The sequence below is a fragment of the Gopherus flavomarginatus genome, chromosome 2 (assembly GCF_025201925.1).
Source record: "Gopherus flavomarginatus isolate rGopFla2 chromosome 2, rGopFla2.mat.asm, whole genome shotgun sequence".
Lineage (NCBI taxonomy): Eukaryota > Metazoa > Chordata > Testudines > Testudinidae > Gopherus > Gopherus flavomarginatus.
Genome location: NC_066618.1, coordinates 243,794,589 through 243,866,677, shown reverse-complemented (window position 1 = coordinate 243,866,677; position 72,089 = coordinate 243,794,589).

Sequence of the window (72,089 nt, the reverse complement as noted above, 5' to 3'; positions counted from 1 at the left end):
TGAAGCAAATATACTTACTATCATTTGAAACTCAACACCCAAATTAAACTTATGAGGCAGAAAAATTCAGTGCTTTTCTGGTGAACTGGAAGTGGTATGTATCAACATGATACTCTGTTAAACCTTTTAACTAAATATATTTGTAATATGAATTCCTCAGTGTTCTGGGTTTGTATTGGCTTACATGGCTCACATTAGGCCTGGGGTTGTCAGTAGGTGAACCACAGACCAATCCAGATCACCAGATGGTGTGAATAGACCGCGAAAGTCTGAGGGGCCTTGGCAGTTAGTGTGGGGGTCACAGCATGCTCAAATGGCCAGAAGGCACAACTGGAGCTCAGTCTCACCTGCAGTTTAGCCCAACTGTGCTGACAGTGCATGTGTCCCTCATTAAAGGGTGTCACAGAGTCTGCAAATAAAATGTCCATAACTTGACCTAAGCTGCTGAAGGGTGTATATTTCCTCTCTATCTTGGGAAAACCTCCTCTGATTGGCTGTTTCCCCTTGCTGCCAATCAGGGCTGCTGCAGGATGCAGGCAGTGCTCCTGGGACAGAGGGAGGACTCTTGTGCCTCTCTCTCTTCTCGTTTCTCACCCCGTCTCTGGCCTGTGAGTGGGTGGGTGAAGAACTCAAGGAACTGCAGGAGGAGCAAAGATAAGCCAAGGTAGTCCCACCTCTGGTGCTTTTCGACATTTAACAGCACTGTGTTTAAAGATCGCAGCAAAAAAAAGGAAAGTTGCCACCAAAAAACCAGTCATTTAAAAAAGAATGGACCGTCGCTTACTGTTTTATTTTGCCACAATGTCCAGGTCAACCGCTCTGTTTAATTTGTACAGAGACGGTGGCTGTTGTGAAACGTGGGAACATCAAATGACACTATGAAACAAAGCCCATGGATTTTGACGACAAATATCCGCTGGGCTCCCATTTGAGATCAGACAAGATCACTTCATTAAAGGATGCATATTTTCAGAGCACAAAAGCTACTAGTGCTCAGGAAACAGCAACTGAAGCTTCACCGAGATGTGTGGGTAATGGCAAAACACAGAAAATCTTTTACAGATGTGAACATTATTAAGCAGTGTACAGTTATTACAGCTTAAACACTTTTTGTGGAGAAGACATTGTTGACATCTTCAGACAACTGCCACTCTCAGACACAACAGCTATTAGGCACTCTGGGATGATGGCACAAGACCGTTTCAAGCAGTTGTGTGAGAAACTGAAAATAGGAAAATAGGAAAAATTTTCCATGGCAGTGGATGAATATCAGGCACACTGCTCAGCTAGTGTTGTATGTCAGTTTTATTGATGGAAAGAAAATTCTGGAGAATGTGTTGTCTCTTATGCCACATAACAATCACACAACAGGTGAGGATTTGTTTAATTCTGTTCAAACTGTTTTGTCTAATGAAGACTTTGATGTGACTCAGATTGTGTCAATTACAATAGATGGCGCTCCTGCCGTGATCGATAATCAGGGCTTGTGAAACGTCTGCAAGATCTGAACCCCAATTTGATTTCGTATTACTGTGTAATCCACCAAACTGCACTTTGTGCAAAGCTTAGAGATGAGTATGTTAATGTAATGTCAATGGTGATTAAACTTGTCAAGTTCCTTCGGTCCAAGTCATCACTTCAACAGAGTTCTAAAGCTTTCTTTCAGAGATATCTGCCAATAACGATGAGCTGTTGGTTCATAATGACATCCGCTGGCTGTGCAGAAGAAAAGTACTAAGAAGGCTGTGGGAAATTTGAGTTCATGTCGAAGAATTTCTACATAGCATTCCAGGGGAAAAGGCAAAAGAGTTGCACTCATTTTTGAGAGATGCCACATCTGGCCTTCCTTGTTGATTTGACAGGTCACTTAAATTATATCAACTTAAAGCTAAAACAGGGGTGAAATCGCATGTAGTAGATCTCCACAGCAGTGTCATTTCATTTCAAAATAAACTGAGTCTCTTCAAAAGTGGTTTGGAAACTGGGGAGATGCTGCATTTCCCAATGTTGCTAGGCTGCTGGAACACTGCAGATGTGAATCAGAAGGCATCATCTCTGGACAGGCTTCTTCAAAACTTCCAGCAGAGGTTCCAAGGAAGTGTTAAAGACATCTCCCTGTTTGTTAGGAACCCATTTGTGGTACAAGAAAATGGCACCTGGTGTGATCAAGCAAAAGCATCCTTTCCAGATGTTGAAAAAGCAAAATTATAGCTGGAGCTTACTGATTTATAAGCAGATGAAGTGCTTAAGATGCGGTGCACTGAAACTACATCTGAAACTTTCTGTACAACCTTTGTGCTGGACTCTATGTATCCATACATGAGGAAGGTAGCAATTAACATTTAGACCTTGTTTGGCTCAACATACATGTGAGTCAACATTCTCAACAATGAACAGCATTAAATCATGTAATGACTCCGCTGACTGATAATCATCTATGCAATTGCCTCCATCTTGCCTAGACTGAAGTCACTCCAAACTTCAAGGCTTTGTCCAGCAGAGGACCTGTCATTTTTCCCTTCTTGGAATTATAATTATATGTTATTTGTACATATTTTATTTTAGATTTGTTTTGCCATGTGCAATTACATTATCAGTAATGATACCTACAGTTTTAACAAGTATTTCACAGTAATTATTCATGATTATTTTGCTCAATACATGTATGGATGTGTATTTGTTATTGAAAAGGCTTGAATCATAAAGCTAAGACAGTTCACGTGTACTGTTATTTTCTTTCAAACTCTGATACTAAGTCACAAAAGGCTTGAAAGTTTCAAATATGCTTATCTATATACCATATGCCTACAATAATTTTATTTGAAAAAAACAAAGTTAATACTCTTCGTAAACTCAAATTCAAAACTTAAAACAGTTGTCTGAAAGTGTTTTAATATTAATATTTGCATCTATTTGACATTTTATCTATGTACTTTCTCAAAGTATCAAATGTAATTTATTACATCTTTCTTGGAGGTTATTGGTAGGTTATACAGTAGTTTGATTTTATTTTTCATTTAATGCACTAAAAATATAAGCAATAGGGTATATTACTCATGCACAGCATTGTATGTGTTAGTTGAACATGGGGCACTTGCAGTGTGAAAAATGTTTCTCTGGACCTTGACTATACTTTGACCAAGAAATTTGGATCTTGACAAAACATAATTGACTACCCCTGCATTAGGCTATTCATGTTGAGAAAAAATGTGTCCTATTCTTTTTATAGTAGCTATCCTCACTTTATTTTGTCGGTACATCAAATGGAATTTTCATCCCTTGGGGAAAGTTCATAACTTTTTTAGCGCAATCCTATTTTCTCATTTTTTCTTTTTTTCTGTCATGACACTGCAGCCTGCTGAAGCAGCCTTTTATTCATTATATCACAGAGAATCAAAGAAACAATAAGAAGCAGATTTCACTTCTGTCCTGCAAAACAAACATATAAAATGACATATTTAGTGGACATATACACACTCCATAAAAAGGTAATGCTAGGAATGAACGCCCCAGCATCTCAACTCTGAAGTGAATTATTCTTACGGGACACACGCAGAATGGAGATTTAAAAAAAAAAAAAAGCATGATTTTGAATATGGATGAGAAGCTTACTGGACTATTAATGCTGATTTTCATTAAGCCTGAAAGCACTGGGGAAGTTCCAGAAAACAGAAAGAAAGCTAATGTTGAGAGAATTTATTTTAAAAGAGTAAACAGGATGACCCATATTATAGACCTGTCAGCCTGACATTGACCCTGGGCAAGATAATTGAGCAGCTGATACATGACTTGATTAATAAAGAATTAAAGGAGTGTGATGTAATTAACGCAGCTCAACAAAGGCGTATGGAAAATGAATCCTGTCAATACAAACTTGACTTCTTTTTAAAATGAGATTACAAGTTTGGTTGATAAAGGTCATAGTGTTGACATAATATACTTAAGACTTCTATAGGGTGCTTGACAGGGTACCACACTTTGATTAAATAAGTAGAATGATATACAATTACCATGGCACTCATTAAATGCATTAAAACCTGGCTAATTTATAGGTCTCAAAATGTAATTATAAATGGGGAATCGTCATCAAGTGGATCTGTTTCCAGTGGGGTTCTGTAGAGATTAGTTTTTGGTCCTATGTTATTTAACATTTTTATTAATGACATAAAAGAAAACATAAAATCAGCATTGATAAAGTTTGCAAATGACACAAATTGGGGAATGATAAATAATGAGGAGGCTAGGTCACTTATTCTGAGCGATCTGGATTTCTTGGCAAACTGGGCATAAACAAGCAATATGCTTTTTATTATGGCAAAATGTAAATGTATATATCTAGGAACACAGAATGGGGGACTCTATCCTGGAAAGCAGAGACTCTGAGGAAGACTTAGGGCTTGTGAATAGTTAGCTTAACATGATCTCTCAGTGTGACTCTCTGGCCAAAAGCATTAATGTGCTCCTTGGATGTATAAACAGGGGACTCTCCAGTAATAGTAAAGAGGTTATTTTACCTGTGTATTTGGCATTAGCACATACTCCTTGGGTGCTGTGGGGCTGCAAGACCCATGGGGGAAAAGTTAGCGGGTGCTCCGAACCCACCGGCAGCCAAGCTTCCCCCACCCTCATCTCCTCCTCCCCCGCGTGCACAGAGTCTCCACTCATCCGCCTCCCAGCACTTCCCGTCTACCACCTAACAGCCGTTTGGCGGCGCATAGGACTTTCCAGGATGGAGGGGGAGGAGTGGGGACACGGCAGGCTCGGGGGAGGAGGCAGTAAAGAGGTGGGTCAGGGGCAGGGACTTGGGAAAAGGGAGTGGAATTGGGGCTGGGCGAAGGTGGTGCAGGTGTGGGCAGGGGAAAGGGCAGGGGCGGCGGGGGGTCAAGCACCCACGAGGCAGAGGTGAAATCAGCATCTATGGACATTAGTATAACCGTTGCTAGAATATTGTGCTCAGTTCCGGTGCTCACAATTCAAGAAAGTGATCATAAATTGGAGAGGGTTCAGATAACAGCCACAAGAATGATTAAAGGATTAGACAACCTACCTTATAGAAATAGTATCAGAGGGTAGCCGTGTTAGTCTGGATCTGTAAAAGCAGCAAAGAATCCTGTGGCACCTTATAGACTAACAGAGGTTTTGGAGCATGAGCTTTCAGCCACACCATCACTGGTTCATTCACCTGCACATCCACCAATGTAATATACGCCATCATATGCCAGCAATGCCCCTCTGCTATGTACATCGGCCAAACTGGACAGTCTCTACGGAAAAGGATAAATGGACACAAATCAGACATTAGGAATGGCAATATACAAAAACCTGTAGGAGAGCACTTCAACCTCCCTGGCCACACTATAGCAGACCTTAAGGTGGCCATCCTGCAGCAAAAAAACTTCAGGACCAGACTTCAAAGAGAAACTGCTGAGCTTCAGTTCATCTGCAAATTTGACACCATCAGCTCAGGATTGAACAAAGACTGTGAATGGCTTGCCAATTACAGAACCAGTTTCTCCTCTCTTGGTTTTCACACCTCAACTGCTAGAACAGGGCCTCATCCTCCCTGATTGAACTGACCTCGTTATCTCTAGCTTGCTTGCTAGCACACATATATATACCTGCCCCTGGATATTTCCATTACATGCATCTGAGGAAGTGGGTATTCACCCACGAAAGCTCATGCTCCAAAACCTCTGTTAGTCTATAAGGTGCCACAGGATTCTTTGCTGCTTATAGAAATAGACACAGAACTCCGTCTATTTAGCTTAACAAAGAGAATATTAAGGGGTGATTGATTATAGTGTATAAGTATCTACATTAGGAACAAATATTTTATAATGGGCTCCTCATTCTAGCAGAGAAAGGTAGAAGACGATCCAGTGTCTGGAAGTTGAAACTAGACAAATTCAGACTGGAAATAAGGAATATATTTTTAACAGTAAGAATAATTAACCATAGGAACAATTAACCAAGGCTCATGGTGAATTCTCCATCGCTGACAATGTTTAAATCATGATTGGATGTTTTTCTAAAAGACATGCTCTAGCAATTATTTTGGGGAAGTTGTTTGTGCCCAGATTACCAAGCAATCCAGATCACTCTGCATTACTGACCTGTCCTCTTCATTATTTGCCATGCCTCAATTTTGTGCCATTTGCAAACTTTATCAGTGATGATTTTATGTTTTCTTTCATGTCATTGATAAACTGTTATACAGGAGGTCAGACGACATGATAAGAATGGTTCCTGCTGGCCCTGGAATTTATGAATCTATGCACATCCTGCTTTGAAGGCTTCATGCAGCATTGAAGATACCATATATTTGATCTCACTGTTCCGGAGTCTGGTCAAATTGTGGAAGTGAATCATTTAGTTTAAGGAGTGCAGGGGTTGCCATGCTGGCCTTCAGTGATTCTGCTTGAGAGGACCCTCCAAAGGAAACTTGATTTCCTGTCCTCCTTGATTAAGTAAAGATGCTGACTGCAAAGGGAAGTATAGTAACAACTGGAGCAGAGAAGGCAAAATTAAGGGAACCTAGTGACTAAAATCAGTATATTTAGTTATTTTACATCTATTCCTGGGCTTTTGTTTCCTTTGAAATAATTGGTCAAATATGAAGAAGCAATAGCCTACCCAAAACCTGAAAACAAAAGAGAGATAAAAATCAGATCAAACACCGCAATGGTAATCTACCTCATTCACACAATATCAGTTTTGGTCCCTCCCTCCCCAAATGCCTGGCTACAGAAATTGGACTCTTGCCTCCTTTGGAGCCAATTGCAATTGCAATTAAAACACACACACACACACACACACACAGCCTCATTCTTCAGTGCCTTGGACATCTTGTAGTCATTTACGCCTGTGCAAAGCAAGGGACATATCCTACCACTCTATTATGATAGCATATTACACCCACTTTGCACATACTGTCAACCTCAAGGCACATTTACCCCGAAAACATTTGGGTGGGGGAAACCTTAAATTTCTCTCTTTAAAATAAATGAGGTTTTAAAAGAGTTTAAAAACCTTGAAAATAAATGATCTTATGTAATCCAAGAGGTGAAAAGCTCTGCTACCAACCCCTAAAGCCACTCAATCCATTCTGAGCATACATGCCAATATAAGCATAAGGTTAACTGTAAAAGAGCAAATACTGATTGTAATTGAATACAAATTGGGTCCACATTAAGGGTTTTGTATTTAATTCACATTTTATGAGCACCTGTAATATGGAACGGTCATAACCCGAAACAGATATAATTAGTTAAAAGTGGCAAAATTGAATTTGTAAAAGTTTATTTGAATATAAAAATCATCCAGAAGAGAAGTAGAGATTAAAGGTATCAGATATAGTATTTCAACTACCTGTGGGGTGCTGGAAATATTTTAAGCTGCTTGTATCCATTATTTTCAAATTTGTGAAGTGTTACACCCTATACAACATTCCAGCTATAGGGAAGGAGACTTCAGATGAATGAACCTGTTCAGCTATAAGAAATAGCCCGTTTCCCCAAACTTGAATCAAACTTGAACCTAATTTAGGGTTTGAAAAAGTTCAATTAACTTTTTTGTTGTATATTTTCAAGTCAGGTTTTTTCAAAGTTACCCCATACTAGTATTGGAAATATCAATTATTTCCCACTCTGTGTATAACAGAAAGTTGTTTTATCTCAGATACCAATTAAAACGTCACTAATCATAATATTAAAGAAGTGATTATTTGCAATATTTCCAACACATTTTTTAGACCAAAGAGATTCGACAGTGGATGAATGGGAAAGAGAGATGTAAGGTGACTTTAATCTTTATTTCAGATAAACTCTTTTAAAAAATGGCGGGGGGCATAAACTAAATATCAGACTGAAAATGACACTGCTGTACTTTTCTGATACCACAATGGTGCTAAATAACTGTACTTCCAGTACAGCTCACATGAGTAGCTGGACTGCTAATTATGCTCAATGCTATTATCAGAAAGTGGCATATAAAAGAGTAGAGAGTGCTTGTATAGAAATCCATGCTGTTGGTCACTTCTATTTTGTTAATTGAAAATGATTGCTTTACCTGCTTTAATATTTACTATGAAAACGGCATAATTCCCAGGCAGCATAATCTATTTAAACTGCATTGTGACTAACATATACTGTAAATACCAATAACAGCATAGCCTTTTTTGTGTGTGCATCTATTGCATAGTGTATGAAGAAAAACAAAATGACACCAGAATGTCTTTGCACACAAAAAGATACCTGGCATAGCACCAGTCAGAGTAACTGCCAAAATATGTCTATGTTTACATTGGCATACTGTTTCTCAGGCTTAGATATCTGGACTAATGTTCATGCCAGGAAGATTAAAAAGTGGTCTGTGACTTGTTTAAGGACACTGTGTCTTGATTTGCTGCAGTAGTTTTACCTTTCCAAATGTTGTAAAACTTCCTAATATTAGAATAAAACACAATACTACAATGAGGAGAATTCATAATTGTTCTTAAATCAGCCAGCAATTGTTCTTAGGTCAACTAGCATGAAGATTTGGAAAGGCTTGAGGTACATTCTAATTAGAAAGATATAAGCTATTCTCAGTATGGATTTTCCTGTCTGTAATAAGCATTTGGTCAAAAGTTAATTCCATACTTTCCCTTTGCAAACGCTGGAATATTTCTCAGACTCAAACTTCATTAACAGTTTTGTAAAACTTGCATACTCTCAAGAACAAAAAAACTAAGATAAATATAAAATTCTACATTTTAAAAAATCATTTTTGAATTCATGTTCCTCTGGAACTTGGAGACAAGCCTTTAATAACTTCTATAGGTCAATGAGGAGTGGATTTTTGTCTACAAATATTTATTCTAATTCATGAGCAAAATTCAATCTGCCTGTGCTCATGATTCTGTCTTGTGAATATTTCAATGTGTTTGCATATTGCTAGCCTATGTACTTGCAAAAAGGGAATTTTAAGTTTAAATATTTGCCAGAAATTATTTTCAAATTGTATTTTCAATTCTAATATAATTGGTTAGTTACATAAATCATCCAGTCAAGGAACAGAACATGACTTATGTAACTAACCACCACAGGACAAGCTGAAAATTTAAAATTGAAATACAATTTGAAATTTGCCTCTGAAGAATATTTGAGGTAAAGAGTTGCTGTTACACAAGCATATGTGCTTAAAACCTCTTGCACTCAAAATTTACAGAAAATGAACAAATTATGGTTGATTCAATATTTGCTGACAGAATACTTTTACATGTGTAGTAGACTATTTTTTAAAAATTGGGATTTGTTCTGTGTTTAGTCAATTATCCATTCAAGCAAAAAACATGCATCTTATGTAACTGGCAATATAACATGTATTTTGAAGTTTCAGTATTAAATATGTATAATGAACAGTTTGTGACTCATTCCGATCAGGAAAATACTCAAAGAAATTTGAACATTTTGAGATTTCAAGCGAAGATTCCATTTCCAGTTATAGATATTCCAGCAACTGCTACCACCAAACCCAACTATTTAATGATCAATATCATTTGCAGTTACGCATATTTTATGATAAAGATAAATCAGATCTCATGTTCACGGGATAAACTGATCAGCACAGAAGTCAGGGGAAAATTTTTGCTCTTTGCACCTTTCACAGTTGACTAGGTACATTATGGGGAGAATATTCACCTTCCCTGAAAAGCCAGGTTTTGGTCATTGTTAAAGGCAAAGTATCAGACTTGTTAGACCAATAGTTTGATATGGTGTTGAAAACCTTGTTTCTAAAACATACAAACCACCCACCTTGATCAGTATAAACAACAAGGAGTCCGGTGGCACTTTAAGACTAACATATTTATTTGGGCATAAGCTTTCATGGGTACCATTTCGTTTTTTACCCACGAAAGCTTATGCCCAAATAAATCCGTTAGTCTTAAAGTGCCACCGGACTCCTTGTTGTTTTTGTGGATACAGACTAACACTGTTGATACTTGGTCAATATATAGATATATTCAACATGCATTTGGAGAAAAAATAATTATAGCAGAAGACTCTCAGTAGGAGGCCCTAGATTCTGAAGCTGTTTCTCCTCCATGGTCCAATAGCACTAATTTGTTGATCTTCAGACTATGCCAGAAGGCTTATCCATGGGGTACATTGAAAAATAAGTGTAATCTTCAAATGAAGTTTTCATGAAAATTTAGTCCCTCTGTGCCAATATTTGGATGAAAGTGTCAAATTCCCAAAAGTTTTGACCAGCTCTGTAGCTGATTTGAAAAAAGCGGGACTGAATATTTGACTATTTCATCAAAATTGCATATTTTGAAATTTTCAATCATCTCTCTTTATCTGTTTGTTCATGGTGCTTTTGAAGTTACTATTTGAATGCAGTCTGTTTCATTTTGTTTTATCTCCGCTCTCCCACCCAAACACCAGTATAATAGTCATTTTGTTTGTGGTGATTAACATTGATTTGGCTAACGTTTACAATAAAATTATTAATCATACTCAAACTGATCAAGAGGCATCTCTTATAAGTGGAGGGAAAGTCACTTAAAACCCAAGGCTGAAGAATTGTAACTATAATCTACCATACTTAGTTAAAGTAACTCATGCTGGATAATAAAATGTGCTAATGAGACTTTAAAGACATTAGACCTGAATGATGGAATGAACACAATGCTATACAATGCAATGTGAATGACTCCCACATTAAGATATCGGACACCCCTGCTTTATGTAGTCTTGAGAATCATGGAAGCCATCTCTGGGGAAAGATACTAGTATAGCACATATCAAAGAACTATAGAGTGGCCTTCACAGTAAGCCTAACAGGTAGAAAAATATTGCAATGGTAGGCAGAGTTAGGGTGTAGAAAATAAACTAATAATGGAAGGAGGATGCTATCAATAAAGATGGACTATTTTATTTTTAAATATAAGACCAAAGGGAGTGATTTTCAAAGGCACAACTGCCAGCTGGATGGTTAACTCACACTGACGGTCAATGGGAGCTAGGCACCCGACTGCCATTTGTGCCTTTGAAAATATGCTCCCAAAATCCTTTTGAACTTTGAAGCTACAATTTTTAAATATGCTTAAGATTTTACATTGACCATTTAAACTTTTAAAATGTCTATCCTGTCCAACATATGGGACTGACTTCTTCAGTTTATTTGTCACATAAGAGAAAACAGAGAACCCCACAAGCAAAAGGGCATGGTTCTCACGGTACCAGTGTGTAGCTCAAGAGGGTGAGATTTTCAAAGCCAGCTAGGGGATGTGGATATCCATTAATTATTAATGGTCACTATTTAGGCATAGAGGAGGTGTTGTTTATTTTTTAATTCCTACAGTCTGGAGAAGGGTTAGATAGAAATCTGGGACCTGTTCTTCTCTCAGTTACAGCAGTGTAAGGCCCAGAGTTGGAGAAGAAGTTAAGCATTTGCTTTTCTTACAGCACGTGAGTAGCCCCATTGACTCATATGGAACTACTCACATGCTGAAAGCTAAGCACGTTTAAGTTTTCTGTGGGAATAGGGCCTAAATCAAGAGTAACTCAAGTGAAAATACTGAGTTGCTCTGGGGTAAATAATGGCAAAAAGTCTGAATTTATATGGGGTTTGATCCCTTCAGAACCACATGATTCTTTCATGGTGTCTTTATATCAGATTCAGTGATGATTAGTGTCTTAGGGCTTGTAGCCATGGGGACACTGGGGTGTGGTCTACACCAGGAAATTAAGTCAGTATAACTATGTTGCTCTGAGCTGTGAAAAATACCTACCCACCCCGAACCTAATCCCTAGTGTAAACAGCACTAGGTCGACAGGAGAATTTTCCCATCAATCTTGTTTCCACCTCTTAGGGAGGAGGATTACCTACGCTGACAAAAGAAGCTCTCCTGTCAATGTAGGTATTGTCTTCACTGAAATGCTACAGCAGTGCAGCTGTGCCAATGTAGCATTTTAAGTGTAGACACACCCTAAGGAAAATTAAGCTGAATTAATTAAAAGTGTGAATTTAACACAAATTAGTTAAACTGCATTAAATCCCCATGTGGACATGCTGTCAAGGTTCCTTTCCCACCCTGAACTTTAGGGTACAGATGTGGGGACACTTCTAAGCTTAATTACTAGCTTAGATCTGGTATCGCTGCCACCATCCAGAATTTTCAGTGTCTGGATCACTCTTTCCCCACAAAACCTTCCCCTCCCTAGGTAGCCTTGAGAGACTCCTTCTCCAATTCCCTGGTGAGTCCAGATCCAATCCCCTTGGATCTAAAAACAAGGAAAAATCAATCAGGGTATTAAGAAAAAGGCTTTTAATTAAAGAAAAGAAAAGTAAAAGAAAACCCTCTGGGAGAGATTAGCATACCAGCTACTCTCACAGACAACAGATTCAAAACACAGAGGATGTTCCGCTGAGCACAAATTAGGTTACACAAAAAAAACCCCAATTTGATTCTACCTCTAATTGCATAAGACAGGTTACAAAGAAATAAACAGAAACCTATTTATTCCTTTCTAAAACTTAATACTCTGATAAGAGACTGGTTCCTTGATCTTTTTCACTCTGGCTGAAACTGAAACTCTAAACAAAGGAAAAACTTCCCTCCTTCCTTTTGAAACATCTTGTTCCCCCATTGGTTCCTCTGGTCAGGTGTTAGCAAGGCTAGGTGAACTTTTTAACCCTTTACAGGTAAAAGAGGCATTAACCCTTAACCATCTGTTTATGACACATGTTCATTCAGAATTACAGTGGTCTTAATTCAATTTAGTTTAATTCACTTCCAAAGCTAAACTGAATACAAGTGGCCACTTGAATTCTGAATGAGAGAGTGTCCCCACAGGAGCTTAATTAAAACACTTTAAATTCACACCTTTAGTTAATTTGGATTAATTTTCCTGAATGTCCCCATATAGACAAGCCCTTAGAAACTGCTGAAGGAAATAGAATAAAATTCCAAATTAGGAATAAAATTCAAACACATAGCTCTTTTGTCTTTCTGAAATACTGTAAACATATATATTATTCTTCCTGACAGTATGTTCATCAGATTAAAAATGTCAGTGATAGAAAAAACTTCCTGCTCCCAAGAATGATAAGGTTATTCTTTTCATATATAAATTGTACATCAATGAATATTAAAATGTAACTATTACACAGACATTTTGCAGACTTGAAGGGCCAAACTTTGAGACAGACTGACAGGAGATTAATTTGCAGTTGCATACATAATTATAAGTGGAGTAGATGGAGAATAAAAGATAATTTGGTGGAGTTTCATGATATAGCTGGTGGCAGATCTATGGTTTTTCATTTGTATTCTACATGTTTTGGGAGGTATCTACAGTGGTGGATTAGTGCCAGAAAAACAAAGTGAAGACATGAATAAATGACGATAGGTACACATGCAAATTGAGTGTTGACAGATGCAAATGACTTCAGAGGCCTAACTAGCCATCTGTCTGTACAGAAACCCATTTTGCCCATGCAGTTATGGTGTGTGTGTAAATATACACATTTTCATGCACAGACCTCCCACCTGCCTTTTTCAAAATATGGCCTCGTATGAAAATGTTTTCTTTACTTGTCTGTCAATCCTTCGAGGGTTGCGTTTTCTCCATCTGAAGATGCTGCAGCCAGCTAAATCAATCTAAGGAGTCTTGTTTTAGGTGTTTGTCAGTGGATTCCATATTTCCTTGATAATATTAAAGCAGCCTGTTTTACTCAAAAGCAAATCCTTTTAACGCTGGGTGGGGGAGGGGAAGCAACAATGAAAACTCACTTGATTGGGCAGGATCAATCCAAGATGGTGACTGGGCTTCAGCAGTACCTAGAAGACCCTAAAAAACCTTGCAGTTTCTCTCATGGATTTGCCATACTTTTCATCTCCAACAACACTGTACAACTGGGAAAGTTGCCCATATAAGCAAATCATTGTTCCTGGCACTGTAACATCATTCCCAGAAATGCTGTCTTCGTGAAAGAGCACTGTATTCTAAGAACAGTGATAAGTAATAATGACATTGCCAGTCATCAACATCAGCTGAACATTTCAATTAAATTGCATCTCCCTATAGCGCCTCCTTGCCTCTTAGGAGGTGTAGTTCAAGTGCTTGATGCCCTATTGTCTCTTTTGGGATGGTCTCCCTTACTGAACTACATTTCCCATGATGCCCCTGCAGTCATGAGATTCCCATGATACACCACACAAGTTGGTCAAACAGGAGACCATGTCATCCCAGGGAATGTGGTCTGGCAATGGAGACCTGGTACATGCCAGAGAATAGGGGCAGGAGGTGCCTGAATTATAGCTCCTATGAGCAGCACCATAGGAAGATGCTGTTTAATGATAATGTTGAACCTACTCTAAGTGAAATGTTGTGGGGGTCAGTTCAACCAAAAGAATTACAATTTAGGTCAAACCAACCCAAAACTAAATACTTTGTTTCGGTTTTCCCCAACAGAAACTCAAAATGTTTCAGCAAAATCAAACTTTTCCTGTGGAAAATTTCAGTTTTGTGGAAACTATTTTCTTTTAAAAAATCATTGATAGAAAAATTCCTGACCAGCTCCAATTTAAACTATACATCAGAGAATGATGGAATCCAGACTAACTTCTTTTAGTTTTTCCTTTTAGCATGAAGTTCTGTCACTATGCAAGTAGAACATTTTAATTGTCTTAAGTAAAAGGACACACCCTCTTTTATTAACAGGGTGTGCGCTTTGCATATCTTTGCATCTGGTCTATCTCAGTGGTTTTTAAACTTTCTTTCTGGTGATGCAGTTGAAGAAAATTGTTGATGCTCGCAACCCAATGGAGTTGGGGCAGAGGGTTTGGGGTGTGGGAGGGGCTCAGGGCTGGGGCAGAGGTTGGGATGTGGGGGTGAGGGTTGCCGAGTGGGGCCGGAGATGAGGGGTTTGGGGTGCAGGAGGGGCATCTGGGGTGGGGGGGACTCAGAGTGGGGGTAAGGTGTTGGGTGCGGGAAGGGATCAAGGCTCTGGGCTGGGGGTGCAGGCTCTGGGGTGGGGCTGGGGATGAGGGGTTTGGGGTGCATGAAAGGACTTTGGGGGGCTCAGGACTGAGACAGGGGGTTGGGGTGCAGACTTACCATGGGCAGCTCCCGGTCAGCGGCACAGCAGGGGTGCTAAGGCAGACTTTCTGCCTGTCCTGGAGCCACAGACCACGCTGTGCCCTGGAAGTGGACAGTAACAGGTCCAGCTCCTAGGCAGAGGTGCGCAAGCGGTTCTGTGCGGCTCTTGCTTGCAGACACCACCACCCCAGATCCCATTGGCCAGGAACCAGCCAATGGGAGTGTGGAGCTGCTGCTCAGGGTGGGGGCAGCATGTTGATCTCTATGGTCCCTCCCCTCCCCAGGAGCGGGACCTGCTGCTGACCGCTTCCGGGGTGCAGCACAGTGCCAGAACGGGTAGGGACTAGCATGCCTTAGCCGGGCAGTACCACAGATGGGACTTTTAACGGCCCAGTCGGCAGTGCTGACCAGAGCTGCCACAATGCAGCGCCTTACATTCCATGACCACTGGTCTATCGTGTACAGTAGCAGCACTAGCAAAGAGTACTTTTTTCAGTTTTTCTTAGTAAAGGGGTTGTGAGTAGCTTGCCTTTGCCATCTCTAGACTTTAGTGTGCTCTACAAAAAGTCTCTCTTTTGAAGACCACTTGGAAAATTCATCTAATGCACAATATGGCTTCCTGCTTACTTAGCAATGTGAACTGCATGAAGCATGTCACACCTATATGCACTAGAATTCATTTCCTTCTAAATTGGCCTTGATCAATAATGCTCTAAATATTTTTGGTCAAACTTATCTCTCACAGATAAAAACTTCATCAAGATTATGCAGTCACTACTGCAATTCTATTCCTATATTTAACTTTCTTTGGAAAATCCTCAACAATGTTACAAGTGGCTCCATAATTAAATCTGCACCTTCCTTTCCAGTATTAGCTAGATTTCCACCCCATCACTTCCAACTATCACCAAAACAAAATCCTTTCCACCAGAAATTTCACATGGATTTTGTTGTCTATTCACCGTTTGTGAAAGTTTATTGTCAATCAGCAAGGATATTTCTTATGTAAAACGTCAGAAAAATAAGCTTTCAATTCAAGAAGTCTTCTAAATTTTTGATTGTCAAAATTTTAGATGGTTTGCTCTAGAAAAACTACTCATTTGATTTCTCTTCAATAATCCTGGATGGGATCTTATGGTCAGGGCTATTTTTGAGAAGGGTGGGTACTAATTTTAGAAGCTATTCACTATGGCTTTTTGAACTCTTCTGGGGCTCAGCTTAAATTCTCAAAAATTTGCAGTAGAATTTCTCAGCTTGTAAACGCCATTTGCTGAACTTTTATTTATTATTTATATTATGGTAGATTCTAGAAAAACTAATGCAGGAACAAGTTCCCATTATGGTAGGCAGTGTACAAACAAATAACAGAGAAAATAGTCCCTCCTATAGGTGTCAGATGGTCTCTCACATCTGTTGTATCCTGACAAATTTGGGAGGGGCTCAGGCAGGATGAGGTAATAAAAAAATGAACAGAGTTTATCATAAAAGCAAAAGCCTAGACTCGTTGCTTTAAAACCCACTCTTCACTATTCAGCACTTGGACCTTTTGCACACCACAGAAGCACAACAATTGTACTGTCAGTGAGCCTTCCCAGTTGCAGAAGGGGCAGAATTTGTCCCTGAAATTATACTGTAAAGCAAAGCAAACACCAACAAATAAAAATCTATCCAGCATCAACTTTTTATGAAGTACTGTAGACGTCTGTGCCTTAAAAGCCAGGCAACACCAGCATCACCTCTTAAAAAAGCCAAACAAACTAGTGTTGCCTTTACCCTTTAAGGCGGCGGCTACAGGAACAAGCCTTAAAATAATACACAAATCACCTTTATCTCTCCAGAAAGTATAAGCACTAAATAACCTCTTAAAAATGTCATGGAAACTGGCCAAACCGCATACTTTGATCTCTTTAGTCTGTTGACAATACATTATTGCTCCTCTCTACATCTGTTCTTTCCCTCCCACTCAGAGCTACTTATTCCTTTTGTGTGGGGGCATCTGCCTGTATTTGGCCTCTTTATGCCAGCACCATTTAACAGGGTTCCCCTCCTCCCCCAGCTTTTTCAGTGGCTGCTGAGATTGTGCAATTGAATTGTTCTTGCGATGCTAGTATTAAGAGTTGTATACTCAGACACTAGTAGACGCACATAGCATTTTGAAAACATTCTGATACTTTTTTAAGACTGTTTTTCTTGAACACTGCATAGTGGAGAAGTAGTAAATAAAATCAAATAGCATTTCTCCTAGGCTGGCAAAAGCCCTCTTTTCATCATTCCAGTTAGATGCATATGATCAAATCATAATATACTCCCAATTTCACCACAGTGCTAGTAGTTTTGCCAGTTCTGGACACTGTTCCCACTGGTGAGTGGTAGATCCATTTTCTTAGGCTCTGGATGAAACATTCAAGACAGAAAAAGATGTCTGCCAGGCTCATGGGTCACATTATTCAGGATTTATTTATATATGGAAAATTCTTACAAGCACTTTTTTTCTATTTTTAAAGGCATAGTATCAAGTAATTCAGGCTCAAAAACACAGTTAGTTAGCAGGAGAGGGATAGCTCAGTGGTTTGAGCATTGGTCTGTTAAACCCAGGGTTATGAGGTCAATCCTTGAGGGGGCTATTTAGGGATGTGGGGCAAAAATCTATCTGGGTATTGGTCCTGCTATCAGCAGGGGGTTGGACTAGATGCCCTCCTGAGGTCCCTGATTTTCTGTAAAAATGGTGTGCTCATTTAAAAGAACAAGTGTGACCAGATATTTTATTTTTAAAAACCATGCTATTGAAAACAGGGCAGAGGAATGGATTTACATATTTCCCTGAAGTGTGTTTTAAAAGTGGGGGGAGGGGACAACAGGCATGAGTGACATATGGGTTACACCCTGGGGACTTCCTATGCCTCAAGGGGTCGGAAGTAGAGCTGGACAGGAAACTTTTCCAGTTCTGCAAAGGTGTGAGATTTTCCCATTGGAACCAACCCAAGGTCTTTTGAAACTTCTGAGAGAGAGAGATGAACCTCAGAACAGCCAGGTTTAAGCATTCATCTGGGATATGGAGGACTCAGGTTCAAATCCCTCTGCCAAATCAGGGACAGCAGGAACATTGCTCTTCCACATCCTACCTGAGTGCTCTAACCACTGGGCTATTAGCCATTCCAGTGAGAGAGTCACTCACTCCACTCCCACGTATGACCTGAGATGGTTTCATCAAAACTGATAAAACTTTTTGCAGGAATGTGTTTCAACTCATCAACATTTAGTTGAAAATCTCCTAACCAGTTCTAACCAATGGCAGCTGATGCAGCTTAGAGCAGCCTTCTCTCAGGCTGCTCTAAGTTACTTCAGGAGGCCAGCCAAGCACAGAGTCAGCTCAAGGTCGGGGGAATACAGATGCAATCTTTGCAATCCTTCACCCCCACTCTACACTGCACTGTTGGTTCCTCAAATATAGTCAAGAATCTTGTCTATATATTTTTGAAGTGGATTTTTTTCTAATGCAACAGTGTTGAGAGGTAGCATCAACTTTATTATTAGTGTAATAACTGCTGAACTCAGTGGAGGTAACTCTTGAATTGCACTGGTGTAAAAAGCAAAATTTGTCCCTCTACTTAGAAAAAAACACTTTCATAAATGTAAATAACAGTGGACCAAATTTTATAGCCACTTATATCGTGTGGGTATTTAGCCTCTTGAATATTTTAGGGCAAAAATCACATTGGCTTATCACTGAATGGAGGTAACTGCCATTCATGATGGTTCTAACAAAAAGCATGTGTTAATCTAAGGGGTTTGCTGCTGTGTTAAAATGAGGTACAGTTTAGTAGCAGCTATTTAATTTGCCATTACTTTCTCTTGATCCCACTTCAATCCTCTTTCAATGTTAAAAAGAAGTTGTGTGGTAGTCCCTAAAGAACAATCTGAATTAGCATATATCCCCACCCATGAAGGGGAGGGAAAACTTTCTCTCCAAGCTTCCACTTCACATAATAACTGAGTTTGGGAAAGGCAGTTATAGAGTCAGAAACTGAAGGTGTCACACACTCCAAAACGTGGATTCTGTCCTTCGAGAACACTGTATTCTTTATGATCTCAGTCAGCACAAACATAAAGCACACGCATGTAACACAGAGCCAAAGATTTGTGTAAAAACAGAGCTCCAAAGAAAACATCCTCCCCCATGCTACAGAAACCCAACCAGCAAGGGCAGGGAATCTCTAAAAATCACCACTGTTGGGTGAATCACTGAAGGTAGCAGGCACATTCATATGCCCAAATGGAATATGAACCCATTCATACAACTAGCAAGGTATAATAAATGCAATGAGGGGTTAACTCATCCATGCTCGTGAACCCTTGATGGAAGACCGTGATTAGGTCTAAAACCAAGAACCATGACTTCTCACTCAAGCCATCTAACACACCTTGTATACAGGGAAGGACTAGACAATCTGGCATGGGCTTTCAATTCAGCTCTCTATACAGAGTCAGAGTCAAACTACCATTCTTCTTCCACACACAGACAACTGGTGAAAAGTAGGGAGAGATGGATCTAGTAACCCATCTATGGTTCAGTAAGTCTTGCAAATAGTCATTTACCTCCTGGCAAAGGGAGTGGGAGACTGCTAAATAATGCTTCTGTGCAGGTTGAAAGCCAGGGAGATTTATGTGCATTTTTAAATTCTCTACCTGGCATAGGACCTGATTATCCTTTGCAAAATCCCCTGGCTTATCTCAGAGTATGCACTGGACAGCCTCATGCTGCTCCTTACTAGGGTGATCAAGATTAACCAGAGATACCTAGCCTAAGGTGTTACATGGGTGTGAATTCCTAGCTGACTGATTTGATGTGATGTCCTTACTCTTCATTTTGACCCTGCCCTAGGGTTGGGCCTAGGCCTGATTCTGGCAGTGGAATTACTGATTGGATCATTTGTAGCAGTCCCAGCACTGTTTGCTGGTACAGTGCGACATCATGTTGGGTTAAATTACTGATGGGATTGCTGATTTTATGTGAATCCCCCTGTGGAATTCTGAGTAGGGTCTTCCTGACATCTAAGCATAGCTGGTATGACAGCAGCTACTAAAACTGCCTTTCTAGCTATATACATAAATTTTCCAGCTCACCATCATCCAGCTTTGTTTCTTATGCTCAGTATGTCCCCTGCAGCACTCCCAATTGCAACTGCTAGCTGTATGGCTTTCTAGGTTCTGCTCTCTGGAAGAGACCAGCAGCTCACAAACCCTCCTGGCTGGTTCACCAAAATGTAACATGCTTCAATGTGCTGTTTCTGTCTTTCAAAAACATAGAATTCTTTATTCTCTCAGTCAGTACAAACATACAGCACATACCTGTAATACAGCACTGAAACATCTGAATGAAAACAGAACTCCAAACAAAATATCCAGCCCCATACTACAGCAATCCAGCCAGCAAGGGCAGGGAGTGTCTAAAAATTACCATCTTTGGGGAATACAGTGGGGACTTATCCAAAAAGTTCAACCACTGTGCATTCCCTTTTGCGTATGCCTTATAGAAGCAAAATATGGAGGACTAAAATGACAACTCCCTCTCCCCCAAATGCTGCCATGAACCTTGAGACCTCTCTCACCAATGTCAGGGAGTCTGGCTATGTTCTCACCTTAATTCTGTTCAGTGCTGTCTCTCCTGTTAGCATAGCTCCCTCAAGGAATAAAACACTTAAGATAACTTATAGAATAAAAATAACTGAAGGAACAATATGGTCTCAAGTATAGGGAACAGAATTGCTACTAACACTTGCAGAAAAGGCTCTATTGTTTGGTGCTAAATCTATAATCTCTCCATTAAGTGTTCTATGAAGGGCTAACTGAGATGCATCTGCTGATCTTTGTACAAGACCAAGATAGACAATTTACTATTCAAGTCATCTTCTTCCCCTTCCTCTGCCTTAAATGACTGACCCATGTTGTGCAGAGGCTGCTATTTTAAGTCATTCAAGATTACAAAAAAGTCCAACTCAGCCTGCTTCATAAAAGGTAGCAAAAGTTGGAGACAAGTAGACTGATACAAACCAAATTCCTTTAAGTTAAAAGAACTGTGTTAAGGGGCTTCAAGGCTCCTGGTGAAATCATGAGTTTATATGACAACAAGCTGAATAATTGAAAAAAATTGGAAGAAATTGTTATACTGTAGTTGAAATCATCAACATGTGTTTTGATTAGTTAATATTAATGAGATGAGGCTTATCCCTCTTGGGAATTGTTTATCTAGGAGTTAGTGAATGGAATTGGTGTGGGGATCGGTGGATTGAGAGGAGCACGCTTTACTGTCATGGCTGATTCTGAGAGACATCCTGACCAGACAGGCCAGAGAGAGGAACCCAGATGACAATACCACCATCTTGAGCTAAATCCTGAACAGTACCTGCTATGTGAGATTTTGGTTCCTACTCTCATTCCTGCCCTGATGTGTCCTTTTTCTTCACAAGTTCCTCTTGCCTTTCTCTCTCTCTCTCTCTCTCTCTCTCTCTCTCTCTCTCTCTTTGCCTTCTGTTTAATAAGAGTCTGTCTTAACCGGCCAAGGTTATGAGTTTCGCAACACTGCTTGCGTGCCTGTGACCAGTGAGGCAGCTACAAGCAATGCCTTAAACAGCTCAACCCTAGTATGAGATTGCCAAGTCTCAGAGCAGCTGATCACACCCCTGGAGTCAGCACCAGAGACAGAAACTGCATTTTCTATCTTCACTCTTCTTTTCTGTACCCCTTTTGTGTGTCTGTCTTGTTTTTCCTTCAAGGAAAGAGCATCAGGTTTTAATAACACAGCAGCTCCAGACAATCTCAACTAAATTCTTCTCCCCCGCCCTCCGCACCGGAGTAGTTGTTATCTTTAATACCATCTAAAATCTGTAAAACAGGGACTCTTCCCACAAAGACTTTACTTCTAAAAGGGAAAAGGAGTAATAGATATTTTCAGATTGAAAGTCTTATGTAATACTTTACATTTGAAATGTATTAACTCTTTCCTTTTTCTGTATCTCTAATAAAAAAAGGTTTAAAAGATTTTAAATGGTGTTTGTTGCAAAAGGAATAAGCCACAGAAACCCTGACACAAAACCCAGAGCACACTTAACTGTTTAATGCTGTAACAGCGAACAAGAGATTTATTAATGCCTTATCCCTTCTTGGGCCCCAGACGCCCCGTTTGCAACACAACATACTATATTATGGTTGGACCTGGCAATACTGGCTAAAATTCAGATTGCCTGACATTTCCCATTATAAGACCCTATTTGCAGTTGCTTATAACTTGGCTAAACTTTAACACTTTAGGCAGAAATTTTTTTATGCCAACTGACTGCCTCAGGTTTAGTATTTTTGGAAAGTTTCTCCTAGTGCAGTGGAGTCATTTCCAAGAATGAGATTAGAGAAATATACATTGTTTACCTCATGTCCCCATGTTTTAAAACAAACAAACAAAAATGTAGAAGCATTTTCCTGAGAAGCATCTGTGCTTTGGAGTAAAGGCTTGAAATTTTGCAGGAGTTGGGAGTTGTCTTCATGCCAGAGATATGCCCTTTTCTATTCCTGTAGCAAATCCCATCCAAATTTGGCCAAATTGTCAGCTGTTGAAAAATCTGTTTGCACATGCTCAATAGAAACTTGTTAAAGGTTTGGCAGCTAATTTCTCCAAAGATTCCATCTGTATTGAGCATGCTCCAGCCTGGAGATGCAGGGACTGAGCAGACCTTTCCCTGCCATTGCTACTCACCACTTCAGGGGCAGAGACTGGAGGATGGGGGCAGGAAATAGATTGGAACAACGAACCTATTTGAGAGGAGAAGACTGGTGCTGGGAGATGGAGGGGAAATGGGGTGTGGGTAGACTGAGATCAGGAGTCATGGGAGGGAAAGGGACATGGCTGGGCAAGATGACTGGGAGAAGACATGCAAGGCACTGCATTTTGCCGTATGGAGTGGAAATCCATCAACCTCATGAAGAAACTTGCACAAATACAGACAGATATCATCTTCCTTTCCAAATGCAAACGGATGGACATCATACCAAATGGACTAAAGGTAAAAAATCCACTGCTATCTACATACTACATAGACCACAGTGAGAGATTATGCCATACTCTATCAAAGAAACTGAGGAACCACCTGATCAGCATCCTATACAGCAAACAGGAAAACATCAAAAAGAGCTCTCCAACCTGGAGACTCTCATTAATAACCAAACTTCCATACAAACAGACTTCACTAAAGTAAGACAGGAGATCTACATTACTCACTTCACCTCTCTACAAAGGAAAAAGGACTGTAAGCTGTCTAAACTCCTACCTGCCTCATGGGGCCACCACCGTGGTACCCCCAACCCACCCAGCAATATCGTCAATCTATCCAACTACACACTCAGCCCAGAAGAAAAGTCTGTCCTATCTCGGGGACTCTCTTTCTGCCCTGCCACCCCCACCAACATGATACAGTTCTGCGGCAATCTGGAAGCCTACTTTTGCCGTCTCTGACTCAAAGAATACTTTCAGGACAACACTGAACAACGCACTGATATACAGGTACCCTCCCACCAACAGCACAAGAAGAAGAACTCCACATGGACTCCTCCTGAGGGTCGAAATGACAGTCTGGACCTCTAAATTGAATGCTTCCACAGACATCCACAGGCAGAAATTGTGGAAAAACAACATCGCTTGCCTCATAACCTAAGTCGTGCAGAATGCAATGCCATCCACAGCCTCAGAAACCACCCAGACATTATCATCAAAGAGGCTGATAAAGGAGGTGCTGTTTTCATCATGGACAGGTCTGACTACCAAAAGGAGGCTGCCAGACAACTCTCCAACACCAAATTCTACAGGTCACTTCCCTCAGATCCCACTGAGGAATACACTAAGAAACTGCAACATCTACTCAGGACACTCCCTACACTAACACCAGAACAAATCAACATACCCTTAGATCCCTGACCAGGGTTATTCTATCTACTACCCAAGATCCACAAACCCAGAAATCCTGGATGCCCCATCATCTCAGGCATTGGCACTCTCACTGAAGGACTGTCTGGATATGTGGACTCTACTCAGACCCTATGCCACCAGCACTCCCAGTTATCTCCGTGACACCACTGATTTCCTGAGGAAACTACAATGCATTGGTGACCTTCCAGAAAACACCATCCGAGCCACCATGGATGTAGAGGCTCTCTACACGAACATCCCACACACAGATGGAATACAAGCTGTCAGGAACAGTATCCCTGATGATGCCACAGCACCACTGGCTGCTGAGCTCTGTGCCTTTATCCTCACACACAACTATTTCAAATTTGAGGACAATATATATATATATATCTCCAGATCAGTGGTACCGCTATGGGCACCCGCATGGCCCCACAATATGCCAATATTTTTATGGCTGACCTGGAACAACACTTCCTCAGCTCTCGTCCACTCACGCCCCTTCTCTACCTACGCTACATTGATGACATCATCATCTGGACCCATGGGAAGGAGTCTCTGGAAAAATTCCACCACAATTTCAACAGATTCCACCCCACCATCAACTTCAGCCTGGACCAATCTACACAGGAGGTCCACTTCCTAGACACCACAGTGCAAATAAGTGATGGTCACATTAACACCACCCTATACCGAAAACCTATGCCTACCTTCATGCCTCCAGCTTCCATCCCGGGCACATCACACGATCCATTGTCTACAGCCAAGCACTGAGGTACAACCGCATCTGCTCTAACCCTTCAGACAGAGACCAACACCTACAAAATCTCCACCAAGCATTCTCAAAACTACAATACCCGCATGAGGAAATAAGGAAACAGATCAACAGAGCCAGACGTATACCCAGAAGTCTCCTATTGCAAGACAAACCCAAGAAAGAAACCAACAGGACTCCACTGGCCATCACATACAGTCCCCGGCTAAAACCTCTCCAATGCATCATCAGGGATCTACAACCCATCCTGGACAATGATCCCACACTTTCACAGGCCTTGGGTGGCAGGCCAGTCCTCGCCCACAGGCAACCTGCCAACCTGAAACATATTCTCACCAGTAACTGCACACTGCACCATAGTAACTCTAGCTCAGGAACCAGTCCATGCAACAAACCTCGATGCCAACTCTGCCCACATATCTACACCAGCGACACCATCACAGGACCTAACCAGATCAGCCACACCATCACCGGTTCATTCACCTGCACGTCCACCAATGTAATATACGCCATCACATGCCAGCAATGCCCCTCTGCTATGTACATCGGCCAAACTGGACAGTCTCTACAGAAAAGGATAAACGGACACAAATCAGATATTAGGAATGGCAATATACAAAAACCTGTAGGAGAACACTTCAACTTCCCTGGCCACACTATAGCAGACCTTAAGGTGGTCATCCTGCAGCAAAAAAGCTTCAGGACCAGACTTCAAAGAGAAATTGCTGAGCTTCAGTTCATCTGCAAATTTGACACCATCAGCTCAGGATTAAACAAAGACTGTGAATGGCTTGCCAACTACAAAACCAGTTTCTCCTCCCTTGGTTTTCACACCTCAACTGCTAGAACAGGGCCTCATCCTCCCTGATTGAACTACCTCATTATCTCTAGCTTGCCTGCATATATATACCTGCCCCTGGAAATTTCCACTACATGCATCTGACGAAGTGGGTATTCACCCACGAAAGCTCATGCTCCAAAACGTCTGTTAGTCTATAAGGTGCCACAGGATTCTTTGCTGCTTTTACAGATCCAGACTAACACGGCTACCCCTCTGATACCATTCAGGGTGGAGGACATTCAAGACAGATCAGAGGAGTCTGAGGAGTGGGGAGACTGAGGAGACATGAAACAGGGGATCCTATGGAGAAAAAATATAATATGATTGTCAAGGTTCCTTCCCCATTCTGAACTTTAGGGTACAGATGTGGGGACTTGCATGGACACTTCTAAGCTTAATTACCAGCTTAGATCTGGTATCGCTGCCACCACTCCCAAGTACTAACTTTTTTCCTGGGTTGTCTGGATGGAATTCACCAATTCGCTAGTGAACACAGGTCCAAACCCTTTGGATCTTAAAACAAGGAGAAATTAACCATCCCCCCTCCTATCTCCCACCAACTCCTGGTGTATCCAGATCCAACTCCCTTGGATCTAAAAACAAGGAAAAAATCAAACAGGTATTAAGAAAAAGGCTTTTAATTAAAGAAAAGAAAGGTTAAAGAAAACCCTCTGGGAGAGATTAGCATACCAGCTACTCTCACAGACAACAGATTCAAAACATAGAGGATGTTCCCCTGGGCACAAATTTAGTTACACAAAAAAAATACCCAAATACTCAATTTTGATAATTCCCTTAATGGTACCAAGACAAAGTTACAAAGAAAATAAGCATAAACCTATTTATCCCTTTCTAAAACTTACTACTCTGATAAGAGGCTGGTTCCTTGATCTTTTTCACGCCGGCTGAAACTGAAACTCTAAACAAAGGAAAACTTCCCTCCTTCCTTTTGAAACATCTTGTTCCCCCATTGGTTCCTCTGGTCAAGTGTTAGCTAGGCTAGGTGAACTTCTTAACCCTTTTCAGGTGAAAGAGGCATTAACCCTTAACTACCTGTTTATGACCATGATCATGTAAGTACACATGTAATGTCTACCTACAAGGGAATTGAATTAAGATTGCATGGTTAGCCTTAATTCTTTCATTTCCAAAATTTTGCACGCTTGACTGTGCAACTTTAATAATATTGTTTTAATGTAGGTTTTTCTGTTTGTATGTGTCATGTGGTATGCATAACACATTCCCCTGAGAGGCGGGTTAGGGTACTGACACCACCAGAGTTACAGTCTTTCAGACTCTCCTTAGCCTGAGAGCAGCATAGTCCAGAGGCTGGAGTTAATATAGAGGCCCTGGAGTACAGGGCTGCACAGCATAGTGGCCAAAGTCTATCCAATTGCCCTTGGGGTCAGCCTGGACTACTGGCCAGAGTCTATGTGACTCCCTTGGAGTCAGGGCTGCATGGCCTAGTGGCCAGGGGAGTGGGCCACCACCTAGGGGTGGGTGGCAGCTGGGTAAGGGGACCTGGCCCTCCCTCTCCACCAGGTCCCAGGCCAGAGCCCTGTCAGCAATGGCAGTGATCATCACCCAGTCAGTGAGGAATCCTACCGCAGCATGCTGACCTTCCTCGGGTGGTAGATACCACTCCCTGGGCCACTTCCTACCGTATCTCCTGAGGTAGCAGTCCATACAGTGGCAGGATCTCCAGGTTCCCTGGTGGGGGTAAATCCCTGGAAGTCCGACTCCCAGCAGTCCACTGGAGAGAGCAGTTCACCAGTCTAGTCCCCAGGTTCTCTGCTTCCTGCAGTCTGTGGCTATAGCAGCTCCTGGCCTGGAACCTCCACCAAGCATCTTCTTCCTGCAGTGGTCAACCTGGAATTAGCTGACTGCTCCCTTTTATACTGAGGCAGCAGATGGAGCATGCCCAGCATGCTCCGAGGAGCAGGACTTCCACCACCCGTAATGTGGGGTTAACCCTTTCTTGTTCAGTGCTGGATATGCACCCCCTATCACAGTGTGTAATTATTTATTTGCTAAGACCAGACTATGTGCTCAGCACTGCATATTGAGGAAGAGTTCCTTCAATGAGGAGCTCATAATCTAAGGCTACGTCTACACTGCCCCACATTTTGGAGGATGGGAGTATGAATAGCAGTTCACACCAAAGTTCTGTGCTGTAACTCCCCCATGTGAACACTGCAGGCGTGAACTAAAAGGTTCCTAGTTGGCATTAATGTAATACTCTTCTACATTAATGGAAACAGGGAACCTTTTTGTTTGCACCCCCAGCATCCACATGGGGCCAGGGCAATCCTTAGGCAGACACAGCATATGCAGCTGCATAGGGCACTAGAAAATTTGGGATCTTAGGCCTTGGCTACACTTGCGAGTTACAATGCAATAAAGCCGCCCACATCACTGTACCCCACTCCCCATCCATACTGGCAAGGCACATACAGTGCTGTGTCTCTGCAGCTACTGTGCTGCTGGTACTCCACCTCCTCAAGAGGAATAAAGTTTATTGCGCTGCAGCTGCTGCACAGCAGCATCAGTGGGGCCACCCAGTGTGCTCTGATTGGCCTCCAGAAGTATTCAGCAGTATCCCACAATGCCTGTTCTAGTCACTCTGCTCATCAGTTCGAATTCTACTGCCCTGGCCTCAGGTGACCAACCATCCGACCCGCCCTTTATATTCCCCAGGAATTTTAAAAATCTCTTCCTGTTTGCTCAGCCAGACGTAGAGTGCTATCAGCAAATCTTTCCAGGTGACCATGTCTCCACACGCCAACCGATCCCCAGTATGGAGCAATGGCGAGTTGCTGGACCTTATCACTGTTTGTGGGGAGGAAGCTGTCCAGTCCCAGCTGTGCTCCAGCCATAAGAATTACGATACCTTCAGGCAGATATCAAGGGCCATGATGGAAAGGGGCCATGACAGGGATGCACTGCAGTGCAGGATTAAAGTGAAGGAGCTGTGGAGTGCCTATCACAAAATCTGCGAGACAAACAGCCGCTCAGGTGCTCCCCCTGCGACCTGCCGATTCTACAAAGAGCTGGATGCGATACTTGAGGGTGACCCCACCTCCACTCCGAGCACCACCATGGACACTTCAGAGCAGGAGGAGGAGGACAGCGGGAGTGAGGGTGCTGGGGTGTGGAGAGACACCCCGGAATCCCTGGAGGCATGCAGCCAGGAGCTCTTCTCTAGCCAGGAGGAAGGTAGCCAGTTGCAGCAGCCGGTAGTTGGTGGAGGATAAACAGAAGAGCAGGTTCCTGGTAAACGGCTTTTTTTCAGGAAGGAATTTTTTTGGTGCAGGCTTTTTGGGAGAGGAGGGTTAGGGCTGCATGCATGCCTAGATGTGTAATAATTGATGTGGTCTATCACATCGCGGTAAACTCTTCAAAAGTGTCATCCAGAACATGGGCAATGCGCTTGCGCAGGTTTCTTGGGATATCCACAATGGTTCTTGTACCAGTCAGGCTAACATGTCCGCTCCACTGTGCCACGAGGGGCGGGGGGACCATTGCTGAACACAAGCAAGCTGCATATGGGCCGGGGCAGAAGCCGCATTGCAGTAGAAGACCCTTCCTTGCTTCCCAGGTCACCCTCATCAGCGAGATCTTCCAGGACGAACTCCTGTGGAGAATGTTGGGACAGTGTTCAGTGTAGGTGCCCCCTGCAGCTGTTGGCTCTCCCCAAGGCACAGAAACCCAGAGGACAGTACAGCTATGAAATAATCAGTCCCCCTTACTCACTATTTTGAGGGTCCCATGGGTTATGTGCGCTCTCTTTGGGATGGGAAAATTATGCTATTGTGTAGACTGTGTGTGCCCTCCTTAAGCGTGGGGGAATCATTACTCTGTCTGGTGTTAACAATGCTGCCTCTGTTAAGTGTTGCGTTTTGCCTTTACAGATGCAACCTTGAAATCTCAGCCGTCCGTGTTATCACCGGCTGAGAAACTGCAAAGGCTCAGGACGAGGCTGCGAGAAAGCAAAGAAGAAATGCTGCAAGAAGTGATGCGGCAATCTCTTAAAGAGAATCAAAAAGCGCAGGGATGGAAGGAGAGCAAAAGCAGGATCCACCAGGAAAATGCAGCACACTGGCAGAAAAGCACAGATCGGCTGAAAAGCATCATGGAGCGCCAAGCAGACTCTCTGCAGGCGCTCGTAGCCATGCAGGCGGAGCATTAGTGTGCCCGCTCCTCCCCACTCCCCCCAGCTTTTGTCCCAAAACTCTTTCCCTTGTGCCCCCATGTCACCTCCAACCCACTTTCCCCCAACATCTGGATTCTTACCACCACCAGCTGCCTCCAACACCTGTATCTTCACCACCCAGCCCTGAAAACTATGACCCTTACCCTCTGCACTCAACCCCCATCACCATGCAGTATAGCCATCCTGAAGTGCAGCATTCATTGCACAGCACTCCAGACAGGACCGCCAAAGATTCCCGGAGCGGACCCCCCCCCCCACCGCCTAAATGCCACGGAAGACTCCAGGAGCGGACCCCCCGCCGCCAAAATGCCGCCAAAGACCCTTGAGTGGACCGGCACCGGGTGAGTAAAAAAATAATTAAAAAGGCGCCTAAGGCGTGGGGCCCTGGTGCAGGGCCCTCTTAGGCGTGGGGCCCGATTCCAGAGAATCGGCCTAAAGCCAGCCCTGGCCTTAGTGTCCATCCTCCTGCCTCTTCCTATCCCTGTTCTGACCCTTCCTGCAGGCTCCCATCACAGCTGGCTGCCTCAGCCTGGTGAGTCTTCCTCTGGAGGGGATCTAGTACTTACAAGTGAAAAAGCCTTCCAGCCTGCCAGACCTATTAGCACAACACTGAAACTGTTAAAGAGCCATTCAAGTAATAATGAAGCCATTTAACATGTGCCAACCCCCAGTATATACTGTCAGTTTCTGAATTTACTGCCAAAAACAGTTTTGCATTACTGTAATATTTACTCAGAACATGTTAGTCTACAGGACCTTAGTTTAAAATTTGCTTCAAAAATATTTCATTAGTGTGTTACTGAAGCTTATAAAATCACATCTCTAAAAAATCCTTGCACACATTTTTAGATGTACACTCTGAGTATTCATCTTTAGCCTTAAATGCTTTAATCTTCAGACATATATTTTTTTAAATAAATCCTTCAAATGACCACCCTTATCTAAAATATATATGCGAGTAGTGGCTGCTGTCAGGCACAGGGGCACCAATTTAATAATACTGCATAGGGCCCCATAAATCCTAAGGACATCCCTGCATGGGACAGTTACAGAGCAGCATTTTGGTGCACAATCCTTTCATGCACCTGTAGTCTGAACTGCAGAGCAGTGTATACAAGCCCTAAATGAACAGACAACACAAAATGCATAGGGAGACTTAAAAGATGGTGTCTGCTGAAAGAGGCTATTTTTAATATGTTGCATTTTTTCTGAAAATGCCCTGACCCAAAGCCTGTTTTTCTTATAAAGACAATGAAGTTGTGGAAATGCCAGTTCACTGGATCTTCACAAACACTACATTCAGGAGTCTGTGTTCATAGGAATGACACCCCAGCACAGGTGTCCAGTGATCTGGATTAGCAACTATTTGGAGGCTGGGGCAGGAGTAGCCTCAGGCATCTGCAGAGTGCCAATAGCTCTGCTTTACCCATTTCCAGAATTAGGGATCACTGGTGGATGCATCTTTAAATAAAACAATAGATGAGGCTTTAGTCTTTTACATGTCTCCTACGTCTTGTGAAAGCTATTTGTAAGTGATACCATTACTTAAGTACATTTGTATTGGACCTAGGCAATTTGGTATGCCTTCTGCTTACAAAACAAAACCTCTGTTATTGCAATTACATGCTGAAATAAAAAGGGGATTTCTTTTTCCAGAGTGTTGCCTCTCCTATTTGGTCCTTAATCCACTACACTATAAAGAACAGAAAATGGCATCCATTCCTAACACTATGAGATGTTGTGCACCCTCAGCTCCCATTCACAGAAGAGGGTTCCGCAACCTCCAAGAATTAGGCATAAGGAGAAGAGTCAATACAGCCACATTATTTGGTATTTAAAATGTAAATAGAAATTTTAGTTAGAGGATAAAAACTAGGCCAATATTTTATATTAAATGACCCACTAATGTGAATTCATTTTCCATTCAACATACCAACCCTAGTCATAAAAGGACTCATTAGTATTCATACGACTTTCCCATAAATAGTACTTCCACACCTATTAGATTTCTTAATTTAGTCATAGTCAATGGATACAGTTAAATTCAGTTGGCCACAAAAGAGTGTGTGAGAACTAAAACAGAATTAAATAGCTCTCCATGAACAGAATGGCTTTGCTCTTGGGCTTTTGGTGAACAGTAGAATTTTAATGACCTTGAAATGAAAAAAAACAGCAAGGCCATCAGTCATGATTGCCTGAGCTCTCCAAAGTTTCTCCACACAAATAATTCTCACTGATAGGAGTTGAGTCAAATGGTTTGGCAGTACTTTGGACACAACAACAGCTTCTGCTAGATTTGGGAGGGTTGAGAGTGGATAATTTTCCTGCATGTTCTACTTGGTAATGAAATAAGGAAGAAACACATTAGGAAAAAAAAAAAAAAGCCCGATGCTGCTGTCTCCGTGGCAGCATACAAAATACAAAGGAGGTTTGATGTAGATATTTTCCCCTTTCCTTACCTACATGAAGGATTATTTATTTATTAAGGGAAAACTACAGCAGTTCCTGTGCTGATGAGCTGGCACTCTGAATTGGAAAAATGCTGAGTGCCTCTTGAGATGTGGAGCAGAGGGCACTGGGTGTGTTGCAGGACCTACTTGTGTTGAACAGATGTATTTCTTTGTAAGCTGGGCTCTCTTCTCCCTCCTTACAAGATTCCAGAAATCAAGGAAAGCTCCCCTGCTAAGCACAAAAAAAAAGTGAAAACGCTAGCCAGATGATACTATCATAACAGCCACAAAGAAGCCATAGTTCAAGATAGTGTTCAGCTGTCTAGAGGACCTAATTCAGACATCACTGAAGGCTTCAAGAGGAAGCTATGAGTTAAAGCACTAATCGCCAAACAGACGTGGGGTGGTCAAAGACTGGCGAGCCAAACGCAATAAACAGCTGCCAGAAACAGCAAAAATTGTGAAATGAGCAATAGAAAGCAAGTAGTGCTACTATGGCTTCAAATGGCCACAGTTCAAAATGCTACCGAAAAGGAGGAAGCTCTAACTGAAGGCACTGACTATTCTCCTACCTTGTTCAGGACTCTGAGGCCCTAGACCTGCATGGTCTCTTACCCTACACGCAACCTGAACACCAATACAGCCTGCTGCTAAATGAGGTGAAGTAAGCACATGGTCAGCAATACTTTTTCCCCTCACTTCCCAGTATCCTTGGGGTTCAGATTACTGCAATCACCTGAGAGACTATTGCAATGCGCTCTGTCTAGAGCTGACTATACAGACAGGTTATTTTGCTGCACAAGTCTGAGCAGCACCAGCACACCTCACTGGAGCACTACATTCTACACAGAATGCTTGTCTTATCCTGGATTTGTTTCACAATCCTGGGGGCAAATTCTGGATTGACACTGGTATAAGTCCATTGATATCACTAGAATTTCTCTGGATTCCTGGGAAATAAGAATAATGCTGGAGTCTGTTCTTTACTTTTTATAGGCCTCAATGTGCAAGATGAGACAGTTGCGCCCACTATTCTGCACCAGTTGCAGTTAACTGAGAATGAGGCAGTTGATTATCTCAAGGTTGAAATTCTCAAGGATGAAATTCTCAGGCTGTTTTCTATGAAGACACAAAATACATTACTACAAGGAATTAAATGAAGCCAAATCTTGTCAATACAGGGCCCAGTATGAGATCTCTCTCTCTTAGCAAGCCTTTCCCCAGGAAGAATGTCATAATGGATTTACCAGCGTTTCTCCGGAGAAGACACCAATGAAATTATTCCCATGTGAAACATGAAAGACAGCTAGGTCTACAGTCTCTCTTTCCTTTGACTTTGGGCTTGCCCATTTCTTCCTTCTTGACTTTAAGCTTGGCCTGCCTCTTCTTTGTCTTTCTTTAAGTTGCTTTTTACTTTCTGTAACTCAGGTTTCCCCACAGCATCTGGCTCACAATTCAAAATTGCTAGGTTAAATTGACCAATCAGACCATCCTCTTCCAACTTAATGGGGGCCAGGATTTCATCCCATATGTTTAAGTAGAGAATTATAAAAGTTAACTCCTATTCAGAAGCCCGTCACGTTATTAACTTCCTCCAGCAACATATCCTGGTCCCTTCTGGCAACTGGAGAATCAAAAACTCTTCAAGTTCAATTAAACTCTGCAGGGCCAGCAACAGTGTGGAAAACAAAGTTAATTTTATATAGTAAGAGGATCATTTTGACAGACAGCATGATTTTCTGTCTCCCCACCTCTCCCACCACCTCAGGTAAAAATTCAGACATTTCTTTTTACCTTCAAGGAACATTTTAGGCATCTAAAACTTTGTTATTAAATCTTACAAGGATTTCCATACTTAGAAGTCTATTTTGTGTGGAGATTCACCTACAAAAAGTACAGAGCACAGATTTACTAATTGCCCACTATTTTTTTTTATCCAATTGACACCAATGAGGAATCCAGTAGATCAAGAATGTTTAATAGTCTTAAATATGTATCAAGAGTAAACAGAAAAAATAGTTTCAGTTGATGAAGAAAATACAACACTTTTTAAAGGTGTTTTTAATATTTCTTCCTGGACCTTTGAGAATTAAACTTTATTGAAGTTTGACTATCAAGGGCCATATTTAAGAGGTTACACTTGGCTACAAAGTTATTCCAGATGTTGTCAGTTGCATACAAATGAAGTCTTTCTTTATTTTCCATTTCAGTGTGTGCTAAATTGCTGTTTTGTTTTATCATGTTTTGATGTCAAAGAACCCAATGATAATAAGCAGAGACATGAAAATCAAAAATGAATTATAAATCAGGCACATTTTCAAAGGGGCTCAATCCAGCCTCTAAATTTTGCACCTGCAATTTCACTTAGTCAGTGTGTCCCAAAAAGACTCAGCACCAGATTTTCACTAGATATAAATCTACATAACTCTACTGAAATCAGTGGAGCTATGCCACAGCTGATATATGATCCTCTGTTTGCATTTGGAAACAGTATTCACTTACAAGAATCTGGTGCCTCCATCCTGTCAGCTCTGTGCATGTAGAATGCCCACTGAATTCACTTAGGTGCAGAGAAGTTCCAGAATCTGCCTCTGGGAACATGAGATAGATCCTCAGCTGGTGTAAATCAATTTATCAGCATTAAAGCCAGAGCTATGTTGATTTATTCCAGTTGAGGATCTGCCTCAATACGTCTCATATGCCCAAAGTCTGTCTGCAGGTGTAAGTGATAGCTCACACAAAATTGTGATAGGCTGTATTTTGAAATGTGTCCCTATAGCTGTTGAACTAATAAAAATATATCTATACTAATGACAACTAGCTGACAGAGATAGAGAAAGAAGATATTTCCCTGCTGTGAAAACAGAAAGCCCATAATTTCCATGATTCAGAGACTCATTAATATGTTTTTTAGCATTTGGCCAACAGCAGAGTTTAGCTATTTTTTTTCATCAACTTTAAGTGAGCAGAAGCTATAATTTTTAAAAGAAAGTAAAACTTCCCATTTAACTATCAATTTGTTAGGACACAAACTGATAAAAGTCAGAAAACAAACATATTAAGGCTAACAATGCATCCTTAACTACATAGCACATGACGAGATTTGTGCCATTATCTGAGGCATTGGCTATACTGAGCACCTATTCTAATGCTAACTTGGTTGCTCTGTGTAGATGTCCGTTGTACAGTATATATTTATATTTTATGCATAATTTCTACTGTAATATATGTTTTGTATCAAAAACTAGTACAATTTTGACACAGCAAGTGAAGGGCACATGAACACGTGTAGTTCTGCCCCACTCCCTGTTTAAATAAGAAGAAATGACACTTTTCTGTTGCTGTCTTTGTTTAGAGTTAAACTATAGAGCCAGTTGGATGAAGCAAGAGAAAATACCAATGCACAGCAGTTACTTTCCAGAAATACATATTAGGGCTGTAGATTAATCGCAGTTAACTTATGTGATTGACTCAAAAAAATTAATCAAAATTAAAAAAATTAATTGTGATTAATCACAGTTTTAGTCACATTGTTAAACAATAGAATACCACTTGAAATGTGTTAAATATTTTGGATGTTTTTCTACATTTTCATATATATATTGCATTCTGCGTTCTAATTGAAATCAAAGTGTATATTATTCTTGATTACAAATATTTGCACTGTAAAAGATAAACAAAAGAAATAATATATTTCAGTTCACCTCATACAAATACTGTAGTGCAAGCTCTGTGTAGTGAAAGTGCAACTTACAAATGTAGATTTTTGTGTTACATAACTGCACTCAAAAACAAAACAATGTAAAACTTCAACGCCTACCAGTCCACTCTATTCTACTTCTTGTTCAGCCAATCACTAACACAAACAAGTTTGTTACATTTGCAGGAGATAATGCTGCCCTCTTCTTATTTACAGTGTGTTGCGTGTCTGGATGCTCTGCAAGGACGAGGCCCACACACACAGGTGAATTAATTGGCTTTAATGAAGGTTAAGTGACACACCCGCAACGGGAACTCCACGCGTTGCTGCCACTGGCTTGGGGAGTCCAACGTCCGAACAGCTCGGTCAGGTGCGAAGTTCAACGCGCAAGCTCTAACCCTTAGCAATTATAGCATCATGCTAATAGCATGCAAAGCAGCCTTTACATATGCAATGGGGGACTTTCCATCAGCAATGGCCGCCTCCCCTGGCCTCGGGCCAGGGACTTTCTGCAGTTCCCCAAAACACCGGGGCTTCCCACACAGGGCAGTTCTAACCGGTTAGAAGCAGCAGCTGCTAGCAACTTCTGTCCGCTAATAACCTCTCCTTGAGAAAGCGTAGGCCCTAGCTTAAACCATAACAATGTCTTCCGGGGTCCCCTACATTCCTTCCCTCGCTTTCTGAAGTGTCCATAGTCGTTCCGGGGGGTGAGTGGTGTCCGCAGGGACAGGGGGAGCCGCGGGCCGATAATCCCAACTCTCAGAGGCACTCGGAGGTGCCAGGGACCAAGCAGAGTCGGCATGAATTAAACTACAACGCCGGCTGCCACTCAAGCGGCTGCACATACAGCACAAGCTGCACAAACCACATCCTGCATACAAGCTTAAAATCCCGATAAGGCCGATGCACAAGCCCTGAACAAGATGTGCTGCCCAACCACGAAGGGATGTGAGCCAGGACCACAGCCAAGAATCCCCGTCTTGCTGGCCAATGCCTTCTGCTAAATGGCGCAATTCCCGCAACTCCACCGCTATATCAGCTCCAGCATCTGTAATATTAAAGCAACACATACCAGCAAAATCCTTGCATGAATGCCCATGTCGCAATAACAAATAATCAATAGCTAAGAGATTTTGTAACATATCCTGATGTACTTCACCTAATTCTTGTGCAAGCAAAGCCACAACTGTGGAAGTCAAATTGAGAGACTTAGCCACAGTGCAAGCAAGGTGGGCAACTGCATGATAATTATGCGCTACCATGCCTGGGATGCCCACTAGGGAAAACAATAAAGCTGCCGCTCTTCCCTCCGAGTAGAGGGTTACTTCAGCTTTACAGGTAGAATCTAAGGGAATGGTGCTCCGTCGGCGGCGAGCATAATTTGCCTAGGGATGCTGAACCATCAGGGGGGTTACTCAGCCAATGGTGCATGGTCCCCCATTGCTATTGGCAGGAATATACGTATATGCAACCCGCCCACACAACAAAAACCACCCGGCAGGCAATTTGCAGTGCCCCATAGCAAAAGAAATCTCAAGCTTATTTTGGCACCTCAACTCCACATTTGTAAGGTCTACTTTAGCGCGTGTGGCATTCCGAAAACACACACAGGTGTCCGCTGGGGTAACATTAGCCAGGCGAAAAGGATACATACTAGCATCACGTACAGCCTTTGCCGTGCATAACATTTACAACTCTTTATATGTCATGGGCCTTGGGAAACTTGTATACTGCTTGGTTCGTAGTGCGTTCGGGGTAGCACTAACACCAATAAAGCAAGTTTCCATCACGGCCCCCACAGCATGCACCTTGGGGAGACAAAAAGATGTCGCGTTAATGGCCGTCTGCGCCAATATCACCCATGCGTTGGCGGGGGGGTTTGCCGCTGGAACCGCCATGCTTCTCACAAGGAGCGCCGCGAAAGTCGCGAGAGCGACGCCATGCGAGGACCATCGTCCCCTTCCGGTAGTATGACAGCCCAGCCCTCTCCCGTTGCCAGGACTACAGCTGCTCGCGGCTTTTGCTGCGGCAAGGTCCACCATACACTTTCCAGGATGTGTCATTCTGAATCACTGGAATCGCAGCTCACAAGGTCTGTGGGGGATAAGGGGATAAGGTTACAAAGGGCCTCCCCTCGCTCCCATTGCAGCGTCCCTGTATCCTCATTAGTACAGGAAAGCAACGCAAGAGAGTGCTCTGCGCTCAACCAGTACGGGGGGTAGAACCTTAGGCCCTCGCGTACTGGCGAAACACAAAACAAACAAGAAGGCTCACATCCCAGCTGTGCCTGGGCGGCCCAAGGGGCTATCATTTGTTGCCTTTGCAAGGTGGTAGAATAGACGGCGTAAAGGGTCACCACCCCTTGCGCTGCACCAAGAACCCCAGGGGTGTGTTTCAGGTCCACCCGCAGCTGTACCGGAACGTGGGGCGGTGTGGTGAGGCGTTGTAAGGGTGTCTGGCCTCCCCCCAAGTGCCGGTTATTTAAGAGCCAAACGGCCTGTTCCAGCACCCTCACCCAGCCTCGCAGCGTGTGGGTGGGTGTGAGACGGCGGATCTGGTCTTTCAGCAATCCATTAAGATGCTCTATCAGGCAACTTGCTGTTGGCATATAGGGAAGGTGAAAGTGCCAGTCTATCACCACATCGGCAGCCCAGGTCCTAACTGCTTGGGCTGTAAAATGGGTCCCCTGGTCGCTCTGCACGGTCTGAGGGGTCCCATACCGAGAGCACAGCTGCTGCAAGGCTGTCAGTGTGGTCATTGCTGCTGCGGTGGCACTTGGATGCACGAACAGTAACCCAGTATACGTATCTACTGCTGTAAAGACGTACTGCCAGCGCCGTTCGGGTGGCAGGGGGCCTATGTAGTCAACCTGCCAGTCTTGACAGGGGCCCATAGCACAATGGATACGACCAGCCGGCTCTGGCAGAGCAATAGGTGCTAGTCAGGAGCAAATTGGACAGCCCGCCTGAGCCGTACGGCAGGCCGATAGGGGTAGGGCAGTGCCTTGCTGCAGGGCCACATACTGTGTAGCACGAGCTCCCTGGTGGCCCCCCTCCTCGTGGTACCGCTCGGCCAGTTGGACGACTTCCCCTTGGGCCAAGTCATCCGTGGCCGCATTCCACCGAGCCTCGTCGGTTTGGGCTTTGGTGTGGGGGTCGACATGCCGCACGGCCAATGGGGCCTGCCGAGCATAGTCGAGAAGTTGATGCCATAAGCCAGTCCCCCACAGGGGTCGGCCCACCAATTCCCACCCCTTGGCCTCCCAAGAGGTCACCCAGGCTCGAAGACCTTTGTACATAACCCAACTGTCTATGTAGAGGTATGCCTGGGGTGGGGACTCTGCAATCGCAAGCGTAGCCGCCCAGAGCTCCGCCCACTGGCTGGAGCCAGCGGTGCCCCAGGCCATCGCCACCACATCTGCGTAGGGGGCGTATGCTACCGCCCTCCATTGCCGAGTACCGTGAACAGTGTATGCCGCTGATCCATCCATAAACCAGGCATATTCTCGGTCTTCTGCAGGCAATTGGTCCACGGGAGGGGCCTCTCCCACCGGGGAGGTGGGCACAGGCTCGTCCACCAGTGGCAACTAGTCCGTGAGAGAGGGTGCATGCTCAAAGGTAACTGCCCCCAGTAACACAGCATGGGGGGTAGAAATGGAGGGCCGGCCGAGCAACATACGCTGCTGCAAATAGTGCTTCCACTTAAACTGGGTAGCATTCTGAGCGACCCCAGTCTAAGTCTGGGCAGGGTCCTCCCTCACCCAACGCCCTAGGGAGATGGGCGTGCGAACCACCATGCGTGTATTACCCGTGATGCACTCGGTGTCCTGCAACGCCCATACCACCGCCAGGATTTGTTTCTCTAAGGGCGTATAGCCGGGCTCCGCCCCCTTCAGCGTTCGTGACCAAAAGGCAATGGGTTCTTTCTGTTGGCTCCCGACTGCCTGCCAGAGTCCCCAGGAGGCCATGTCTGCCACTGTAGTAACCTCCAACTCAAAGGGGACTCCCGGCTATGGGGCGTGAAGCCGGGCATGTGTAAGTAGGGCATCTTTGCATAGCTCAAAGGTGGTCTGATGACTGTGTGCCCACTGCCAGGGCGCGGCCTTGCGCACTAGTGCATGTAGGGGCCGCATCAAAAAGGCCAAGTGGGGAATGAAGGCGCGCCAAAACCCCAATAAGCCAAGAAACGCCTGTAACTCCTTTTTGGTTTGCGGCGTGGGGTAGCTCTGTATTGTTTGGCGTACCTTCTGGGGGATCTGTCGCTCCGGCCCCGCCCACAGGATGCCCAAGAAGACCACGGTTTGGGCCGGGCCTTGTATCTTTTTGGATTCACTGCCCAGCCCCTCGCCTCTAGGCCCTCCATGGCAGCATGCAGGGCGTCAGCCACCGCATCACGGGAGGGGCCAGAGATCGTGACGTCGTCGATATAGTGATAGTGGCGGGTCTGGGGTGGCCACTGGACTTGGGCCAAATCGGCACTGACTAACTGGTGACATATGGTTGGGGAATGCTTCCAACCCTGCGGCAGCACATAAAAGGTGTACTGCCGTGCTTGCCAGGAGAATGCAAACTGCTCCTGGCAGCTTGGCGCAATGGCTATGGAAAAGAAGGCATTAGCCAAATCCAATACAGCATGCCATGGCTGGGCCGCGGCCGCAACGCGCTCAACCAAAGTAACCATGTCAGGTACCACGGCGGTCAGCGGGGGGGTCACCTTGTTCAATTCCCGATAGTCTACTGTCATGCGCCACGTCCCGTCGGGCTTCCACACCGGCCAGATGAGGCTGTTATAGGGACTTAAGGTGGGCCGGATTATCTGGGCTTCCAACAAGGCGTCAATTGTTTGGGTTATTTCCTCTTCTTCCTCCGGCAGGCGATACTGCTTTTTGGAGACTATGGCTGTTGGGAGAGGCAGCACTACTGGCTCCCAATGCGGGGTGCCCCACAAGATAGTCAGTGTCCGCACCTCCTGCACCCGTGCCGCACTTACATACCGGGGGTGACCAAATGCAAACAGGCCATACTGTGTATCCACCAAGCGACCCCGTAGGACATCGATGCCCAGAATATATTCCCCGATGGCCGCTGCTAGGACCGTGGCTTGAAACGAGGGGGCCTTCCCCAGGGTCAAGGTGACCGCGACCTCATATGCCGGGGTCTCGGCACCTCCCAGGGCCCTCACCATTGCGGCCTTGCCCTGGGTCTGTGCGGAATGCAAGATCGTGACTTCAGCACGAGTATCCAGGAGGGCCAACACGTGTTGCACTCCTCCCCTCGGCCAGTGGATCCCTAAGGGTACATAGGGGCGTTGGTCCCCCGCCTCCCTCCCGTAGGTAGCTGCTGCCACGCACGGGGCGGAGGACCCGCCATGCCCTCAGTAGGATCGGGGCAGCTGCCATTCCGCGGGCGGGGCTGAGGGCTCTGCGGGCTTGCTTTGCTCCACACTCTTCTCTCCTTCAGAACCCATGCTTCGGTTGGCGGCGGGCAACTGCATCCACCGTTTATACAAGTCAACCATCAGCTGCCCGTCAATGTCTTCTTGGGGAACCCCCGCCTGTAAAAGATCTGACCACAAGACTATTCGCGGCACTCGTATTTCTCCCTTCTCCAGCCCCTTCCCAGCCTGTCCTTTGCTCTGCTGGTCCTTTGCGGCTCGGACGGCCTTAGGTCGAGCCCCGGCCAAGGCGGTCCCCAATTGCATGAGGGTAACCTGCTAATTTTCCAACCTGCCCATCCGCCGCCATGACTACCGCAAGGAGCGAGGGCTTCAGCTCATCTGGAGCTGTACGTATAAAGGCGGCCTTTGTCGACTTTGACACTAGCATGTCGTCGGGCCCCTCGGTGCCCCCTGTCGATACAGCCCAAGCCATCCCTAGCTGCCGCCGCTCCTGGATCCTCTCAGAGATCATCTTCCAGGGGCTCACCAGCGCCTCCAGCTCACCCACTGAGGGGTAGGCCGCCCCCACGGCCTCGCCCAGCCACCTATATAGGGATGGTGACTCCGGTTGCCCCTCTGCAGGGGGACCGAGGGTGGACATCTCCACTCGTACCTGTGCATCTTGTGCCATGACCCCCAGCTGCCGCAGTTCATAATACAAAAGCAGCACCGTGTTTCCTGCGTTGTCCCAGACTCGCACCAGCCAGCTCAAGACACCTTCTCCAGGCTCCTGGCGAAATAACTTCACGATCTCCTGCAACTCACTCGTCTTGTAGGTACGCAAGACCTCCAGCTGCATCTGATTACCTATGGCTTTCAGCTCCCAGACAGGATGGGCGTGAGCCATGGGAGGTTCCCGCACACCCTCCTCCTCTTCCGAGGAGGAGGATGAGCCCTCCACTGTCCCGTCCCAGGCTTCAGGGTCCCAGAAGGGAGCGGCCGTCAGAGCACGAACCTGAGCCGTGGTCACCGGCCGCCGCCCCTGCTTAAGCTGCCGCCGGTTGGCCACCCAGGCCACCAACACCTCACACCGTCTTGTCAGCTCCTGGGCACGCTCCTGCGTTTTCCCCTCCAGGGCCCGCTGCAAGCGGAGCACTTCCTCATCCTGGGCTCGGAGGGCAGTCAGGAGGAGCCATCCTAGCTCCCCTATACCTCGCCGCTCTGCCCTGGGGCGCCGGTCCACCTGCAGTCACTGCAGCGTCTCTGCCAGCTGCCGAAACTCTGGCCATTTGGCAGGAGCAGTCCACCCTGCCATGATTCGCGCAACCGGCCCCCAGCACTCCGTCTAGGGCCACCCAGGTATGCGCTGTAGGGACAGCGACGGCCTCCCTACATCCCCTACCTTCGGCCAAAACGGCATCATCCCTCAGAGCACCCTGCTCACTGCGCCAAATGTTATGTGTCTGGATGCTCTGCAAGGATGAGGCCCACACACACAGGTGAATTAATTGGCTTTAATGAAGGTTAAGTGACACACCCGCAACGGGAACTCTACGCGTTGCTGCCACTGGCTTGGGGAGTCCAACGTCCGAACAGCTTGGTCAGGTGCGAAGTTCAACGCACAAGCTCTAGCCCTTAGCAATTATAGCATCATGCTAATAGCATGCAAAGCAGCCTTTACATATGCAATGGGGGACTTTCCATCAGCAATGGCCGCCTCCCCTGGCCTCGGGCCAGGGACTTTCTGCAGTTCCCCAAAACACCGGGGCTTCCCACACAGGGCAGTTCTAACCGGTTAGAAGCAGCAGCTGCTAGCAACTTCTGTCCGCTAATAACCTCTCCTTGAGAAAGCGCAGGCCCTAGCTTAAACCGTAACAATGTCTTCCGGGGTCCCCTACACAGTGTTACCAGAAAGTGAGAACATTTGCATGGCACTTTTGTAGCCAGCATTGCAAGGTATTTAGATGCCAGATATGCTAAACATTCAAATGCCCCTTCATGCTTCGGCCACCATTCCAGAGAACATGCTTCCATGCTGATAATGCTCGTTAAAAAATGCATTAATTAAATTTGTGACTGAACTCCTTGGGGGAAAACTGTATGTCCCCTTCTCTATTTTACCTGCATTCTGACATAAATTTCACATTATAGCCGTTGTGGATGATGACCCAGCACATGTTCATTTTAAGAACACCTTCACTGCAGATTTGACAAAACACAAAGAAGGTACTAATGTGAGATTTTGTAAGATAGCTGCAGCACTCGACCCATGGTTTAAGAATCTGAAGTGCTATCCAAAATCTGAAAGGGATGCTTTCAAAAGTCTTAAAAGAGCAACATTCCGATGAGGAAACTACAGAACCCAAACCACCAAAAAAGAAAATGAACCTACTGGTGGCGTCTGACTCGCATAATGAAAATGAACATGCATCAGTCAGCACTGCTTTGGATTGTTATCAAGCAGAAATGGTCATCAGCATGGACGCATATCCTCTGGAATGGTAGTTGAAGCATGAAGGGACATATGAATCTTTAGCGCATTTGGCACATAAATATCTTGCAATGCTGGCTACAACAGTGCTATGAGAATGCCTGTTCTCATTTTCAGGTGACATAGTAAACAAGAAGCGGGCAGCATTATCTCCTGCAAATGTAAACAAACTTGTTTCTCTGAGCAATTGGCTGAACAAGAAGTAGGACTGAGTGGACTTGCAGGCTATAATGCTTTACATTGTTTTATTTTGAAAGCAGTTATTTTTTGTACATAATTCTACATTTTTAAGTTCAACTTTCATGATAAAGAGATTGCACCACAGTACTTGTATTAGGTGAATTGAAAAATACTATTTCTTTTGTTTTTTTACAGTGCAAGTACTTTTAATCAAAAATAAATATAAAGTGAGCACTGTACGCTTTTTATTCTGTTATAACTGAAATCAATATATTTGAAAATGTAGAAAACATCCACAAATATGTAGATAAATGGTATTCTATTATTGTTCAACAGTGCAATTAATTGCGATTAATTTTTTAATCGCATGATTAATCACAATTACTTTTTTAATCGCTTGACAGCCCTAATACATATATTTACCTGGAGTTAAAATGCCAAACAAAGTTATAGTGGCCAAAAAGAGTGACAAATGTAAACGCCAAGAGAAACTGAGGAAATTTGATCACACAACAGCCATACGTAAATTTAGCCTAGAGCTGGAACGATTTGTATAAGTATATTTGATACAACTTAACCCCTTTTAAGCCAAGCAACCACACAAAATTTCATGGTCTTATAGGTTGTTCAAGTTGAGAGGAGAAATTGGTGATGGTGGTCAGGTATTAATCTGATGCAATTTTATTTATAAAGAATGTACCAGAGTCATGTTTCCCTGAACACAGGAGGAATCAAACAGCAGTTTCCTTGTTCACAGCTCCAAGCCTCTTTTAGCCAGCACCCAACGCAAAACCTCGCTCTAGGCGTCTCTCAGGGCCACACACCATGCTTGTCCAGCCTGTGTCTGGAACTTTCTTCTGTCTATTTGCATCTGCTTCTTTGCTACTTTCCCACACCCACCCTTGCCCAGAACAATACCTGTGCCAATATCATTCAAATTCCTGAGTGACCTTAGTTGTGTCTTGGTTTTGGCTGCTATTATTTCATAAAGCTGCTTAATTGTTTCTACTATCTTAAATGAAGGGCAGCAGATACACTCATCAGCTTCAGTGACATTTAACACAACTTACAACAGTACTTTGAACAAAGGCAGTTCTGTTTTGGGAAGTGAGTCTGCTCTGCATCCCCTGTGCTTTTTTATCTTCTGTGTTAGTTTATGGCTTGATCCCGCTAAATGTTGTGCATCCTCAACCACAGTGAGAGTTCAGAATGCTCAGCTCCTCTAAAAAAAGTGCTGAGCCCTTTCCAAGAGGAAGTCCTTAGCAGGGAAGTGTGTCGGCTGTGTTGGACAATCACTGCTTTGCTTTGCCACCAAACTACACACGTCTTATCCATTTGTTTCACTTTGTGGGATGTGAGGTTTTGGAGTTTCTTTGGTTCTCCTTCCAGAACTCCCACAAGTTCTTAGTCTTTTACACCAACTATTTTTACACCACTTTCACTGCATAGTCTTTAATAGGCTGTACTTAGACATTTGTAAAGGGCCACAAACACTTTCAGTCAAGCCCACCCACATTTCGGCATCATCTCCACTACCCGTTATGCTTTCCAATTACACATTTCAGCCTTCTTTTGGTGATCTTGCTTTCTCTTTTACCTATGTGAGTTACGAGTGGAAAGAAACTATGAACAGAAGGGCCCATCCAGGCATAGGCGCTGACTTTTATTTTTCCTGGTGGGTGCTCCACCACAACTCCACCCCAGAGCCCTACCCCCACTCCATCTCTTCCCCCTGAGGCCCTGCCCTTGCTACGCCTCTTCCTGTTCCCACTCCATCCTCTCACCTGAGGCCCCATGCCCACTGCTCACTGCTCTTTGCCCTCCCCTGAATCCTTCCTGCCAGCTGCCAAACAGTTGAACAGCAGCCCAGCCAAACAGCTGTGGCTGGTGGGTGCTGACCATCCACTATTTTTTTCCATGGGTGCTTGAGCCCCGGAGCACTCATGGGGTCAGTGCCTACGCCTGATCCTCTCCTCCCCTCTCCTGTTGCAGTGTAAATCAGGAGCAATCCAATGAAATCAATGGAGTTCATTGGTATAAAACTAATGAACCACAGGTGGTTCACCAGCCTGGGGAGCAGTCTAATGAGTGGTGCTGTGGTAAACCTAATCTGACTGGCAGGTCAGACTGGCAGGGCCAGCGGGAATCTGAAACATACTTCATGAGTTGAAGATGGTACTAAGCAGGGGTGGGTCACATATATTCCCCATGGTTGCATATATGGCCAGTTTACACACGTCAGCCATAAATATGTTAGAGTTTCTGAGGCCAGAAGTGAAGGTTTTGCATTATAGTGAGTTGAATGTGTTGTTTAGCACATATCTTTATCTATTGCAAATGGAGGGGAGTTCCTTGTGGGATGTTAAGGTACAGTGAACAAGGTTTTACTAACCTGTCAGTTCTCTGTGTGGAGTGCATCTGTTGCTGGCATGATCAGTTGGGCAGTTGCACACAACAATGGAGACCTGCTAGATGGGACCACCAGGCTGGATAATCATTTCAAAAATATGTGGGATTTTTAAAGGGGCGAAATAGCTTCTAGTGTACAAGACCCCTGGGAAGGGGCATTCACAATTGTGATCAGAGTGGTCAGTGTCAGGCAATGTGGGACAGCTGCTGGAGGACTGGTAGGGTCAACATAGGTCATGCAAGGTCTATACTCACACTGTGTCAATGGCTCAACACCATTCGGGGAGGTGGTGTTACTGTGTCACTATAATGGGGCACCTACATCAACAGGAGACAAATCTGAGTATAGACACATGCGCAAACTAGGTTGATGCAAGGCGACATATGTTGACCTAACTTTGCAGGCCTTAATCTACACTACAAAGTTTTGCCAGCATAGCTATGTCCTCTAGAAGTTTGAAAAAAAATCACGCCTCCAGATGACATAGCTATGATAAGGCCCCACTGTAGACACAATTATGCTATGAGAAGCTAATGTTGTTTGGTGAGGTGATGTAGCTATGCTGACAGAACTCATGTCAGCTTACCTTATGTCTCCACTAGGGGGCTCTGCCAGGATAGCTATGCTGGCATAGCTATACCAGTAAAGGCACTGTAGTGCAAGCATTAACTATGCATTAACTATGTTTTTGGGCAGTTAATTTCCCTTGTTTTTTGAGAAAGAGGTGTTAGTGAGGGGGCATGATTAGAGGGCACTTGTGGGAGGGGACTGCTCTGCCACTTTAGCTACCAACTCCACCCTCCTCTTAGCTTCACCATGCCCCTGGTAGGGCTGGAAGGGCCATGGGAAGAAGGAGAATGGTAACTAATGGGCTATAAGGAGCACATTTCCTACCTGGAGGCAGCAAGAAGAACAGCAGGGAGCCCCAGACTTTGTATCTACATGCATCCAACAAAGTGGGTATTCACCCACAGAAGCTCATGGTCCAAAACTTCTGTTAGTCTATAAGGTGCCACAGGACTCTTTGCTGCTTTTACAGATCCAAATTAACACGGATACCCCTCTGATACTATCTATTTCAAGGAGCTTGGGTAAAGGAAGGGGCTCTGCACAGCCCTCTGCTTGCCCAGTTCCGCCCACCCGCCCAGCACTTCTGCCTGAGAGCGGGGTTGAGTCGAGGGGGCTTGCACACCTTGACCCCATTTCCCCACCAGGAGTATCAGGGGCCAGGGGGCTACTGCAGGTAGAAGGGGTGGGGCGGGGTCCCCACTTGCTCTGGCTGAGAGCCCCTCAAAATGCTAATCCACCTCTGGTTGTGGCATACCAATATCCTAGATAATCTCATTATACATGTAGATTTTAGAGTACTTTGAAAATGAAAAGAAGCTCATAATGCAGAGGAGAGGACATATATTGCACCATACATTCTACCCTAGTCCCTGAATAGCTTTTTAATTATTGCTTCCCCAAAAGGAAAGTGGGTGGTTCAAATTATCCATGACTGATCCCGTGAAAGTAATATCAAGATCAGAGCCATAGTCTGAGCCCCAAGTATGAATTAAAAAAAAAAGGAAGTTATAAGGGTAAAATTTGGATGTTATGTGATTTTTTTTGTAAGTGGGACTGTATCTCACTTAAACAACCTCAAAACTCTTGACTACTAAGCCAACCCTGTGGCTATTTTCAAGGCAAGGTTTTTTTGAGAGCCTCTTTCCCCTAGTCAGTGTTCTCTTACCCAAACCTATCCTGTTGTGCTCCCAGCATTCTGTTCTATATGCACATGCAACGGTGGAAAGGGACAAATTTTCACCCCCAGATCCAGTCTTTCAGCCCCACAAAGTCGGTGGTAACCTTGATTTGGGGGAATTAGGAATGTAAAGGATAATTTCATTTTTAAAGGTGATCTGTAGAGGGGCAGTAACTGAGACTGTGCCTTTGTTTGATTTTCTTCTGATGTGTAAAGAGGCATCAAGATTTGGGGGCCTAGTTGGGTTTTTTTTTTTTGTATGTTTGTGTGTTTGTTTTTGGGGGAGGATTGGAGGAGGGAAGATACATTTATGTTGCCTCTTTTTATATTAAAAACATTCATATGCCCCTTTATGTCTAGCCTGGAGGACTCATACTTCGACTTTGTCTAGACTAGAGTTGGTGGTCCTTTTATAATTTGAGCTAATTGATCGTAAATACTAATTATGTTGATAACTGAGGCTCTCCACAAATATTTGTTCTGGAGCACAAAATTGTGAGGTTTGCCCCAGGCTGAGCCCCCCATGTCCTAATACAAATATTTGCAGAGTGCTAGATTAGCATTTACAATCACTTTACAAGCAATTGGCAATCAATTACAACAGGAGGACAAATGCTAGTCTAGACAAAGCTTATAATAACAGGAGAACTAGTGAAATGATAATATCACAAGAGTCAAGAGACAAAAAACTGAGCAATGGAGAGGGGAAGGGATTTTAAATCACACTTCAAAAAACTCTGTGTTTTGTCTAATTTTTAACATCTATTTAACTTCAGAGCCAAATGAGTATTTTGGATAAAGACAATTCTCTCCCCTACCCCCAGAATTTTACTATCCTGGAGGCCCAGGACAGTCCCCCTTTTCCCCTCTAAACAGCACCCCTGAGGGCAGACACAGACCTACCCAGGCAGAGCAAAGCAGCTAGGCACTTGCAGAAATGGGAGGAGGCAGTGGCAGTGACTCCACATGCATTCCCGCCCCCCTCCTCGACACCACACTTTGATTGTTTGGGAGGCCAATGCCCCCCTATAGCCCCCCACACACATACACAAAACTGCACCCCAATTCCCCTCCCCTTCTTCCAACACTGCAGCAGGCCCCACTCACCCCCAGCCTGGCGCCCTCTGCCTGGAATGTGACTCACCTGCTGCCTTCAGCTTGAGCCAGGCTGGGACCTGCAGCCACACGGGGAGCCTGCCCAGGAGATGTAGGTCAGATGCAGAGTGACCTAGATGAACAGGGTCTCACACTGCTGATCAGGCAGGGCTCCTGCAGATCAGAGGGAGCCCTGCACTCCCAGCCCCTGCTGCAGACAGCCCAGGGGCCACAAAACAGCTGTTCAGTGGAGCCTATGAAACAGCTGATAAGCACAGCTGCCTACTATCTGTGGGGGCAGGGCTAGTCCAAAACAGCTGATCCATGGCCGGGGCTGAAGAACCATTATGGCTGGTAGGTGCTGAGCACCCACTTTTTTTTTTTTCCCATGGGTGCTCTGGACATAGGTGCTGACTCTGGGCCTGGAGCACCCCTGGAGTTGGTGCCTATGCCTCCAGGTACAGATGTGGATGGAACTCGTTGAGCAGATCTCCCATGTCCCATGCCACCTTGATGATAACATCACCCCTCCCCAGAGCCCCACTGATGCTTCCCCCCACAGTTCCACACAGAAGTGGCCCTGCCAGGTTTTGGGTTTGGGAGAGGGTAGGCATGGAATCTGGCTGCACTCTCCAGTCCTGCACAATCCTGAGCCCCTAACTATACCAGCAGGAAAGGTTTAGCCAATGGTTTAGCCTGCGAGGGCTTTGCTGACAAGGGACTCCAGTGAAGAAGCTATCAAGGAGGCCTCCATAGACCCTGGGTGGGGTGGATCACTTCTCCAGGAAAACTGAGGATCCATATTCTGCAGGATCCCTAGCAAATCCTGCAGCCCTCCATTAACAGAAAATGTGGAGATAGCAGAGGTGCTTAATGACTTCTTTGTTTCGGTTTTCACCAAGAAAGTTGGTGGTGATTGGACATCTAACATAGTAAATACCTGTGAAAATGAGGTAGGATAAGAGGCTAACATAGGAATAGAACAAGTTAAAAATTACTTATTCAAACTGAATGTCTTCAAGGCACCAGGGCCTAAAGAAATGCATCCTAGAATACTCAAGAAGCTGATTGAGGAGATATCTGAGCCATTAGTGATTATCTTTGAAAAGTCTTGGAAGATGGGAGAGATTCCAGAAGACTGGAAAATGGCAAATATAGTGCCAATCTATAAAAAGAGAATTACAGACCAGACAGCTTAGCTTCTGTACCTGGAAAGATAATGGAGCAAATAATTAAGCAATCAATTTGCAAACATCTAGAAGATATTAAGGTGATAAGTAACAGTCAGCATTGATCTATCAAGAACAAATCATGTCAAATCAACCTGATCACTTTCTTTGACAGGGTAACAAACCTTGTGGATAGGGGGGAAGCTTTTGATACTGTCTTACATGACCTTCTCATAAACAAGCTAGGGAAATGCAACCTAGATGGAGCTACTATGAGGTGGGTGCACAACTGGTTGGAAAACCATTCCCAGAGAGTAGTTATCAGTGGTTCACAGTCATGTTGGAAGAACATAATGAGTGGGGTCCTGTAGGGATCAGTTCCGGGTCCAGTTCTGTTCAATATCTTCACCAATGATTTAGTCACTCTTCAGCCCCTCAAAGCCCAGCTCTTTGCAAAGGCGAGTTAATTACTCACACATTAAGCCTTTAGAAAAATGAGACTTTTAAAAGATATACTTTTAATCATTTAAATGTATGATTGCTGGAGCTTTGCTCCCTCATTAACTACTCTTCCTTCAGCCTTTCCACACAATTACTCCAGCACCTTCTGCACTGGCTTTGAGTTTCTATGAAGTATATAATACTTCACCCACTACAGCTGGCCTACCAGCTTCCTCACTGGAATCAAACTGAGTCAGTTCACATATGATATGTCTACAATGCAATGAAAGCACAAGGTTAGTTGAACTTGAGTTAGCAGACCCTAGGTTTGTTAACCTAGGGCTGGAGCGTCTATATTCATTTGTAACCCCAGGTTCGGAATTGTTGAACACTGAGTCATAACCTGGGGCTCCAGCATCTATACTGCATTATGTGAGCCCAGGTCTAACCATGCATATCGCAGACTTCATAGCACCCTCCCAAAATGTGGCCACTCTAGCCCTTTGCTTATGGTGCAGTGTGGGAAAACTTGACTGTGCATCAAACTTGATTGCCCAGAGGACAAAAAAAGTCAGCTTGAGGGATTGTGGAATACTTCTTGGTGGGCTCCCAGACCATGAGTCCAGTGGAATTGCATCTTCCCTGCAAAGTAGTCAGGCTCGAAACCTGAGCCCTGGTTTGACTCAGTCTGAGACCCTCCACCCCTATGGAATCCTGGAATCCGAGGTCCAAGCCCTGGGTTAGTGTGATTTGTATGTAGATAGAAGTGGGAGTTAGGTTTGAGCCTTAGTTCAAACCCTGGGCTTACATTTCACTGTAGACATACCAATAGTGAGAACTTTAGTACATCTAACTGAAAAGTTCAAAAGAAATTTTTTTTTCAAAAGAAAAGTTCAAAAGTTCAAAGTTAGAAAACCTATATGCAGATTTTCACGTTTCAAAAATGCCCCATTTTCATTAAAAATGAAGAATTTTTCAAAAAAATTTCTAAGAGGACCACTATTTATCATTTTTCAAACAGAAGTTCCCTTGCTGACAAATACACAGTGCAAAATTTGGAATTCAAAATTATATTTTTCAAAACATACAATTTTCAAAATATATAAACTGTTCTAAGCACTTTTGAAAATCCCACCCTAAGTTTCTAATGCCTGCCTTTCATAGGATGAGCAGATAGCAAGTGTAAAAAATCAGAACAGGGGGTGGGGGATAATAGATGCCTATATAAGAAAAAGCCCCCAAAATCGGGACTGTTGCTACAAAATTGGGACATCTGGTCACCCTAGCTTTTCATATGACAATTGGAATTCTACAGAAGTCTTTTGAAAAAATGGCAAAGTTTTGAAATGATCTGGAATGGCCCTTTACTTTTGCTCAGCTTCACCTGTTCCTATAGCTAGTTCTTTTCCATTTCCACACTTTAAGCATCCTTTACTAAACTTGTGAACCTGGCAAATTTAGGAGGATCCAAATGTGAAAACATTGTTTAGCATACACTTTGGTTAAACAGCAAGGCTGTAGCATGAGATCTATTTATGAAAGAAAGTATTCACAAAATGTGAACACGTCTTGGTGAGTTTACAAAACCTTTGAAAAGTTTGTTGAACTTGCAACAATTCAAACCCCATTCCATTCACTCATTCGCATTTCTGAATCTTGGACTCAGATCTACTTAAATTAGTCTGATCTTTGGGAAGTAGAGCGATAGAAGATCTATAAGATATTGGAGGATCCGTTTGGCTAAATGCATATGCATTCTGTTTAGAAGCCTGCCCTTTGGCCATCAAAAATACACAGGCATGCATTGATGTAGATTATCATTAGTAGCCAAAAGCCCAGGGAGTTCAAATGTAATCTTGATATATCCCTTGTTTTATGACCATAACTCTTTTTAGTGGCATTTCCAAACAATACTTGTCATTATTAAGGAATGCAAAGAAACATATGTTTCAAGGTCTACAGACAGAGGAAAGATTCCAGGGCTATCCACTATCCCTCGGCTATTCCCCTAACACCTCAGAATCATTAGCAATGACTGAAAAGGGAATCCCTTCTCCTGCCTAAGAAAAATTGAGCTCATCTAGTGCCAAGATGAATTGGAAAACCATCTCTGTTAATAACTAACATAATGAGGTAAATGTGACCCCATTACCTAAGTCTATCTAAGCTTAACAATTTGTCTATAAATATCAAACATTACAGAGTAGCTGACATGCTTTTATTCAGTGACTTCACTTTTAATGATGTGGAGGTCATACTGAGTTAAAGACCAATTTTGGTGCCTCTTAAAATTAAGTCCTTTTAAAAATTTAACCTATTTGGGGCTCCACTCTTAAGTTCTCTCTTTTCTCCCTCTTTCCGGAAAAGCCATCTCACTGTGCTGAGATTACCGTATTTTATATCAGAAGCAAGTAGTGGTGCATTTGCGGCAGGCAAGAGATTGCTACTATTCCTGACTACCCAGGCTTAGAAAATGTGCTGCTGGCCTGTGGAGTCAGGAATAAGCCCTCTTCCATCTGCTCCCAAGATCTCCTAATCTAGAAGGCATCAACAAGCACCCTCTACACCAATAGATTCACTGACCTAAAAGACCAGGCTCTACCTCTCCATGAACAGATCCTTGCTTGTGAACCAGGACATTCCTCTCCAGCCCTCAGGTGATAGGTGAATCCCTTTATACTGCTCACTTAAGTGTCAGCCTTCTCCAGCTCCTGAGACTCCCCTCCCCGCCCATCAGCTATGCAGGGGCAGCTCCAGGCACCAGCACACCGAGCCACAGGGGGCGCTCTGCCGGTCGCCATGAGGGTGGCAGGCAGGCTGCCTTCAGCGGCATGCCTGCGGAGGGTCCACTGGTCCTGCGGCTTCGGCAGACCTCCCGCAGGCTGCCGCTGAATTCGAGGGACAGGGGAACTCCTCCAGGCAAGCCGCCGAAGGCAGCCTGCCTGCCATGCTTGGGGCAGCAAAATGCCTAGAGCAGCCCCTGCAGCTATGGAGAAGAGAAAATAGAAGTGAGTCTTTACTATTCACTTTTAGAGAGCAGGAATCTTGTACCCCTTGCTGAGGAAAGACTTTAGCTGATTTCAGCTACGCTTAAAAACAGAAAAACTTACAGCTTATTAATCAAATACCGCATACCGGGCTTGATCCTGCAAGATAATGAACGCACTCTACTCCACACCTCTCAGGAGGCATTCAGCACTTGGCAGAGTGTGCCCATAGCAACCAGAAATGCTTTCTTGATAGGGACACAAGACAATATTTACAACTCCAGTTCTAAATTGATTTTTTTTAAGCAACAAAATCTTTCACAACAATGGAAGACTGAACATGGGAAAAAATATTTTTGAAAAAGCTCTGAGAAGTGTTTTAGTCATTTCTTAATTATACAAGTTTGCAAAATATCTGCAGCTGTTTAACCTCAGACTTACATCAGGACCATTTCTAGTGCATGAATCAAACAGAGGTATAATAAAAGTACAAAGCTGATTACACTTCAGGAAGGTCAGGGACAGGAAGTTAGGTAGCTAGTTTTTCCAAGTTAGTCAAACAAGATTTTACCAGGCACAGCCTTTTGTATAACAGGCATGGCCTTTTGTATATAGCACTGTGCACAGCCATGAATGGCAGAAAATATTTCAACACTAGGTGTGCATCCCATGTGTTTTCTTCCAAATTTGTGGGTGCATCTGCAACTAGCACTCAAATGCCATTATAAGTATAGTCAATAGGCTGCCCAACAGATTGAGCAAGTATGTGAACACACATGGTAACAGTCTCTTCCTGGAGTTTGGACATATTCCCAGGGTTTTGACTGTAGCGTCAGCAAGCTGATGAAATGGCATGTTTTTTATCTATAATAAGTCATTGGGTGGTGCCCCGTGGTTAGAAGGGACAAACGCAGCTAACATTTTCCAGGACAGACTGCAAATTAGCTGAGTGTTCACATGTTACTGCTAGACCGAATAGCCGTCTGAAAAAATACAATAGTAGTTATGTGCAGATGCCATCAGTACATTGATTAATGTACTCAGAGGCTGACTTGAGATGTAATATTGCAAATAGATTTTGGGAAAAAGTGGAGGCCAAGGACCAGATTCACAATGGACTGAAATGCCTAATTGTCACTGTAAGCACCCCTGGCATTTGCCAAATCCCCGTTCAGCTGCCACCTAAACTGTACATGCCTAAACTCACTCAGAGACTAAATTTTTGCTGTAAAAATTCCCTAGGCACCTAAGTGTCTGCCTCTGAGCAGGCGCACTGCTGCCTCATTCTTGGTGTCCAGATTCCTAAGCCCCAGTATAATCTACAAACCAGGGGGAGATAGTGGTTCCCCTGCCTATCTGCACCTGTGGAGCCTGATCCAGTAGGCATGCTCATGCTTCAGTTCCCTAGGTCAGACTATTGATCACCGAAGCATCATATAACCTCAGCTTTATCTCTCTGTTTATCAGGGTGTTCAGTTTGTGAAGGACATTCTCACTGAGGTGCCCCATTACTTACAGCATTTTGTAGTACAGGCTTCAACTTCTTTGTCAGTGCCGGCCATATTATCGACAACAGAGCCAAGGCCAGATGAAATCATTGACAATATTGTCTGGATGGTCACCAACTAAGATGCCTGGGGTACGTTCAAAAAGACCAACCAGAAGCATCATGTTGGTTTTAACTCGGTTAATTTTCAGGTGACTTTTGCCACTGAGATTTTCCAGGGCTTTAAGAGCCACAACACTCAGCTTTGCAATGCCTTTGCAAGTCCCTTTGCAAATCTATCCCCAAGTGCACTCTTGAATTTAATTGGGGTGAGTGAACTTCTTTCAAGTAATTTTGAATCCACTCAAACTTTATGAATTCACACTGTTCACACTAGACGCTAGAATTAACCCAGAATGGAACTGTTTTTTGCCACTATAATCACTGATGCAGGACTTCCAGCAGCGGAAAGTTGTGGATGTGGAGCCTCTCCTGTACCAGAAAGCACAGAAGCTGCCAGCATGCCCAAAGAGTGGGCAGAGGCAGCTGGGACGAATATTGCTAGCATGGTCAGGAGATACACTGATTCAGTGCATCCCTTGTGCACCAGTGGATCTCCTAGGTAACCTAGGGTTGCCAACTTTCTAATTGCACAAAACCAAACAGCTCTGCCCCACTCCTTTCCTGAGACCATACCCCAGCCCAGCCCCTTCTCTGAGGGCCCGCCTCTGCTTGCTCCATCTCCCCCTCCCTTTGTCGTGTGCTCTCCCACACCCTCCTCGCTTTCACCAGGCTGGGGCATGGGGATTGAGTGCAAGTGGGGGGGGTGAGGGCTCCTGCAAGGGGTGCAGGCTCTGGGATGGAGTTTATGTGCAGGAAGGAATTCCAGGCTGGGGCAAGGGGTTGGGGTGCGGGAGAGGGTTCCGAGTACAGGGTCCCAGTGGCTCTTACTGCGGCTCCCGGAAGCAGCCACCAGGTCCATGCGGCCCCTAGATGCATGGGCAGCCAGGGACGCTCTGCGCGCTGCCCTCACACCCGCAGCTCCCATTGGTTGCAGTTCCTGGCCAATGGGAGCTTCAGAGCCGGCCCTTGGGACGGGGGCAGCATGCAGAGCCTTCCTGGCCGCCCATGCATCTAGGGCCTGCAGGGACCTGACAGCTGCTTCCGGGAGCCGTGCAGAGCTGGGGGTTGCCAGGCATACAGTTTTTTACCAGAATGTCCAGTCAAAAAGGGACCCTGGCAGCTCTGGTCAGCACAGCTGAATGGGCTGCTAGAAGTCCAGTCAGTGGTGCAGCGGGGCTAAGAAAGACACCCTGCCTACCCTGGCTCTGTGCAGCTCCTTGGAAGCAGACAGCATGTCCAGCCCCTAGGCGCAGGGGTGATCAGGAAAGCTCCATGTGCTGCCCTCGCCCATAGCACCAGCTCCACAGCTCCCATTGGCCAGGAACCGCGGCCAATGGGAGCTGCATTTCCCAGCCAATGGTGTTTTGGAGGTGCTGACCAGAGCTGCCAGAGTCACTCTTTGCCTGGAGGTTCTGATCGAAAATTGTATACTTGGCAACCCTAACTAACAAGTTTTCATTGAGCATGGACAAACAGATTTTTCTGAGGCTTACAATGACCAAATCTGAATGAATTTTCACAGGGATACCAAAAAGCACATCCCTGACATCAGGGAATGCTCCCTCTCAAATTTCAAGACCCTGCTCCAAAGTATGGATGTGCTACAGCTTCTCAGACAGGTGTAAGATTTTTATTAAGCATGGAGAAAACAATATGTTTTCCTCTAGGTTCTTTCTTGGAAACAGCTGAACCATTTTAGCTCATCTTTTCAAAATCATTCAGCCTGAGGCAGACACCCAGGCAGGAAAATTTCAGTTACAGTTTGGCCAAAATATAAGCAACTGAGAACAAGGTCTTATAAGTGGAAGTGTCATGTAACTTTAGCTATAGGTGTCACTACCAGCTATAGTAAGAAATATTGCTGCCAACAGTTCCAAATGGGCAGAGACAGACCTGGGTTTTCAGAACACATCCCTGATCAATATCTAAGAACTGTATAGAGGCAGCTCTAAACTGAGCTGCTCCTGACCTACCCTTCCCTGCACAGCCTGGTTGCTTCTCCTGTCTGTTGGCAAGCAATAGCTGGCTCCAGCCTGTCTCCCATACAGCTGCTGAGAGAGGCAACTGGCAGAGAGTGCAAAAGGGGGGCTCTAAGCTACTGACAGGAGTAGAGCCTGTATGGGACACCGAGGGGCATGTAAGGTGGGTGGCAAGAGAAATAGAAAAAACAACCACAAGGAAGATAGAAGGGAAACCAGCTAGAAAGAAGGGGACAGAAGGGGAAAAGCAGTTGCAAGAGAGCAAAAAGGGGCAGATCTGACAAAGCAGCCGTAGCAAGAAGGAGGGACACCGTGGTAAGAATGCCTGCACCTTGTCTCCTCTTGCTCCTAGCAATGGAACTGCAATGGTGGGAGCAGAGACAGATCTATTCTGTCTTTGTCTGTTGCTCTACTTTCCTCCTCCCATTTTTTCAGGTGCTGGAAGAGATGGAGGCCAAGCTTGTGGAAATAGTTTTCCAGGTTGCAGTGAGCTTGCTTGCTGAGCCCCAGTAACAGAAGGGATTCTTCTTGTCTCTTGCTTACATACTAATATAGCAGGTTGTCTCTTCATCTCTTTAGTTCTGGTTCAACACCAATGCAGACTGGTTATGTGCCTAAGTTATAAGTCAAGCCAGACATACAATGGGTTTTTATGAAAACAATTTAATTGCAAAACTGATTTTCTGTTAAATAGGCACAACTTAGATATCTTTTGACTGCTCTGCAGAATTAAAAAACTTCGTATAATAAGCAATTTAAATAAAATCGGTAGAGTATATTTGCTTTTGTCAAAATGTTATCCAGGAAAAGGTCTAGTACAAAAGAATCATTTTCAGACAAGTATAAACACACACACACGCACTCTTACGTCAGTAGGTAAGTAATTTTTTCACTAAGCCTGCTATAACTAAACATAAGAAAAGATTGTTATGTTGTGTTTTTCAAGTATCTTAAATAGGAAATTAAAATTATGCCAGCCTTACAGTACCTTTGGAAAATGATTTGTTTTAATATCAGTTATGCTAATTTTATACCTTTCCTGGTGTTTTTATCCTTTTATATTTTTTGTTAGGAAATTTGAGGGGGGCTTGGGGTAAGAAATTTGTTTTCTTGTCGTCCGTGCATCTTAGACTCTAGTCCTGCAAACACTTATGCACATGCTTTCTGCATGTAAGTAGTCCTGGTGACTTCTAGTCAAGTGCCTAACTTTAAGCAGGTGTGTGAGTGTTTGCAGGATTGGGGCCTTATAGTGTTTCTAGGATGTTCACAAAAATTGTAAAGAAAATCTGAGCCTCTGAAGAGGTATCAAAGCTAAAACATTTTTGGGATTTTCAGTAAAAGTCATAGACAAGTGAGAGGTTTCTACTCATAATGAGGTTGATGCCAGAGCTGTAGTTCACCCTTTTCATGGAGAAAGCCCAAAATAGTACAGGTAAGAACTAACTGTGAGGAACTTAAAGTAGCACTAACATACCAGAGCAGCAGAACTTAAAAGGTTACATACACTTCCACTAATGCTGGCTGTTTACCATCTTCTGCATCCTTATGTAGACCACAGTGTACATGAGAACCAGAAAGATTTACACAAATCCATGCAAATGGAAACTGCTGACCATTTTACCAAAACTTTTTACATAATAATAATAATTAATTATAATAATAGTCAAATAGGTACCTAGGTGCATCTGTGCATGTGGGTGAAGTTGAGTACAATTTCACATTTGGGCATAAAAACATTAGGCTGGAATTAACAAGGGGTGTAATAGGGGTTAGATGCCCAATTCCCACTGGGAGGGTCACCGCCTTAGGATCTTTTGAAAATTCCAACTGGAAATCATAGTGTCCAGCACCTCTTAGTAAATCACAAAATCACTGGAAGGAAAAAGAACTACCATGAAGTAAAGGGATAGCCTACCCATTTTTAGCCTCTAATGTATAAAGAAATTGTCCACATATTAGATTGGAATTTCTGCTTACCTTTCTGCAGTTGAATTTTGCTAATGCTCATCTCTCCTAGTCCTTTTTCCACTACTATATATATAACACACACACTCACATAAAAAAAATCACACAGCATCAGGTATTTACAACATATATTTTGGATTAAAAACTTGCAATGTGGGCCTCTAAGAGTATGTCTACACTGCAAAAAAAAAAAAAAGAAGGCAGTGAGTTCTCGGAGCCTGGGTCAACTGATTCAGGCTCATGCTGAGGGGCTAAAAATAGCAGTGTAGACATTCCCACTCAGGTTGAAGTCCAGGTTTTGAGATCCACCTCTCTCCCTGGGTTTCAGAGCCTGGGCTCCAGCCTGAGCAGGAACATCCACACTGCTATTTTTAGCCTCTCAGCATGAGCCCAAGTCAGTTGACCTGTGCTCTGAAGCTCACTGTCACAGGTCTTTTTTTGCAGTATAGGCATTCCTTTAGTTGTGCCCACAAAACAATATTTATGCACATATTGTGCAAACAAAACAGCTATTTAAGAATTCACATAGTGCTGTAAGAACAACGGTCGTGCCCAGACACGACAAAGTGAATACAGAGTCATTGATTAACTGTTTAGATTAAGTTTAAGGTTTGGTTTCCCAGTAAACAGACAAAAATTCCCACGTTTCTCATGACAACTTTTATGTGCAAAATTTTAGAAATTTACTACCAATTTCTACCTCCTCACACAATTAAACCAGACTATGCAGTGAACATGAAAGCCCATGTAGTTCTCCAGGTCAAACCTTTAATGTCAAAGAAATAAGCTGAGCCAGCCTGGCTTCAGTTGCATTATCCAAGATCTGTAGAGGATTCCCTCTGTTTTTCATGAATGGCTCACTCCATTGGAGGCAAAACCGCTTTTCAATACTCTTAAAACTGTTCATGCTCTGAATACGTGGCCCTTGCAGTTAAGTGAAACAGGTTAGCGAGGAGGTTCTTGGTCTCCTCCAGTGTTACTAGAAGAATTCTCTAGTTTCCACTTTGTCTGCCCAATCTTTATTCTGAATAAGCAAAAGTCACTCCACGCTGAGATGAAAGCTGCGGACCCTGAGAATACTCAGTTGAAAGCCCAGAATTTCTAAAATGGTACCCTGGCAAAGAGCCAGGTGTGTGTGAGTGTGTGTGGATCAGCAGAATTGCAGCTCTGAGATAAATGACAACAGTGAGCATGTGCAAAATTGGTGGCTATTAAGCACATGCAGTAAAGGATGACAGAGAGGTCAGTTAACTGAGCAGCTAGCTGCTCATAGCCCACTCATAATGGTCACAACTTGTTTTGAAGATCTGCTGTCAATCATAATGCTGAGGTAATGGTTGGTACTGATCATGTGCGAATGGGGTAATTGCTTAAGGCAGGGATCGGCAACCTTTGGCATGCGGCTCGCCAGGGTAGTTTGTTTACCTGCCATGTCTGCAGGTTCGGCTGATCATGGTTCCCACAGGCCGCGGTTCACCGCTCCAGGCCAAGGGGGCAGCAGGAAGCGGCAACCAGCACATCCCTCAGCCAGTGTGTGTTTTTGTTTTACTTCTGTAAAACTTAAAGTACAACTTTAGAACTGCTGTCAGTGATTTGTTACCAACTGGTCGCTTGTAACAAATCACTTCATTTAGAATCAATTAAATTATATGCTATTGTAGTTGAACGCTCTTTAATTGCAATAAAGGATTTGTGTCTCACAGATTTTGTGTTTTGCTTAGGACTTACGATAAACTGTATTATGGATTATTAGTTACTTTAATAAAATACTTTGTTCTGGAAAGAATACTGCTTGTGTCAATTACTTTATCGGAAGGTTATATCACTGTTCTTTCTTTAACAACCCTGGAAACTTTTACCTCAGGAATAACAGACTAAGGTAGCAATAGGCAGGTTCTTACAGCAGCATCTCAAAATCCATTATTCAGGGTAACACCAGTTGTTGGATTATGCCAGGGCTGGCTGGGGGGAGGGGCAAGTGGGGCAATTTGCCACAGGCCCGGGCTCCGCAGGGGCCCCCACAAGAATGGCTGAGGCTCCCTCCCCAGCTCCACCTCTGCCTCTCTCCCGGAGCCTCAGCACATCCAGGGCGCTCGCTCGACAGCTCCAGTGGTTCCGGCGGGGCCTGAGCCTCTCCCCGCTCAGAGCCACATGGTCACGGGGCGGGGCTGCGAGCTCCAGCGGGGCCTGAGTTCCCTCCGCTCGGCCTGGAGCTCCCAGCCCTGCCCCCCAACCACGCGGCTCTGAGGGGGAGGGGCTCAGGCCTCGCTGGAGTCACGCTGCCGCTGTCAAGCGAAGCCCCTGGACGCTCTGAGACTCGGGATGAGGGGGAAGCCGGGCCAGGGGGGTTGGCTAAGGGGCAGGAAGTCCCGGGGACAGGGAGGGGGCAGAGGTGAGGGGGGGCAGTCAGGGCATGGGGGTTGGATTGTGGGCATTCCGGGGGTCTGTCAGGACTCAGGGGGGTGGATAGGGGTTGGGGCAGTAGGGGGACAGGGAGCAGGGATGGGGTCCTGGGGTGGTGGTTGGGGGTGCGGTCTCTGGGGGATGGTGAGGGGACAAGGAGCAGGATGGGTCGGGGATTCTGAGGGGGGGCGGGCAGTTGCGGGGCAGGAAGTGAGTGAGGTTGGATAGGGGGTAGGACCAGGCTATTTGGGAGGCACAGCCTTCCCCACCCTAAAGCTCATTCAGGAGTTTGAGGCTTGCAGAAGAGCCAAGCTGTTAGCTTTTCCATTCGGGCTACCATCCCTTTCACTTCTCAAATGCCACATTATAGTCTACATTTAATTTCAGTGCCATAGGGAGATTCATGTCAGGGGAGGGTAGCTTCATTTAAAATTAGCCACTGGAGGAGGGATCACATGTGAAGAGCACTATCCTTCCCAACTCTTCCAAGGGAGACCCCCCTCCCCTCCATTCCCTGGGGCTTCAAAGAGGTTAATTCAGTGGTTCTCAAACTTTTATACTGGTGACCCCTTTCACATAGCAAACCTCTGAGTGCAACCCACCCCTGTCATAAACAGATAGCTAAGGGTTAATGTCTCTTTCACCTGGAAAGGAGTAACCTGAAACACCTGACCAGAGGACCAATCAGGAAACAAGACTTTTTCAAATCTGGGTGGAGGGAAGTTTTGGGTGTGAGTTCCTTGTTCTCTGTCTTGTGTCTGACCCTTTCGGCTATGAGAGTGATTTTTCTATCTCCTGGCTTTCTAATCTTCTGTTTCCAAGTTGTAAGTACAAGATAGTAAGACAATAAGGTTTATATTGTTTTTTTTTTTATTTACATGTGTGTAGTTGCTGGAATGTTTTAAATTGTATTCTTTTTGGATAAGGCTGTTTATTCATTTTTCTTTTAAGCAATTGACCCTGTATTTGTCACCTTAATACAGAGAGACCATTTCTATGTCCTTTTCTTTCTTTTTTATGTAAAGCCTTCTTTTTAAGACTTGTTGGAGTTTTTCTTTAGTGGGAATTCCAGGGAATTGAGTCTGCAGCTCACCAGGGAATTGGTGGGAGGAAGAAGTCAGAGGGGAAAATCTCTGTGTGTTAGATTTACTAAGCCTGACTTTGCATACCCTCTGGCTGAAGGGGGAAATACTTGTATTTCCAGGACTGGAAACTGGGAGGGTGGAGTTCCTGTGTTTAGATTCACGGAGATTGCTCTGTGTATCTCTCCAGGAACCCAGGGAGGGAACACCTGGAGGGGGAAGGGAAATGGTTTATTCCCCTTTGTTGTGAGACTCAAGGAATTTGCGTCTTGGGGTCCTCAGGGAAGGTTGTTGGGGGGACCAGAGTGCCCCAAAACACTCTAATTTTTTGGGTGGTGGCAGCTTTACCAGGTCCAAGCCGGTAACTAAGCTTGGAGGTTTTCATGCTAACATCCATATTTTGGACGCTAAGGTCCGAATCTGGGAAAAATGTTATGACATGGTGTGCAGCATTGTGGGAAAGATAGAATCCAGAAGCCAGTAGGAATATTATTTTCTTTTTCTCTGCTAGGGCTTTTAAGCAGAGAGAAACAGTTTGGTTTTAAAAGGAACCAGAGAGAATTTTTTTTTCTGCTCTCTCTTGCAGTTTTTGGCTTGCATATTAAGCAAAGCATCATTAAGGAACTATTAAGAGTCTTTTGTGAGACAATAGCACTCCCATTGAGAGTCAAGTACCAGCACAATACACATGCAAATAAAGTGGTTTTTCTGGTTTACTTTACATTTAAAAGGTTAGCTAGAGGAAGAAAGGGAAAAAGGCATTGTTGCTAGGCAGACCCCAGGAGGCAACAGAGAAGCTGCAGTTCACACAATAAACACCAGAGGGTGCCTCAGCACAAGAAAGCAGAAAACATGAGTTCCAAGGAAAACCTAAGGCAGGAGCGAGTACGGCAACAAGCCATAGACAAAGAAAATGAACATAAGAGATGGCTAGAACTAATTAATGCAGAACTAGCCAAGGAAGAGGCAGCCCACAAAAGAAAACAAGAAGAAGAAGAGGCAGCTCACAGAAGGAAACAAGAAGAAGAAGATGCAGCCCACAGAAGACAGATAGAACTCCAGGTCCAAGCCGGTAACTAAGCTTGGAGGTTTTCATGCTAACCCCCATATTTTGGACGCTAAGGTCCAAATCTGGGACTAAGGTTATGATACCCTGGAATTAGAAAAGGCTAAGCAACATGCTCCAGCCAATCCTAACAACCGTTCGCCAATTATGGTTCCACATCCCAAGAAATTTCCCACCTACAAGGCAGGTGATGACACTGAGGCCTTCTTGGAAAATTTTGAAAGAGCCTGTCTTGGATACAGCATCCCTGAAGACCAGTACATGGTAGAATTGAGGCCACAGCTCAGTGGACCTTTAGCAGAGGTGTCAGCTGAAATGCCTAAGGAGAAAATGAACGACTATAAACTTTTTCAAACCAAGGCCAGATACAGAATGGGGATAACCCCAGATCATGCCCGTCGGCATTTCAGAACCCAAAAGTGGAAACCAGATGTGTCATTTCCCAAACACGCCTACTACGTTGGGAAAAATTATGAGGCCTGGATATCAGGAAACAATGTTAAATCCATAGACGAACTGCACCTCCTCATACAAATGGAGCAGTTCTTGGATGGTGTTCCTGAGGACATAACACGGTACATACAAGATGGAAAACCCAAAAATCTCACCGAGGCGGGGGAGATTGGAGCCAGATGGATGGAAGTGGCAGAAAGCAAGAAAGCTACTGTCAAGGGGAACGAATACCCCAGAGGGCACACCAACAATAAACCCTACAACCGAGGGCAGCCAAAGACCCCACCTACAACCCAAGGAAAGCCACAGACACCCTATTCTTCCACCTCACCAGTCTCCAGTAACCCACCTCAACCCAGTGACCAGTCAACTGGAAGATGCTTTAAGTGTAATGAACTGGGACATATAAAGACCAACTGCCCAAAGAATGCCAACCGAGTGCAGTTCATTACACCACCATCACCCAAAAGATTCCCAGGCCCAGAAGCCTTTCAAATACCCTTGGAGCAAAGGGAAACTTTGCGAGTGGGCGGAAAGAAGGTTACTGCGTGGAGAGACATGGGGGCACAAGTGTCAGCTATCCACCAATCCTTCGTAGACCCCAAATTCATCAACCCAAAGGCCCAAGTGACAATTTACCCCTTCATGTCACAAGCTGTAGACTTGCCTACAGCTGAACTGCCTGTCCAGTACAAAGGCTGGTCAGGAATGTGGACTTTTGCAGTCTATGACAATTATTCCATCCCCATGCTACTGGGGGAAGACTTGGCCAACCAGGTGAAGCGGGCCAAGAGAGTGGGAATGGTTACACGCAGCCAAACCAGGCAAGCTTCAGACCCATTCCTGTTCCTGAGCCGTCCACAGATGCCCCGTCTGTGTTACCAGAGACCCAGACAGAGGTAGTGGACCCGGATTCCATGCCAACCACTGAAACAGCCACAGCACCTCCAGTCCCAGGCCTGGAACTGGAACAGCAACCAACACCAGCAAGTGCAACCACATCTTCAAACTCAATGCCAGAGGGCGCGAGAGAGCCAGAACTGGCAAAAGCAACAGATAGCCATACCCAAAAGGCTCAGCCAGAGCCTGAAATACCCTCAGCTGCACCAGCGGAGAGCGGTTCACCAGCAACGGAAACAACCCCATCACCTACATCTCTTCCAGAGGGACCAAGCCCAAGTCCTCAGACTGAGCAGGAAGCAGATGACAGGCTTCAAAAAGCTTGGGTGGTGGCACGGAGCACCCCACCGCCTCTCAGCTCTTCTAATCGATCCCGGTTTGTTAAAGACCAAGGACTTTTATACAAGGAGATTCTTTCTGGTGGACACCGGGAAGAATGGCAGCCGCAAAAACAGTTGGTGGTTCCAACTAAGTACCAGGGGAAGCTCTTAAGCTTAGCCCATGATCATCCCAGTGGCCATGCTGGGGTGAACAGAACCAAGGACCGGTTGGGGAAGTCCTTCCACTGGGATGGGATGGGCAAGGACGTTGCCAAGTATGTCCGGTCTTGTGAGGTATGCCTAAGAGTGGGAAAACCCCAAGACCAGGTCAAGGCCCCTCTCCAGCCACTCCTCATAATTCAGGTCCCATTTCAGCGAGTAGCTGTGGCTATTCTGGGTCCTTTCCCAAAAAAGACGCCCAGAGGAAAGCAGTACGTTCTGACTTTCATGGACTTTGCTACCTGATGGCCGGAAGCAGTAGCTCTAGGCAACACCAGGGCTAACACGGTGTGCCTGGCCCTAACAGACATTTTTGCCAGGGTAGGTTGGCCCTCCGACATCCTTACAGATTCAGGATCTAATTTCCTGGCAGGGACCATGAAAGAACAGTGGGAAACTCATGGTGTGAACCACTTGGTTGCCACCCCGTACCACCATCAAACCAATGGCCTGGTGATTCATCTCTACAATAGACTTAACCAAGGGGTACTGGCAAGTACCGCTAGATGAACCTGCCAAGGAAGCAAAATGCACCCGCCACCTTCCAGAGGCTGGTACATGGTCTACTAGCAGGACTGGCAGAATATGCAGTTGCCTACCTCGATGATGTGGCTATTTTTTCAGACTCCTGGCCCGAACACCTACTACACCTGGAAAAGGTCTTTGAGCGCATCAGGCTGGCCGGACTAACTGTTAAGGCCAAAAAGTGTCAAATAGGCCAAAACAGAGTGACTTACCTGGGACACCAGGTGGGTCGAGGAACCATAAACCCCCTACAGGCCAAGGTGGATGCTATCCAAAAGTGGCCTGTCCCAAAGTCAAAGAAACAGGCTTGGCCGGGTACTACAGGCGATTTGTACCACACTACAGCCAAATCGCTGCCCCACTGACCGACCTGACCAAAAAGACCCAGCCAAATGCAGTTAACTGGACTGATGAGTGTCAAAAGGCCTTTACCCAACTTAAGGCAACGCTCATGTCTGACTCTGTGCTCAGGGCCCCGGACTTTGACAAGCCATTCCTAGTAACCATGGATGCATCTGAGCGTGGTATAGGAGCAGTTCTCATGCAGGAAGCAACGGATCACAACTTCCATCCTGTCATGTTTCTCAGCAAAAAACTGTCTGAGAGGGAAAGTCACTGGTCAGTCAGTGAAAAGGAATGCTATGCCATTGTGTACGCCCTGGAAAAGCTATGCCCATATGTTTGGGGACGGCGGTTCCCGCTACAAACTGACCATGTTGCGCTAAAGTGGCTTCATACTGCCAAGGGGAACAAGAAGAAACTTCTTTGGAGTATAGCTCTCCAAGATTTTGATTTTGAAATTCTAACAAAGTAGCTAATGCTCTCTCCCGTGAGAGTTTCCCAGAATCCAGTAGTTAAAAAGTGTTCTTAAAATATAAAAATCTGTTAGTTATATACTTAGTGGTATATGTAAAGGTGCATGTGTTGTATTACTCTGTTTATTTTAAAGTTCTAGGAGGAAATCGCCGCCAGTGAGGTTCCCCACTGTCTGCAATTTGGGGGGCGTGTCATAAACAGATAGCTAAGGGTTAATGTCTCTTTCACCTGGAAAGGAGTAACCTGAAACACCTGACCAGAGGACCAATCAGGAAACAAGACTTTTTCAAATCTGGATGCAGGGAAGTTTTGGGTGTGAGTTCCTTGTTCTCTGTCTTGTGTCTGACCCTCTCAGCTATGAGAGTGATTTTTCTATCTCCTGGCTTTCTAATCTTCTGTTTCCAAGTTGTAAGTACAAGATAGTAAGACAATAAGGCTTATATTGTTTTTTTTTTTATTTACATGTGTGTAGTTGCTGAAATGTTTTAAATTGTATTCTTTTTGGATAAGGCTGTTTATTCATTTTTCTTTTAAGCAATTGACCCTGTATTTGTCACCTTAATACAGAGAGACCATTTCTATGTCCTTTTCTTTCTTTTTTATATAAAGCCTTCTTTTTAAGACTTGTTGGAGTTTTTCTTTAGTGGGAATTCCAGGGAATTGAGTCTGCAGCTCACCAGGGAATTGGTGGGAGGAAGAAGTCAGGGGGGAAAATCTCTTTGTGTTAGATTTACTAAGCCTGACTTTGCATACCCTCTGGCTGAAGGGGGAAATACTTGTATTTCCAGGACTGGAAACTGGGAGGGTGGAGTCCCTGTGTTTAGATTCACGGAGATTTCTCTGTGTATCTCTCCAGGAACCCAGGGGGGGAACACCTGGAGGGGAAGGGAAATGGTTTATTCCCCTTTGTTGTGAGACTCAAGGAATTTGGGTCTTGGGGTCCCCAGGGAAGGTTGTTGGGGGGACCAGAGTGTCCCAAAACACTCTAATTTTTTGGGTGGTGGCAGCTTTACCAGGTTCAAGCCGGTAACTAAGCTTGGAGGTTTTCATGCTAACACCCATATTTTGGACGCTAAGGTCCAAATCTGGGAAAAATGTTATGACAACCCCCACCTTATAAATTAAAAACACTTTTTTATATATTTAACACTATTATAAATGCTGGAGGCAAAGCGAGGTTTGAGGTGGAGGCTGACAGCTCACGACCCCCAGTAATAACCTTGTGACCTCCTGAGGGGTCCTGACCCCCAGTTTGAGAACCCTGGGTTAATTTAATTTTAGCACCCTGTGTCCATTCACACGCATGTGCTATTTTGAGCATTTCAGTTTTCACAACATAGGCTCATCCCAGATTCTGGAACAAGCTCAAATGCTCAGTTCGTGGAGAATGTACATAAGCTATACTAAAGATAAACCCACAGTGACAATCTCCAGTTTGTGAGGGACTCCATGGAGCCAGTCTCTAGGAAACAGATAAATGCATGGAGGTTAAGTCCATTAATGGCTATTAGCCAGGATGGGTAAGGAATGGTGTCCCTAGCCAGGGCCGGCTTTAGGCCGATTCGCCCGATTCCTGGGAATCGGGCCCCGCGCCTAAGACGGCCCCGCGCTTTAGGAGCCTTTTAAATTTTTTTTACTTACCCCGGCTGCGGTCTGCTCTGGGGTCTTCCATGGCCCTGCTCCCCTGACCAAAGCGCCGGCGGGAGCGCGGCTGCCCCACAGCCCTGCTCTCTCAGCTGGAGCTCTGACCAGAGCGCCACAAGCCCCGCGGTCCTGCTCTCCTGGCTGGAGCTCCGGCCGGAGCGCGACAAGCCCCGCGGCCCTGGCTGGAGCTCCGGCTGGAGCACAACAAGTCCCGTGCCCCCGGCTGGAGCTCCGGGCCCTTTAAGTAGCCCCCAGAGCCCTGGGGTAGCAGGGGGCTCTGGGGGCTATTTAAAGGGCCAGGGCTCCAGCTGCCTCTGCCACCCCAGTCCTTTAAATAGCCGCCAGAGCCCCGCCACCCCTATGCATTCCCCAGGGCTCCCACGGCTATTTAAAAGGTCTGGGGCGGGGTAGAAGCAGGGGAGCCCTGGGCCCTTTAAATAGCCCCCAGAGCCCTGGGATAGCAGGCGGGGTTTGGGGGCTATTTAAAGGGCCGGGGCTCCAGCTGCCTCTGCTGCACCCCCTGTCCTGCCCGCACCAGGCCCACCTCCCACTGCCTGCAGCCAGCTCTGCACCCCCTGCCCATAGCCAGCCCCTACCAAACCCCCTGCCCTGTCTCCAACCAACCCCTGCTACACACCCCTGCCCGCACCAGCCCTGCACTGCCCGCCCTGCCCTGCCCTGTCTCCAGCCAACCCCTGCTGCATCCAGCTGCCTGAAGCCAGCCAGTCCCATACTCCTGTCTCCAGACCTGCCAACCCCTGCTGCACCCCCTTGTGGCCCTGCCTGAAGCCAGCCCACCCCACACTCCCCTGTCTCCAGCCAGCCCCGCACCCCTTGCTCTGCCTGCAGCCAGACCCTACTTCCAGTCAGCCCCTGCCCTGCCTCAAACCAGCCCCATGTCCACTGCTGCCTTGCAGTTCCCAGGCCAGTAACCTGCACACCTGCTTCAATGAGGGGAGCAGGAAGCAGCGGGGACCCACACATGTGCACACCCCCAGGGAGTGGCATGGACCTACACATGTGAAACGGCAGTCATTAATAACCAATCAGCAGCATATATGATGCAATGTACATAATATATAATTTTATTATTTATATAGTTATGGAGAGTAAATAATACATGGAAGAAATGGAAGGGGTTTTTTTTACACTTTTTTCTTTTTAAGTCATCCCTGCCAGGGCCCCGCTGAAAGTGTTTGAATTGGGCCCCGCACTTCCTAAAGCCGGCCCTGCTAGCCTCTGTTTGTCAGAGGGTGGAGATGGATGGCAGGAGAGCGATCATTTGATCATTACCTGTTAGGTTCACTCCCTCGGAGGCACTTGGCACTGGCCACTGTCGGTAGACAGGATACTGGGCTGGATGGACCTTTGGTTTGACCCATCTAACCTAAATGAACCCAAAGTTATGGAGACAGATATGAGTCAAGAAAGCCAGCAGAGTATCAGAAACCTGAAAAAATCTCTGATTGGATGGGCTCAGGCGTTTGGTCACAAGCTGAAGTGGTTCAAAAGTTTTGGATTTTTTTTAAGCAGGATTTTTGTATTGTTTCTTTAAACAATCAGACACAGCAAGCAGCAAATATTTGGCCACACACTTCTGAAACCCCAAACCATAATCAGGTTTTGGTAGACTAATTTCTGCTTTTCAGTTAAAAAACAAATTTTGAAGGAAAGTAGACATTGCCTGTGATTTTTTTCTGCTTTTGACGGAAAATATTTGTCCAACTCTTTTAATGAGCTTTAGTGCCTTATAGCACTAACTGATGCTGAGAACCAGTGATACCTTGTAAAGAAGTTTTCTCAAAACTGGGTTTGTGCTGAGATGTAGAAAGTTTATTTTTACCAGGGCCACTTGCAGAGCAAGTGGGGCAATTTGCTCTGGGCCCTGCAGGGGCCCCCACGAGAATATAGTATTGTATAGTATTGCAATTTTTTTTATGGAAGGGGCCCCTGAAATTGCTTTGCCCCATGTCCCCTGAATCCTCTGGGTGGCCCTGGATTATGCACAGACTGTATTCATGATGGAAAACTGCTTTTTTCGGGGTAGGAAAAGGGTCATCTTGATATTACGGTAAGTGAGAAAGCTGCAGTCATCATAACACATTGCCTGTAACTTTTCCTTTTCTACTCTTACAAAGAAATGTAATGTTACACTAAGTATTAAGTCAGAATTTTAGAATCTTTGGCCTCTTACCCAGCCATGGCCTCTTACCCAGCCATGATCAAACTTCTTTTCCTCCTCCCTCATCCTTTTTCAGAGGCTTTCCGTCCAACCCCAACAGCTGTTTGTCTTTTACAAGCTCTGTCTTCTCACAGCTGCAGTACAAAGCTTTTCCAGCAATCTGCCCAGTCTCTAAGTCTTTCTTTTGGCTCTCCAGCTGATCCAAAGGCTCCACCTGTGTCTCTGGATTATCCCCAGAGGCAACTCCAGGCCCCAGCATGCTAAGTGCGTGCTTGGGGCGGCAAGCCATGGGGGGCGCTCTGCAGGCGCCGCGAGGGTAGCAGGCAGGCTGCCTTCGGCAGCTTACCTGCGGAGGGTCCACTGGTCCTTTGGCTTCGGTGGACCTCCTGCAGGCCCGCCGAAGCTGTGGGACCAGCGGATCCTCCACAGGCAAACCGCCAGAGGCAGCCTGCCTGCTGTGCTTGGGGTGGCAAAATCCCTAGAGCCGCCTCTGGTTATCCCCAGTACTCAAAGGTAATAGGATCTCACATGAATTTTACTGGCACCTTTTTAATAGCAACACTTTTTTTAACTTCACTGAAACAAGGAATAAACTGAAAAATATATGTGGAAATAAGGATATTTTACTATCAAGGACATAAAGATGAATAAGAGTAATAGAGTCATAGAAACTGAACTGGTAAAGGACTACTGGCTACCTGGTCATTTTGTCTTCCTGATGCCCATTCAGGATTATTCTCCACAATATATTGAAAGGGAATGAAGGAGAAATTTAAAATATGTCATCTTTTTGCAGGGCTCACAATGACTTTATTGCATTGCTTTTTTAACCCCCTGTATTCTGCTTCAGGACACAGCCTTGTTTTCCTATATTGAATTCCCCCACTTTCCTCTCACTGCCCTTATTCTCCCAAAGTGCTTTGATGCTCCTCTTTTATTCATCTGTAACAGTGCTTGACTGGAGTGATCAAAGCCAAGACCTCTAGATCATAAGCATGAGCCCTGACTA